We start from the raw sequence: 60,948 nt of genomic DNA, 5'->3' as shown, positions 1-60,948 counted from the left end.
GCTATTTTCATGATGCGTTTCTTTTTTGGGAGAGTATATTAATCTTTCAAACTATTGGTTTGTATGGATGTTTTGCCTTAACAATTGTTACACATCCTATACTATTGAATCAGTATGCTCATTACGCTAGAATGGAAGTAAATCAATTTTGAAACATAATTTGGTGTCTTCTTTATCTGATAAATCTGTCAGAACATTTGTGAGAGCGCTTCTGTCAATATATAAAGGTGATAAAGCCAATGTGGCGTAATCAGTCACTTCTAAAAATACCAGTGCATTTCCTCTTTTGTCCAATTACAATCTTTCCTTATATCATATATTTTACAATCTTCAAAGAAAGTAAGGGTCAAATGTTCGCCAGGAACACACCTCACAATCTTTTCACCTCGCTCAGGAGGCCCTTTCCTGAAGGTGAATAGAGGCGATCACTCTCTATTGGAATAACGGGTGTTCACTGAGCGTGTGTGTTGTCTGTTGTTGACTGGGAATGGCAGACGACAACATGAATGTGACGCCATCTACTCTCATTCAGTGGTGACTGTGGTTGGAATATGGTATGTGTGTGCGCGTGCGTTGGGTTTTGGTTGTTGGATGTTGGCGTGATGTGGGGTGTTGATGTTGGTGTTGATGTTGATGTTGATGTTGCTGTTGGTGTTGGGATCTGTGTTGTAGGTTGTGGGCTGTGGGTTGTGGGTTGTGGGTTGTTGGCCGTGTGGTGTGGGATGTTGCGTGTGGGGTGTTGGAGTGGACTTAGAGAATGGGGTTATGGGTGTTAGTTTTGGGGCGTGAGACGTGGGGTTTGGGGATGTTGGTTGTGCGGTGTTGGGCGTGGGTGTTGGGTGTGGAGTGTCGGGTGCGGGGTGTCGGGTGCGGGGTGCAAGGATGCTGGCTGGCTGGCGTGGGTGTGGATGTGGGTGTGAGTGTTGGTTGTTGGATGTGGGGTGTTGGGCGAGGTGTGGGGTGTTAGGCATGGGTTGTGAGATGTGGGTTATGGGGCGGGGATTTTGGGTGTGGGGTTTAGGTTTTGGGCGACAGGCGTGGGGTTTGGGGATTTGAGTTTTAGGCGTGGGGTGTGGGGCGTCGGTATGGAGCGTCGAATGTGGGAATGCTGGTGTTGGACGTGGGTGTGGGTTGTTGGATGCTGGTTGTTGGGCGTGGGGTGTTGGGTGTGGGTTGTTAGTGAGACGTGGGTTTTGGGGTGTGTGGTGTTGGTGTGGGGTTGTGGATGTTGTAGTGGGGCGTGGGGTTTGTTTGATGTTGGTGTTGAGCGTGGGCATAGTGTGTGAGGCGTGGGGGGGGGGGGGGGGGTTGGGGGTGCGTAGGGCATAGGATGTGGAGTGCGGGGTGCGGGAGTAAGTACATATGCATGTTTTTTATTCGGCTTTAAGTGAGTGAGTGAGTGAGTCAGTCAGTTGAGTTTTACGCCGCACTCAGCAATATTCCAGCTATATGGCGGCGGTCTGTAAATAATCAAGTCTGGACCAGAGGGCCCTGTGGTCAACAGCATGAGCATCGATCTGCGCAATTGGGAACCGATGACATGTGTCAACCAAGCCAGCGAGCCTGACCACCCGATCCCGTTAGTCGCCTCTTACGACAAGCACGGGTTACTGAAGATCAATATTGTAACCCGGACCTTCACGGGTGTATTCGACTTTAAGAACAAAAGGAGGTGTTATAAATAAGTTCAAACTTTGCCTGTGTATGGAGAATCAAACACGGTCCTATGGTGTGGCGAGAGGACATCTAACTACTGGGCTAGACCACCGCCCCTTACATATAATTAACGAAAATAGTGCATGTATATTCACAGAGTCCATACATGTCAATGTATCTTACATTCCGTATAAAACGCTCGCGAAAACCTGGAAAGATATTATCAACTTCTAGTTTGGTCATCTAGTTTATGTCCATGGTAGCTAAGGCACAAACTTTCTATAGGATTTCAATGCTTTGACTGCTACATACAAGCATATATATCATCGCCTGGCGAAGTTCTTTCACGGTATTGTAAGCGTTACAAATAATATACACAGAAAGACATACATAAATGTACTTTCATGTAAACCTTTGTTAGTGTACGTTTCACCATGAGCGGTGTTAAGAAATACTCATAAAAGACACTTATAATGGCGATTGGCGAAGGACTATTTCCTTTGAACGTCATGCATGTTTTGTTCGTTGTATATACATGTCATGGAGTAGGGACATCTGCTTAATCGCTGACACTCGGAGCTGCAGTAGGATGTTGTCTCTAACGACTTTGAATATTATTCTTGCACTGGCTGCTGTTGGTGAGTATACCTGTCATTTGTGTCGTATGTCAGAGTGTAAAACATGAAATAGATGTACACGTTGGCAGATTCTAGGCTCTGTGTGGTGCTTTGGTCAATGCACTCAGTTACCGTACACGCTTAGGGGCCGTCGTTGTAGTTTTGACTTCAACATAAACTGACATACAAAAGAAAGTAGACACCTGGTGCTTTTGGATTACTTTCCAAAGAGCGACGTAAATGTTTTGAAAAGAGTTTCTGCAGTGATATATAAGTCACAAACTTTCCTAATATGTTGCCAAAACACCACAGATATCGTGCCCAATTGCGATGTTGCCAATCAAAATCACAACACTTTTCAAATAATCCCAAAACACCAGGTGTGTACTTTCTTTTGTACGTCAGATTATTTGGGATGTGCAGGTATAAACCAAAAGTTCGGTGTGCATACTGTATGAATCTGAGTAGTTATATGCAGAATCACTCGGCCAGGGTTGGCTGAGTTGTCTGGGTGACACGCCCCTTTCAATAGCAATTCCGTTAAAAATTCCAATATGTGCAAGGGTATAGTGCTTAGAATAGTGACACCTTTGGTGTTTCGAACCTACATTCGTAGGTTTTCCAGGACGTTATAAATTACTCAAAGATATCACAATGTCGAATTGGATCAAGGCCTACAGCAAAATGTTCACATCTATAGGTGAGCGATATTCTCACTCTTTCAATCGTGTGTGTTGATAGATGTTGAGAGTGTTCACGCTATATTTTCCCGCCAGGTTCTACTAGGTTTAGCCTCTATCTGCCATCGTATAAACAGATGTATTGTTGCAGTGTTCACTCTCAGTATTATACTGCATCAACACTATAGGATATATTAATATGGTGAATGTATTTAAGAAAATCCACAATCTTTAGGAAACTGGTAATACAAATAGTTATAGTTTGAAGAGAAAACATGTATGATCGTAAAAAGCAATTAGAGATTCAGGAAAAACTTTAAAAACTTTTAACTGGAAGACATTTCGTTTCCAGTAATAGTTGTGTCGTGAAATATGAGCAATAGTGAATACATAACCTATTCTGAACTGTGGCAATAGATGTCATGACTGCCAGCGATCTTAAAGGATGATAGGGTTATGGTAAGAAACTTCAACGTTTTTTTGAAACAATACCGCAACCATATGTTAAATATTCATTCCTTCCACGAGGCATGATGCATGCGGGTGTCCCCATGACTCGTTGAGGGAGTCGGTCTCACTCATCTTGCAGCGCCTGTTCAAATTCAGCCATAGTGGTCGGTGGCCTTGAAGCATCCGTACCATGTTCCTGTTCCTGACATATCAAAAGTGGCACACCTCTGGGCTTATTGCTGACCATTGCATTCTGTGGACGTCCTGACAGACAAAACGGCGACACACACGCCTTGGATGCGGGTCAATAGGTGTCCGGCGACCGTTGAGCAGGGCGGTTGGGTAGCCTAATGGTTTAAGTTATCGATTCCCCACATGGGGACAGTTTGTAAAAGTGGCGTAAAACCATACTCACTTCTGTGACCAATATGGTTGCTCGGTCATAGAAATGCCAACCAACCCCATAACCGATCAAACTCCAATTATGTGAGGAGGTCTCAGGTTGATATTGGCGGGAAGTCCATTTCGACGTCGGCACTCTTAGGGAAACAAGATACTTTACCAAGCACCATTTTATTGATGTCTGAGTCTGATTAACGTGGCCATCGGGCATGGCAATGAGCTTCGTGTAGACGTTTTGCTGACTCGTAACTTCAATACCCTGATGAGAGTTTGCGTTCGCAGTGTGAGCTACATTTCGTAGATCAATCAATCTATCGTGTACTCTTGTCCACGGCCTAAACCAAATCTCAACCTCCATACTGATTTACCGTCTCCGTCTCCGTGTATTTCAGTGGTCCGTTTCGGTGCATGTGTTAACACTAAAAACAGACATATTGAATGTAACATGTGGTATGAGACAAAGCAAAGTTGACAATATTGGCAACTGTGTTGGCAAAACAATTGGTTGGTTGGTTGTTTAACGCCGTATTCAGCAATATTCCAGCTATAAGGCGGCGGTCTATAAATACTCGAGTCTGGACCAGACAATCCAGTGATCAACAGCATGAGCATCGATCTACGCAACTGGTGTCAATCATGTCAGCGGGTTCTGACCAACCGATCCCATTAGTCACCTTTCACGTTGACAAAACAAATATATTTTCTGTGTGGTAACTGGCAAAAGGACCATAAATTTGAGTGAGAGAGTATGGTTTATGCTTCTAGCAATATTCCAGCAATATCACAGCGGGGGATACCAGAAATGGGCATCACACATTGTAACCATAGCAACTCGAACGCTTTCACCACTAGATACCCCACCGCCCCATTCAGTAAATGAATTCCGTAAGTACAGCAGAAGTTAATTATTTGTTTACGAAACTCGTTAAGGCAAGTATCTCTCGACTGTCGGAAACGTGAACATATGCCATATGACGTAATTTCAAAAGTATATTTCTGTTAGGGTCTGCTCTAAATAGTCAAAACCTTTAAACGTACGAGTATCAGTCACAATAGAGCTATGGTCTGGGTGAACCATTACAAAACCTAACCCTAGTCTAAAATGAGGAACATGCAGTCTCTGCTCACTTTCTCAGTGTTAGTACTACCGCTTCTTTTACCATGGTCACTTTGGTTAACATGATACCGAATGACTTTCAAAAGACTTTCAATTGCTTTCTTCTCAACAGCTAATATACTCATGCCAATAATGGTTGTCACCCTCCCCACCCCACCCCCCACCCCCACACACCCACCCCACACCCCTCCAATTAAAAAATTGAAGGGGTGACAACCATTATTGGCATGAGTATATTTAATGGCAAGCAACCATTTCATTCAAAGCCACTAAATTGTCCTCGTCTCGATCTTACGGTATCCTAGAAAATGTCCAAACGGATTAGTCTATGCCAATATACACAACAACTCATGAAGTTAACTGTAATTGTCGAACACGGATAACAAAGGCAATATGGTTGTGGAAGACGGTCAATATAAACAATCGAGATACAACAGATCTTGACATTTTAGGCGCGCTTCATCGGTGCTTCCATTCAAAAATATTACCAGGAAGCATACGGGCCCATTATAAGCTTACTTGTATGTTTCAGGATTAAAATCTGTACCGCTACTAGGTATCATGCCATGATGGACTGGAAAACCAAACAAACTTTGGTTTATGTTGGTGTTATTTCCTCAGAGAGCATTGATGTAAACATGAGCATATAGTAACCCTTGTACAAAGCATAAACCGGAACAAGTATACTCAATAATGTTTGCCATGACAAGTATCATGCATTTAGTTCTGCCTCCTTCTAAATGCCTGTTAATGAATTCAATCATATATAGGAAGGATTGTTTTGTCATTTTCTTAATCCAATTATTATGAAAAGGGCACAGAATATTTGATGGACGCCAGTGTCTGTGGTACTAGTCTGCTTTGCCGATTCTTTGGGTGAAAGGCTCTTCCAGTACCAAGTACAGTAACCGAAACAACATATGTACTCGATGTTCTGTATTACTGGCTTACACCTGATTTCTTAACGCTGGCTACCATGGCTCTTAAATATCTCTTGTTTAGAACGTCTTTCCATTGTTTACCTATAGAAATAGGTTGGTGGCACAACATTCCACCCGAAGAAAGAATGTAGCCTCTGCGACACGTGTGATGTTGGCGATGAACTTCGTTACATTTTTCTCTGCCCTTTCTTCAAAAATCATCGGCAAACTAAAATCACAAACAATTATGTTAAAAAACCAATGTATTAAAATTTAACGAATTGTTTAACTGTAAACGAATTAGTGTTTTAGAAAATATAATTATGTATATTTTGTAAAACCATCGTGAAAAGTGTACAGTTTTCTATGTAAACCATCCCGCCATCCTATGTACTCTTTACTGTATGTATATCTGTACCTCTTACGCCGAGGATAACAGCCTGAGAATTCCTCTTCTGTTTCATACAATGTCTTCCCTAAACATCATCTTCGCGAGGGGGCATCACAACACATTGGAAAAATAGTTTGGATCATTAGTTGTGAAAATAGAACACTCACAATATCATTGTGCACTTACAAGATAAACTTTCAAACTAATGGGAGAGATCAGGCTAGACTTATCGCGAGGGAATGCGGTCGTATAAAGAGGGAACGTTCATAACGTTTGTTATGTCATGGCGTATAGCTTCCACAGGTTACATTTATATTTATCAGATATATTTGAGATTGTGAATGTCACCAAGGAATTAGAACACTCATGAACATATACTAATCATTCATAAAGTCTTGGTCAGACATTACTCGCGTCAATCATGTCCTCCTTTGAATAGTTAAGTAAATAAATAAATAAATACGTTAAAACAGACAGATGGGCCTACTTGGATTTAACATACATTGGTGTGGGGCCTATATAGGTTCAGCATACTGAGCAGTGAAATATATATCATTTCGATGGTCCTCAGTTAGTTTTGATGGTAACATGTGATAGTTTCATGCCCTTGGAGTCTGTAATGTATTGACTATGTGAGAAAACAATATCATATGTTTACTCGGAATGAACTGTCAAGAATGTTTGTCCTTTCAGCACATGGTGGAAAGACCTGTTTTGGACGTCTCACAGTGGTGAACTGCACTGTTGATGAAGCTGGCGTGCCTGATGGCACAATATGCTGCGGGGCTAAACCCAATGAACGCTGTTGTGGCAGGTGAGCTCACGTACCTTTGCTGGGTCTTCGTTAGCCTGTAGAGGCTGTGGATTTGTAGTGTTTGAGAGAAATGACATTCTAAGTCTGAACTTAATGAAATTGTCTGACTCTACTTGAGACCTTAGCTTACATCAAAACGTTTGAGGACTTGAGGTCAAAATTGTTTAACATCACAAGCCAGAATTGTTTTTCTGTACGTCGGTGTTTCTAACTTGTTTATCTTCTCCAAATCTTCTGGTCGTCGGTCCGATTTTCTAATTACATTTCTAGTTATGTCACCATTCACGTACTCGTTGGTTGCACAACAATGGTAAACGTCCAAGACTGGCATCGCTTCGATCTTTCAGCTCATACAACATAGTGAGTGAGTGAGTATAGTTTGACGCCGCACTCAGCAATACTCAAGCTATAGGGCAGCGGCCTGAAAATAACCGAGTCAGGACCAGACAATCCAGTGATCAACCGCATGAGCATCGATCTACACATTTGGGATACGATGACATGGGTCAACCAAGTCTGACCACCCGATCCCGTTAGTCGCCTCAATTCTAATCCGGATCTTCACCGGTTTGCCGGGGCGGTGGGGTAGCCCAGTGGTTAAAGCGTTCGCTCGTCACGCCGAAGACCTGGGTTCGATTCCCCACATGGGTACAATGTGTGAAGCCCATTTTTGGTGTCCCCAGCCGTGATATTGCTGGAATATTGCTAAAAGCGGCGTAAAACCATACTCACTCACGCACGGGTTTGCCGCGCATAGCTACCCATAGCGCTAAACATAGCAGCTTTGAAGTCATTGCCCACTCCAATGTAGCATGTTATGTAGTAATAGTTGCTATAGCGACAACAGTGTGTAGGCTCGGATACGTAATCGTGTCTAAAATTATAGCAAAATACGTTCTCAAAGCCCAGCGACCTTCAATACCATCCACATACGACCTGAAAATTATTGCAATGGACAACAAGACAAAGTACATCTTTAAACCTTTGCAAACAATATCCCATGGATATCCTTGTCATGACCTTGTTCCATGAATATCAAAAGAAACAAATACATTGTTCATATATTTAGGAATAGACCTATGAAGATCCGGGTTAGAACTGAACACCAGAAACTCATTCTAGAGAGTCGTGTGAGGCGACTAAAGGGATCAGGTTGTCAGACTGACAGATCGTTGATGCATGTTATCTTATCCCAATTTCGACGATCGACGCTCACGATATCAATCATTGGAGTGTTTGGTCCAGAATCGATTATTACAGATCGATACAGCTGGACTATTGCTGAGTGTTGTGTTAAACACCAAACAGGGAAATATAACAAGACATGTGGGCATAGTGTTGCCTATTTCCAAACTGAAGATACTGATAGGCATATGAACTAATGGATATGATGTCATCCTTCTATTTAACAATTTGAAACCATTCGCTCATTATTACATGCGCTTGTGATAATATAACGTTGTTCTGTTCTAGCACTGAACTCACGGTAAGGGATGTGGTAATGCCGACATTGGTTGCACTCCTCGCCGTGTTCATTATGGTTTGTGCAATTGCATTGATATTCTGTGTCATCTTCTGGAAACCAACGAGAGGTCGAATAGGGACCATCGACGAAAATGATGATATCAAATCTACAGGTATATACACAAATTAAACCTGACCATCTGGTATTCAAGAATATGGTGGGGTGATCACCTTTGGGGAAATATTACTTGTTGGTAAATGAAAGATATTTGGTTTACATTAGAATTACGAACAATTCTTGCCTGCTGTACGAAAGCCCACAAGGCAAGTGTATTTTAGTGTTTTAGGTGAAATATTAAAAAAATTACTAATCGCAGTTCTTATGAGATATAGGATAAAATGAGTGTCCGTACTGTAATATTGCTTGATTCCACAATTTGAAAAATAGATATAGGTATTCTATCGAGGTACTGTGTATGAACCTCTTCCATATCCATCCGCCTTTTCCGTAGATAACAAACTGGGCAGTTCATACACCTGTCGCGACGGGGTTGGGGTGGGTGGGGTTGGAGCAGTGTAAATGTATAGTATGACCAGATATTATTGAGAATTTTAGGAATATGTTTAATTGGATTTCTAGTATAAACAACCTTGACCAGCTATCAAGTGCTTGGTTTCATTCAAGAGAGACAACTCCGTTAATCCTTTTTCATTAGTTTGTGAAGAGTTATCCCGCTTTGTTTACTTGCTAGCAGATGACATTTTCAGTGCTCCTCAGTATGGATGATTTAGAGAAGGGAAGTTGATTTTAGAGTATTATAACAAGGACATCAGATCAGCTAAAAGTGTAATTTCAAGTAGAACAGGCATCCCTTTGTCCACTGTTTATCGTGTTTTGAAAAATATTGCAAATGGATATGGCATTGAGCACCAGGGAGGCGCAGGTAGGCCCAGAAAATTGACTGTCGGTGACAGGAGGCGGCATTGATATTCTTGTTTCTAAAACAAACGAAGGAGTTAAGAACACTTAAGGCTGGATATGATTGATAGAGGAACTGTGGCTGTCTGTAAGGAGACAATTAGAATCTGAGCTGTATGCAATGGGTTGGCAGAAAAGTCGAAGAATTCCATCACCGATCATGAAACCTGAACAAAAGGAGCGAAGGTTGAACTGGTGCTTACAGCATAGAAATTTTAACTGGGACAATGTGATTTTCTCAGATGAAAGTTCTGTGTGACTGTTTCCTAATACACTGAAATTCTGGACCAAACAAACTGAAAAACCTTTGTATCAGCGCCCAAAGTACAGTCCGAAATGGAACGTGTGGGGTGGCATATCTGTGTTTGGGGCAACACCTCTCTGTGTATTTGAAGGGAATATGAACAGTGAGCGGTACACAGATATTCTCGAGGGACATTTACTTCCATCTGCTCAAGTATTCTAAGTGGAAATGTTTGGATTTCCCAGCAGGACAACGAATCCAAAACATCGTTCAAAGCATTCACAGGCCTGGTTTCGGACCCAAAATATGACATTATTAGATTGGCCAAGCTATAGCCCTGACCTAAATCCAATAGAAAATGTTTGGGGACTTATGAAGGAAAGTGTCAATGAGGAAAATCTGAGAAATATTGCTGAAATGAAAGAAGAGGTGGTCCGATATTGGGACAGCATGGACCACGACTTTCTAACTTCTTTGATCAGTAGTATGCCCCACCGCATTGAAGCCTGCATTGCTGCCCATGGTGACTTGACAAAATACTAACTGTTCACCTGTCTTTGAATCTGGAGTTATGTTCTGCTAATATTCACATTTAATACGTGAGTAATGAGTGAAAAAAATATAAAAATTCTTTACAAATCTTTAAATTCTCAATAATTTCTGGTTGTACTGTATATAGCCCCGCCTAACAGGCAGCGGTTTATCTCCCATTGTTACAAAGTTCCACGATGTCACCAGCTGTGTAGAACTGCATCCGCGTGAGGGGGGAAATGCAGTTCAAATAGTAGTTTGTGAATAAGCTGAAAGATCGATGGCATTGACTGTGATTCGAACACTTTGATTCAACAGATAATAATTGGAGTATTTTTATACTATTTACAGTACTGTTTTGCACCTTCTATTTCTCACCTGGAAACTATTTTGAAGAGTCTTTATCTATTCAGGTACAAACATCACCACTGATGCAGACGATGAAGCAAAGGTGTATCCAACAATACCTCCTCAAGGTACCACCCTTCAAGTTCCAGCAGAGCCATTGAATGCTTCGAAAAGTGGACAAGCCAATCCTTCGCCAGATGGAGCAACTGCTTCTCCTCAAACAGAATCGAATTCTTAATAATGAACTCTCATTATCCTGAGGCAATGTCCAGCAAGTGTAACTAACCGAACATCACTGGGTAGGCCTCAGGAACATACATCCACTGTTTTGTCGAATCTTGCATGAATTGTATAATTAAAGAATCCAACACTATCAAAATGACATACTCATCTTTGACAAGGAGGTGGAAACTGCTAGATTGTCACAGAAAGCTTACGTGTGAAAGAAAACACATGGAAATAGACCATAAAGGCGTTTTTGACGTTTTGATACATATGTACATGTATCTTGTATATAAACTGGTGTACCCCGTCATTCCCCCTCATACTTGAAAACGGTATAAGGATCTATACCGAAACGTCGTCATTGTTAAAATAAAGAGGTTGATCATCCATAAAGTTTTGTCATCTCTATACCACCAACTTCTAGAATGCCACTTAAACAAATCACATATTTGTGTTATTGCAGTAATATCATTTAAATGCATTGTTGAGTTATTATTACTTTGGACACATTTCTCTTAAATTAGCGACCCCTGTGATATTCCGTATGTCACTTTCTATGACAGCCCTGTTGGTTGTTAGCTGAATAATCATCCGGAGACGCAGCAAAGAAGATTTATTGGAGGATTTGCTAATGTCCGCACACGCGATGTGGTCCTTCGAAATGTTGCAAAGTCTGCTTATAAACAAGATACATCAGTACAGATATATTATCAGTTCAATTTGTCTATTAAAGAAAGCACTGGTGTCACTTATAATATAAAAACACTGATCTGCCAACACTTGAATCGTGTATGGAAAGTAATAACTTTACAAGCAACACCATGGTGTGTGGTATACTTAGGTATGTTGGAACAAAAGTGCTTACTGTCACAACCAGGTATATCTTATCAATGATATTATATATGTTCTTCTTGTACCTGCACTGACCTGAATTGGCAGATTTAGGAAAAGGTATAATATGTGTTTACTCACTACTTTCAGTTTCACTTTCTGAAAACAGTAACTTTATCCTGCTGTGTTTGTCAGTATCATTTGTACAAATAAAATTGTTTTTGATAATTGTTGCTTGAAATATACTATTGATATTAGTGTCTTGATTATCTTATTTATGAAGAAAATGACAGATCACCTGCCCAAGAGTTAATTTACATACAATATACGGTATAGTGCACAAATACATTAACGAAAGAAGAAGATTATTACTTGCTTGACAACGGTGTGCATCTGCACCGAAATGTCGCAACCATTGCAATGAAGAAGTTGTCTATTCATAAAAAACCTTTCATGTTCATCATACCAGCTTCAAAATGTCACTCAAAGAAGTTATAGAAGAAGATGGAAGATGTGTAGATCAACAGAAAATGGTACTCTTTTTTCTGTTTAGGAAAGATTGGGATGTGTACTTACACTGATTGCTCATTCTCTGAATTAAATTTATGAGACATACATAAACGTTTACATAGATTTAAGAGGAAATACCTTTCATTGGCTAGAATAGATCATTGGTCTCCCTCTACATATCTAAGACGTGATTGTGATATTAACATGTCAGGTTTAAAATTCGCAATCTATGGCGTATAAATAAAGGATAGAACCATTTAAATCGATTTGTTATGAGAAATCGATGCAACTGAAATCCAAATGTGAAAAAAGTTTACCTACGTTATGCGAGACAATCATAATCTTATGTAGGAATAGCTCTGAAGAGATTAAATTAATAGCATTGGTGAGGACAGAAAAGTAGACTGATCATGAGTTTTTAAGCGAAATACACATTTCTTGGATGAAATAGATGTTCCTTAACTAGATCATTTTTATGTTTGCAGTTGGTTTAATGCCTGTGCAACGTTAGTTTCTGAATTTTGGGCCATGCAAAGCTGATTCTACTGCACCCATTTTAAGATGACTCACAATCATCCGGGCGCCGGGATAGTCCTGTGGTTAAAGCGTTCGCTCGTCACACCGAAGACCCGGGTTCGATTTCCCAACTGGGTACACTGTGTACAGCAAATTTGTGGTGTCCCCGCCGTGCTATTGTTGGAATATTGCTAGAAGCGGCGTAAAACTAAACATAATCACTCACAAGTAGCCATATAGTCTTGATAAATGAGATTATGTGCCCGCCACTACCACGTCACCTTGTTAACCTTGTGGCCACTGTTCCGTTTTACGACATAGATCTCTCCAATGCGACCCCATCACTTCTCTTATGTAACAGAGTATCTGCAACCTCTTGTAGCTTGTTAAAGAGTTGGTTTGGCACACCGAATACCACACAGAGCTCGATCGCCACAGATATGTAATTTGTGAACCTGTCACTGGTTACCCCGCCATGATAAGACTGTGATATTGTTTAAAGCGGTGTAACCAGAAACACCACCTCACTCCCTCCTAATTCTACCCAGTCACTTGTCAGATTTTTGCTCTTCATAATTTTATGTATTTATTCCCATGAATCTAATAATCTAATCTCCAAGTAACCGATGTTATTTGACCACAAAACATTCTTCGTTATTTTGTCAGAAGTAAAATAATTTAAAAGCTAAATCGAATCATTTTCTTAACACTGTTCCAGGCAGTTGTGTATCCTAACTGCATGCGAGTGTATTTGAATCATGAGTCGTAAGAGGCGACTAACGGAATTGGGTTAGAATTGGTCCTCATAAGCACATGATTTTCGAAAGAGGCGACTAACGGAATCGGATGTCATTGTATCCCAATTACGTAGATCGATATTCATCCTATTGATCACTGGGATGTCTGGTTCAGAATCGATTATTTACAGGCTGCCGTCATATAGATGAAATATTTCGGCGTTAAACACCTAGTAATACCACAAAAACCTAAACAAAGATCAATCATACACGTTCGACAGGACAACACTAATGTTTGATGTCATCCAATAAACACAACACATGAGCGAGTGAGTGAATTTAGTTTAACGTCGCACTCATGATTATTCCAGCTATAGGGCGGCGGTCTGTACATAATTGAATCTGGACCAGACAATCCAGTGATGGGGCATGGATCTACGCAACTGGGAACCGATGACATGTGTCACCCGATCCCTTCAGTCGTCCTTGACGACAAGTATGGGTTGCTGGAGATGAATTCTAACCAGGGTAATCACGGGTAGCTTGCTGATGAGATATTATGTATAGTACTAACAATGATTGACATGTGTCAACCACGTCAGCGAGCCTGACCACCAGATCCCGTTAGTCGCCTCTTACGACAAGCATGTGTTACTGAAGATCACTATTCTAACCCGGGCCTTCATGGGTAAGACAATACATGAACCAAATGTTATTGTCAGTGCGTATGTAAGAATGAGGAGGGCAGTGATTTAAATCTGCTGTTTAATTTGTTGCACTCATTTACCGCATGATACGGATTACTCTTAAAAGTTAGACATCCCAAAAGTCATACATCCCAATTGTCAGACAAATCAGTCAGGCGTGACTGTGATTACAACCTAGTCTTACCCACTGATATAATGAGTCTGTCCCATACACTAACGAGATGGTTTTTACATTTGTAGAGAAATAGAATACTAATGTGGACTGGCTTACTCAATCACTGGGTTCTCCAAATGTGTTTTCACAATGTACCTACTCATATACTTAAGAAGTCTAAGAAAAAACTTTTCTGTGCATTGATTGACTTTACAAGAGCCTTTGGCAATGTGTGGAGATTGTCAAAGATAAATTTTTCCAAAGTAGGCAAGTTAGTGTTCGTAACAGCCCAAAAGCTTCTTATTACCAATACCTGAAAAATCATCCATCTTTTGAAAAATACCTTTTATTCCCCAGCTCTGTTTCTATCCCAATTCTGGGATTCAGATCTTGTAATCACAATCTACCTGTTGAAACTGGAAGGTGGACTAATACACCAAGAGAACTCCGAACTTGCCAACTTTGTAAAAGCCCAACGATTGCTGACGATTTTCACTATATTTTCAAATGTAAGGCATTTTCTGTGGAACGACACCTTTATATTCCCCATAAATTCAATACGTTTTCATATTTGTATACTTTTCAATCATAATTTACGTCTAAAAAATTGTCAATCTTAAAAAAGCTTTCCAGATTTATATCTATCATTAGCTCAACACTCAGAAAACTTAATCGAATATAACCAAAAATTAAAAGTCACCTTGTTTTTGCATGCATAAATTGCATTTTGTCTTCTCTAGTACCACCGATGGTGGTTGAATGAGAATAAAGGAATTGGAATTGGACACATGAATGGATGCGATGAACGAGACACCTGCCGTTCCCCGTGCACATGAACGACTACATTGTAGAAACATGGCTTGATTATGGGGCCCGATGTTCACTACACCAGACTGTCGGCCCTCGCACGAACAACAACCTGGAAGGCTTCCACAATAGATTAAACAAGGCACTCCCACATCACCATCCTAACATCTACCGATTGATTGATTTAACTGACCATTAAAATCATCTTGTTAAATTAACTTATTTTGTTTTTATGCCAAGTAAAGTCATTACAAAGTCATCCATTGATCATTTGAATTATCTTGTTGAATTAACTTATTTTGTTTTATGTCAAATAAAGTCATTGTCATTATCCATAATCTCTTCTCTTTGTTTTTGGATTAGTACATTTGGACTAGTCCATTAATTAACGAAGGTAAAAGTGTAATGAACCTCAGTGTAACCAACCATAACCTTTGTTTTTTCAACGCGTCTAACTTTTGGGACGTCTCACTTTTGGGAGGACACCCGTGATACAGGTATAGTTGTAAGCCGCATGATACAGGTATAGTTGTAAGCCGCATAATACAGGTATAGTTGTAAGCCGAATGATACAGGTAGAGTTGTAAGCTGCATGATACAGGTAGAATTACAAACCGCATGATACAGGATAGTTGTAAGCCGCATGATACAGGTAGAGGTGTAAGCGGCATGATACAGGTATAGTTCTAAGCCGCCTGATACAGGTATAGTTGTAAGCTGCATGATACAGGTATAGTTATAAGCAGCATGATACAGGTATAGTTGTAAGCCGTGTGATACAGGTAGAGTAGTAAGCCGCATGATACAGGTATACTTGTAAGCCGCGTGATACAGGTGTAGTGTATAGTTTTTAGCTGCATGACACAGATATAGTGTACAGTTGTAAGCCGAATAACACGGGTATTTTATGGTAAGCCGCATGATATAGGTAGAGTTGTAAGCCGCAAGATGTATGTATATTCGTGTTAGTTATCACTAATATGACTTCCGATAATTTCTACTTGTATGCATTGCGGTGGGGTAGCCAAGTGGTTAAAGCGTTCGCTCGTCACGTCGAAGACCCGGGTACATTGTGTGAAGCCCATTTCTGGTGTCCCCCGCCGTGATATTGCTGGAATCATGCTATAGTATGACCAGAAATTATTGAGAATTTTAGGAATATGTTTAATTGGATTTCTAGTATAAACAACCTTGACCAGCTAGCAAGTGCTTGGTTTCATTCCAGAGAGACAACTCCGTTAATCCTTTTTCATCAGTTTGTGAAGAGTTACCCCCCTCTGTTTACTTGCTCGCAGACGACATTTTCAGTGATCCTCAGTATGGATGATTTAGAGAAGAGGAAGTTGATTTTAGAGTATTATAACAAGGACATCAGATCAGCTAAAGTGATTTCAAGTAGAACAGGCATCCCTTTGTCCACTGTTTATCGCGTTTTGAAAAATATTGCAAATAGATATGGCATTGAGCACCAGGGAGGCGCAGGTAGGCCCAGAAAATTGACTGTCGGTGACAGGAGGCGGCTTGGTATTCTTGTTTCTAAAAACAAACGAAAAACTTGGATATGATTGATAGAGGAACTGTTGCTGTCTGTAAGGAGACAATTAGAACTGAGCTGCATGCAATGGGTTGGCAGAAAAGTCGAGGAATTCCATCACCGATCATGAAACCTGAACAAAAGGAGCGAAGGTTGAACCGGTGCTTACAGCATAGAAATTGGAACTGGGACAATGTGATTTTCTCAGATGAAAGTTCTGTGTGACTGTTTCCTAATACACTGAAATTCTGGACCAAACAAACTGAAAATCCTTTGTATCAGCGCCCAAAGTACAGTCCGAAATTGAACGTGTGGGGTGGCATATCTGTGTTAGGGGCAACGCCCCTCTGTGTATTTGAAGGGAACATGAACAGTGAGCGGTACATAGATTAGATATTCTCGAGGGGCATTTACTTCCATCTGCTCACGTGTTCTATGGAAATATTTGGATTTTCCAGCAGGACAACGACCCAAAACATCGTTCAAAGCATTCACAGGCCTGGTTTCGGAACCCAAAATATGACATTATTAGATTGGCCAAGCTATAGCCCTGACCTAAATCCAATGCAAAATGTTTTGGGACTTATGACGGAAAGTGTCAATGAGAAAAATATGAGAAATATTGCTGAAATGAAAGATGAGGTGGTCCGATATTGGGACATCATGGACCACGACTTTCTAACGTCTTTGATCAGTAGTATGCGCCGCCGCATTGAAGCCTGCATTGCTGCCCATGGTGACCTGACAAAATACTAACTGTTCACCTGTCTTTGAATCTGGAGTTTTGTTCTGCTAATATTCACATTTAATACGTGAGTAATGAGTGAAAACAATATAAAAAATTACAATCTTAAATTCTCAATAATTTCTGGTTGTACTGTAAAAGCTGCGTAAAACCATAAACACTCACACTCACAACTTGTACGCAATGAAAACCGAGACTCGAATGATTCTATTCCTGATTGAAGCCGTCATTTCCCATAGAAATATCCAACTATTTCATCCCGAACTTTGTGTCGGTATGATGTCACTGTCAACTCATGGTGACAGGGAAGTAAAGTGTTAGTCATATTTATCTCCCACATAGTTGTTCAGATATACTTTTACTGTGTTACTGTACGCACAGAAAACCTACAAACCAGCAAGGACTTCAGCGTGGAGTTCATTGACTACTGGGAACAATATTGCCATCAACTGTCTGTTTTGTGAAGTGTACGAATAGGATGTACTTCATGAAGCGTGGATGGATACTTCTGTGTCTAATTGCAGTGTGTGAGTATATATACATGGTGTCTGAGTTTTATAGACTTGATGTTTGGTGTATGTTGTATGATATTAGTGCCACCCAGGATAATAGTACAGATAAATCCAACTACCACTAGTAAGACCGAGCTCACCACCATAAACGCTAAGACAAAGGAGGTGATAAACTGAGATCGAGCTTTCTACTACACAAGAATTTTCATTAAATCTGAAGCTAAAAGTGTAAGGAATTTGTGCTCGCTCTACCTTCTCATATGAACAAAACTATGTAGAGATGAAAAGTCATTAATTTCCTAACTGATGGTGTTACTTCGGCTGGAAGTATTAAACTGGTTTGTGAAGAGGACGCTAGTTACAGTCGTGTCAGAATGTCAGAATGACCTCACCACCCTGCCCATAAACGATAATACAAAAGGAGAGGGTCACCGACTGAGATCGAGCTTTCTACTGACCCACAGTTTCATTAAATCGGAAAGTGAACGTATAAGGAAATTGTGCTCGCTCTATCTCTGATGTGTACTAAACTATGTAGCGTGGAAAAGTAATTAACTTCCTATCTGATGGCGTAAAATCAGCTGGAAGCATTAAACTGGTTTGTGAAAAAGACGCTGGTCCTTAAGTGTTGAAACAGACAATTTCCCGACATTCGTACACCGAAATCAGAAATGTGTAACGGTTGTATGTCATGATGACAACCTGTAACTGAACAGAATACTTCCTACTGTCTCCGGCATAATGTTAGATACGTCAAATTCAGAATAGAGGACATCCTTAATACTGATAACGTGAACTACAACAGGAAACATTCATACATAGATTTGTCATTTTGAAAGCTTTATAACATAAATGCCGTCACTTTCCCTATTGATATTACATAAATAAATGGCGTCACTTTCCCTATTGATTTGTCATTGATTTACTCATTTTGAAACCTTTATAATATAAATGGCATTTTGTTTATAACATAAAATGGCTTTCCCTATTAAGATTGATTTTTTGTCATTTTGAAATGGCGTCACTTTCCCTATTAAGATTGATTTGTCATTTTGAAACCTTTATAATATAAATGGCGTCACTTTCCCTATTAAGATTGATTTGTCATTTTGAAACCTTTATAATATAAATGGCGTCACTTTCCCTATTAAGATTGATTTGTCATTTTGAAACCTTTATAAATGGTTTCATTAATGGCGTCACTTTCCCTATTAAGATTGATTTGTCATTTTGAAACCTTTATAATAATATAAATGGCATTTGTCACTTTCCCTATTAAGATTGATTTGTCATTTTGAAACCTATATAACATAAATGGCGTCACTTTCCCTATTAAGATTGATTTGTCATTTTGAAACCAATATAACATAAATGGTTTCACTTTCACTATTAAGATTGATTTGTCATTTTGAAACCTTTATAACATAAATGGCGTCACTTTCCCTATTAAGATTGATTTGTCATTTTGAAACCTTTATAATATAAATGGCGTCACTTTCCCTATTAAGATTGATTTGTCATTTTGAAACCTTTATAACATAAATGGCGTCACTTTCCCTATTAAGATTGATTTGTCATTTTGAAACCTTTATAACATAAATGGCGTCACTTTCCCTATTAAGATTGATTTGTCATTTTGAAACCTTTATAACATAAATGGCGTCACTTTCCCTATTAAGATTGATTTGTCATTTTGAAACCTTTATAATATAAATGGCGTCACTTTCCCTATTAAGATTGATTTGTCATTTTGAAACCTTTATAATATCACTTTCCCTATTAAGATTGATTTGTCATTTTGAAACCTATATAACATAAATGGCTTCACTTTCCCTATTAAGATTGATTTGTCATTTTGAAACCTTTAATATAATCATTTTCAACATTGAATGTTTCAGCAAATGCCTTTGAAACGTGTTACGAGTATGGTAATTTCCGTACACTGACATGCCCGGATTCCTGTTGTGGTACACGTTCATCCAGATATTGTTGGTAAGTATAATTGTAAACATGTATCTCTAAATCTAACAGTTTAAGTGATACATCAGATAATGAGTGAGTGAGTTTAATTTTACGCCGCAGTCAGCAATATTCCAGCTACACGGCGACGGTCTGTAAATAATCGAGTCTGGACAGACAAACCAGTGATCAACAACATGAGCATCGATCTGCGCAATTGGGAACCGATGGCATATGTCAACCAAGTCAGCGAGCCTGACCACCCGACAAGCATGGGTTGCTGAAGATCAATTCTAACCCGGATCTTCACGGGTCATAGCATAATGATGCCGCACGGGACATTAATTACCCCTCATGGACATTATTACCCCGGATAACCGAAGATGCCAGTACGGCGCTAGAAGGTTGCTGGGTGACCAGAGGCACGTGTCACGTATGCTTCGAATTCGTTGTGGGGGCAAGACTGAAGTCTTCTCAACTCTCAGGAGTAAAGCTACCAAACACGGGCACCCATTTAAGTACCTTCCGTGAAAAACGTTGCTTACTTCAACTGATTTGTAACCTGGGATCTCTGCAAATGAGCAGACACCACCACATAAGTGACTGTAAGAAGCAAAGTCATAGTCACTGGTGTTCGTATTTACTCACATTATTTCCTCTGTAGAAATTTAAAACTACACACATCTCAAATAAGATGCCTCTAAGCTTGAATTAACCATGGGTTATCTCCTAATTGACAGACACCCATTTGACAGATAATCAATTGACAGACACTGAACTAGAAGGTTAATTAGGGTAACACCTACGCATATAATGGAACAGTCCACTCTCTGTTGAGTAGAGTAGGGTGAACCTGAAACAGATATCCTTACTGAGAAGTTTGATTGTGTGTAAAGAGAACTTTGTTGTGATTAAATGATAATCTGTTTTCTCTTCTCAAAAATATTTTTACTATCAATTATTATCGAATATATAAGCAGGTTTGTCACTGAGAGGTTTGATTGTGTTTATTGATTGAAACATTTTATGCATTCAAGAAAAGGATTGGGCACAACTTATCCAACTTCAAAAAAGCCCTCTCCCAATAATAGGATATGTACAACAGAATTTAACTGAGAAAACGTTTTATTACAGAGATATAGATCAATGGCATTGTGTAATCATAGATATAGATACGTACATATTAGAAAACACTCAGTTTTTCAGTTATTGACAGACATGCATTGCCATGTAAGATAAAATTAATACCAGTCAGTGTTCTACTTTTAACAATACTTTCTAAAGATTGTAACAGTTTACACTGATTAGTATACAATGGACATTCAATGAAGTAATGAAAAACATTCTCACAGCCATGGCCACATTGACACGATGCGTCATTTTTTATATTTATTCTAAATAAATCATAATTAAGTGTTCTCGTCTTAATCTTGTGTGCAAAACATTTAACTTCCTTATTCCATATGAATAATAATACTTTGAATTATAAAACTTTTCTTTCACGTGGATAAAAGATTTAAATGATGCAACAGAGTCGCAATTCCTAATAGCCAAGGGAATATTATTCAATATTTTAACTGCTGATGGAAAAAAGATGATGTTGAGTCATGTACATGGTTGGCTAAACTTATCGGTGTTTCTTAACTCATAACTTGCCCGGTTGCCTACTACAGGTGGGAGTAAATCCTGAAGAAAAACTGGTGTTGTTCTGTTTAGTAGGAACTTTAATTTCTGAAATGCTCCAATCATTTTAGATGTCATTTTGGCAATGTTTTCAATATAATACCAACTCCCGTTAGACGAGAAGAAAATAATATCGGTTCAGTCTTTTTCTTACATTTATATTTGGACTATTCCATTATAATGTGTAGGTAACGGGTAGTAGCTAATCTGTACATTGAACCGTACATGTTGTTGTTTTAAGGCGTCTGCGAACTGCCAGTCTGCGTAAAAGGACACCTAACCATGCAGTATATTTTAAGTTATGTTGGTTGCTGAGGTGATGCATGCATCAAAAGACATTCACAAATGCATCACATGAAACTGGGAACATCAGATTATTTTTATACCACGGGATCTAGCGTAATGCAGCTCTCGGTAGATTCACAATATCAGAATGGCAACACATTTCATGCAGTTGTCCTTCGTGGAAACCCCTACACTTTGCGACTAATTGGTTTGGTCTGATTCATTGACCTTGTTGACTTGCTGAGATATGTTATGATTATGGAAAGTGTTTGAATACTGTTGTGTGGGGTCAGGCAAAAAACAAACACTTTAAAGCAAATTGTGCAAGTGGTAAAATGTATGGATGTCACCTTCTATAGTGTAATGTCAACTTCCTGTGTGTAAGAAACACAACGTTTCGTATTTTGTTTTACCCCCGTTAGGTGAAGGATAATGAATGCATACTGTAATGCTGTGTTACTTCTAATAAGGAAATTGACACACATAAATCACCACCCTTTCAGAGTGATAGCTGTCCAAATTAACCAACAGTGTTTGTATTTTTCTAGCCCCACGGTTTCCTTCGGCCATCTACGAGCGGTGGTTATTGGAGGCATCGTGACCGGTGTAGTCCTTCTGATCGCCGCAATTGCAGGAATAGTGCTGTGCTGTGTCTGCTGCTGTAGGTCATCTCAAGGTCACCGAGGTCAAGTGGTGACCACCAACCAACAGCTTGCCGTCGTATCGACAGGTACGACATATGTTCCATGAATATGCATAAGCCAACAGTAAGAAGTGGGTTTGTTGTCAGTAATAAATCTATCGTTGAAGAAACGTAAACAAATGAGATGTTTGTGATGCTCATCAACGGCTTTCTTTCTTCCTTATAATGTCAACGTTTCTACAACTGATAATTATTTAGCCATTTCTGTTTTAGATATGTTTCAGACAGGCATGCCCAAAGAATCAATGTCAAACTCTTTATCAATTGAATCAAAATCTCTGTTCTATGCTCTATAATATTTTGAAGGCAATATATCTCAAGGTTGCGCTAAGTGGCGTTTCTATATTCACAAACATGTGTCAACTTGTACAAGCGGGTTGAAATATTCATTGACCGTATTGAAAAACAGAGAGGTTATCATCACGAATTTAGTCGTTCATTCATTTCACTCTAAGCCTATAACGCTAATGCACAGTAACTGACCGACTACATCAGCACATCATATGACTACAGAACTGTATCCTTTTCTAACCCAGGTACAAACCTCACACCTGCTACATATAACGCAGGGTACTTCAACCCACCCCAGCCTGCTCCAGGTCCATACTACCCCCACCTGCAGGAACGTCACAAGCTCCACCACCCTACTCCGCCGGACCATCGTACGACCCAGGACAAGCCGCATATCCAGCCCCAAGTGGAACAGTCCCTCCTTCTCCATATCCTGCTTATCATGAAAACAACTCGGAACCAACCAAAGCTGTGCCAACCAGCGAGCATTATTAAACTAGACTACAGTAGAGGCGAGGATGTATTGATGTCAACGATTTTTAGGAACATGACATTTCGGTGTACATCCTTACTCCTTCATCAGGTGAATGAAAAAGGTCACTTGATGAAGGAGTAAGAATATACTCCGAAACGGTGTCTTCCCTGTACAAAGACAAACCAAATTTCACATTTTGCACCATGTAGACAGGTGTCAGCCCGGTAGGTAGACAAACCAAATTTCATATGTTGCCCGTAGACAGTAGACAACAAACCAAATTTCATATGTTGCACCATGTAGACAGGTGTCAGCCCGGTGTAAACCAAATTTCATATGACCAAACCAAATTTCATATGTTGCACCATGTAGACAGGTGTCAGCCCGGTAGGTAGACAAACCAAATTTCATATGTTGCACCATGTAGACAGGTGTCTCATATGTTGCCCGGTGTCAGCCCGGTAGGTAGACAAACCAAATTTCATATGTTGCACCATGTAGACAGGTGTCAGCCCGGTAGGTAAACAAACCAAATTTCATATGTTGCACCATGTAGACAGGTGTCAGCCCGGTAGGTAGACAAACCAAATTTCATATGTTGCACCATGTAGACAGGTGTCAGCCCGGTAGGTAGACAAACCAAATTTCATATGTTGCACCATGTAGACAGTAGTCAGCCCGGTAGGTAGACAAACCAAATTTCATATGTTGCACCATACCTAAAACTGTTTGTCTGCGATCCAGTCGTAAACCCTCACAATAAAGAAGTTGACATCAATACAATTCTTGTCTGTATGTGTATCACTTCTAAATGTCTTTCAAAGACGTCATTTCCCTTGTTAAAATCCACTTTTGTTATCTCATCGTTCATCCATGGATAATCCCTGGCTCCCACTTGTCCATCCAATTTAGCGCTAATTAACAACTGGCTCCCCTTGCTATCTTATCACTGGTGTTGTTTCACATGTACACAATCTGTTTCCTAGTCTTCTATTCACCCGATGAAAGTGTAAGAATATACTCCGAAACGTCGTGTTCCACAAATAAAGAAGTTGACATCCAAACTTTCTCGCCTTTCTGTGCATCACTTCTAAATACCGTTCAAAGACACAATGTTGTTCATTTCTTGGACCTGTGACAGTAGGTTAACAGCAAGCACAATCTTTTTACTTTACAGTTTTTAATGATTTATGATTTGCTATCTTGTAAGTAATGATAATTTCCATCACAGATAACGCTTTACGTTTGGGAAGATATTTAGTTGCTATTTAATGAGGTGAGGTGAGGTGAAATTGGGTTTAACGTCGTGCTTGAGAATATTTCGCTCATATGACGACGTGCATGCGTGTGTATGTGTATGTGCGGCTGCTTGTACTAGCCCAGACTTAAGCTGGTTTTATAGTGCTACCTCACTGAGATACCATGCCGCAGTGAAGCATGAATACCCCACTCAGACACATTATACTGACTCCGAGCCGACTGTCCTTGTACCCATTAATGCCGAACGCCAGGCAGGGACCAACAAGTATCATATTTTAACGTCTTTTGGTATGACGCGGTCGGGGATCGAACCCGCGACCTTCCGCTCTCCGGGCGGACGCTCTAACCACTACACCACGGAGGCAATCGCTATTTAATGAGATATGAAATATCAAAATAGGAATGAAACTTGATCAAGTAAATTGATTGAACACTCATGCATATATCATTATTGTTTTTCGTACCTATCATGCCAGGTACTCGTGAAGTATTAATTCTTGTAATTTTATGTCTTTAGAAAAGTAAAGTTTCAATACAATGATTAAAGTTGTATGTATTACGTAGATTTCTATGAGCGATTGAGTCAGCATCCAGTCATATTCCAGATTTGTTTGTTCGTTTAAATATATGTTTTCACAGATCTCTATGGATACAGATAAATATGCAACAGGTTCGTGTTTTATTACAACTGCTATGTTTATACTCCTCACATGCTTGAGCACGATTATCATCTTTGATGTATGACTATGTTTTCCATGTTTCAATATTTTTGCAATACAAATTGCTTGTGTCGTGCCATGTCCTCAGTCAGAGAGGACGATGTATTCTGTCATTTGAATATTGCAGGAACAGGACGTCTTGTTTGTGGTTGTACATGTAACATTCTGAAAGACACATGATTGTGCCTTCAATGAGGCAAAAGATCGTAATCAACCATTTTCTAATGAAATACACTCATATGATTGTATATGTTTGTTTTGAATCTTTTTGGAGTGTTTGAATCTTACATAAATAGGCTTTATATAAATGAGCAACTTATCTCATTTTATGCCTGTTTGAGATCTTGAAATAGTTATTGATAAATACCCCTCAAATGTGGCTATGTGACTGTATGACAAAAGGGATGATTTCAACTTCCAAGTAGTCAACCTCCTGTTATATCGAGCAATATTCCAACACCTCCACCCTTTGGGGAGTTACATGTTCCTACTTTAGAGGTACACTCGAATATGCTCCTTGTACCAAGATTTCAAAGAGCGTCATGCCAATCTTGCTCAGAAAGTGTGCGATGAAGGCTACAACATTCATGGCCTCAGTAAAGCTTTCTAAAAAAACTATGTTAAACATGTGGAGAACATTTCGAACTTCGATGCATCAATGACTATAGTGATGTCCTATGTAGTTCCCCATTTTGACTTGTACCACACGTTCTCGAATTATTTCAGGTGAACAATAGACTAAGCTTGGCATATGTTTATGGCGGGTGCCATCGATGGGGCAAGAAACGCTCACCTTTTCGAGAACACCTGGTATCATCACTATTTCAAACAGTGATTCACAAACACATGCTCTGTCATCGTATAGTATGGTGACACACACTGTATGGTTCAGACGCGATTTGTTTACAAACAACATCCTACAGCTGTAATACTGCTGAAATACAATATTATATACTCATGGTAAAGTCACAGTTGTACAATCGACTCTGCTTTTAGCAGAGGTTTCTGATGAATTTGGAAAGGGTTTTGTCACTTTTATTATACAATAGATTGCCATGGACCTGTATCGTCTCCTGATATCCACATACACGTATCATCCCTGTCTGTTGATTTTAGGTTTCGTCTGAATAGAATCGAGAAAGAGGGGAAACCTCGATGACTGGATTGACAAAAATATAGACGGCCACTTTGGAAATATCCAATGTCCCCACCCCACTTTCCCATCTTCTCTAGACCCGTGAAGGTCCGGGTTAGAATATTGATCTTCAGTAACCCATGCTTGTCGTAAGAGGCGACTAACGGGTGATGAGGTTCGCTGACTTGGTTGACACATGTCATCGGTTCCCAATTGCGCAGATCGACGCTCATTTCTGGTCCAGACTCGATTATTTACAGACCGCCGCCAAATAGCTAGAATACTGCTGAGTGAGGCGTAAAACTAAACTCACTCATTCACTCTCCTTCTCCACTCCCCTACCTTGGAAACAACCCGTGAAGATCCGGGTTAGAGTTGGTCTTCAGTAACCCATGCTTGTCGTAAGAGGCGACTAACGGGTGGTGAGGTTCGCTGACTTGGTTGGCACATGTCATCGGTTCCCAATTGCGCAGATCGACGCTCATTTCTGGTCCAGACTCGATTATTTACAGACCGCCGCCATATAGCTAGAATATTGCTAAACTAAAAAAACTAAACTCACTCAGTCATTCACTCTCCTTCTCCACATCCCTACCTTGGAAACAACCCGCGAAGATCCGAGGTTAGAATTGGTCTTCAGTAACACATGCTTGTCGTAGGAGGAATCTGGAGGTCAGGCTCACTGCCCTAGCTGACATATGTCATCGTATCCAAATTTCGTAGATCGATGCTCATGATGTTGATCACTGGATTGTCTGGTCAAGACTCGATTATTTACAGATCGCCGCCATATAGCCGGAATATTCCTGAGAGCGGCGTTAAACAACAAACCAACCAACCAACTCAGGAAACCTTTGGTTTTAGGTAAGCACACATCCCTATGATGTGAACATAATGTTATACCAACCCGGAAGCTGGGCGATTGTCAAGACAGATGGTGTGACACAGGACGTGAGAGACAATGGTGTGAAGCTATCGTGCGTTGATCTTGTTAAATTTCACAAGTAGCTCACTGACAGGTCAAATTGTCGAAAACATATTTCAAGACTAGGTTAACATGATTTAGCTTGTCTATGTCAGGTTCCAATTTTCAACATGTCAGTCGCACGAAGCCGTTCCTGATGTGGCAGACGCCGCAATTCAAAATACATTTAACTTCGTTTCAAATAATATCAAAACAACTTTCAGTCTTTTTATTCTGAAATGTACAGCAAAACACTGACTTTAGTAAAAATCAGTTAACCGCGGGACTACCTTCTCGCCCCTGAAGTTACTGTAAGTGTCTGTCACATAGTTGGGTGTTTTTTAAGTCCATCAATCATTTCCGCCATCTTTCCTTACCACAAGAATTAAACTATTTCCGGTTGCTGCGCTTCCTGTTTGTTCTCTAGAACATGCGTTTACTTGTATGAATAACTGGAATATAGTTGTTGTATATACATTATGTTTGCGTCAAGGAAGAAATCCTGCTTGAGCAAATCAGCTGCAATAGTTCAGTAACGTTTCAGTTACATCACGAGGTGTTATCCCAAAGCTTGAGAGTTATCCGAAATACTGACTTAGACATTTAACTAATCAGACGTTGACAACACCAAGAATCATAATATTGGGGAGTCTAAGATTCGAAGCAAATGATTACGTCACGCCCAGGGTAGAAACTATCTACAGAAAGGAATACGATTCCGCCCTCCATGTTCCCACCACTAAAGCTGAGAAATTAAGTGAGCTGATGTGAAACATTAGCCATTACGTGGCGTTTAAAATGACTTCAGTCTCTTGACGATGTACAGTACAACCAGAAATTATTGAGAATTTAAAGATTGTAATCTTTTCTTCACTCATTACTCACGTATTAAATGTGAATATTAGCAGAACAAAACTCCAGATTCAAAGACAGGTGAACAGTTAGTGTTTTGTCAAGTCACCATGGGCAGCAATGCAGGCTTCAATGCGGCGGGGCATACATTATTGATAAAAAAAGTTAGAAAGTCGTGATCCATGCTGTCCCAATATCGGACCACCTCATCTTTCATTTCAGCAATATTTGTCAGATTTTTCCTATTGACACTTTCATTCATAAGTCCCCAAACACTTTCTATTGGATTTAGGTCAGGGCTATAGCTTGACCAATCTAATAATGTCAGAATCTGGGTCCGAAACCAGGCCTGTGAATGCTTTGAACGATGTTTTGGGTCGTTGTCCTGCTGGAAAATCCAAATATTTCCATAGAACACGTGAGCAGATTGAAGTAAATGTCCCTCGAGAATATCTGTGTACCGCGCACTGTTCATATTCCCTTCAAATACACAGAGGGGCGTTGCCCCTAACACAGATATGTCACCCTACACGTTAAATGTCGGACTGTACTGATACAAAGGTTTTTCAGTTTGTTTGGTCCAGAATTTCAGTGTATTAGGAAACAGCCACACAGAACTTTCATCTGAGAAAATCACATTGTCCCAGTTAAAATTTCTATGCTGTAAGCACCAGTTCAACCTTCGCTCCTTTTGTTCAGGTTTCATGATCGGTGATGGAATTCCTCGACTTTTCTGCCAACCCATTGCATGCAGCTCAGTTCTAATTGTCTCCTTACAGACAGCCACAGTTCCTCTATCAATCATATCCAGCCTTTAGTTTTCTAAACTCCTTCGTTTGTTTTTAGAAACAAGAATACCAAACCGCCTCCTGTCACCGACAGTCAATTTTCTGGGCCTACCTGCGCCTCCCTGGTGCTCAATGCCATATCCATTTGCAATATTTTTCAAGACACGATAAACAGTGGACAAAGGGATGCCTGTTCTACTTGAAATCACTTTAGCTGATCTGATGTCCTTGTTATAATACTCTAAAATCAACTTCCTCTTCTCTAAATCATCTATACTTAGGATCACTGAAAATGTCGTCTGCTAGCAAGTAAACAAAGGGGGATAACTCTTCACAAACTAATGAAAAAGGATTAACGGAGATGTCTCTCATGAATGAAACCAAGCACTTGATAGCTGGTCAAGGTTGTTTATACTAGAAATCCAATTAAACATATTCCTAAAATTCTCAATAATTTCTGGTCATACTATACATGCATTATTTTGCCTCCTGCCTAGCTTCTTCTGTAATACTAAAGCCCTAAATGAAGCAAGTTTAGATTTCCTCAGGTTCAGGCCTGAATCTCCCATCTCACTAACTAGCTCCTTTTCAATTTAAAATGATTGTTTATCTCAAAAGTGATACATAGTCAGAGACTAAGTGAGTGAGTGAGCTTTTACGCCACTTTTAGCAATATTTCAGCAATATCACTGAGGGCTCCACGCATTTTCCCAATGTGGGGAATCAGACACGGGTCTTCGGCAAGACGGGCGAACGCTTTAACCACAAGGCTACCCCACCGCCCCTCAGAGACTAAGCGTTAGTGTAGTGTGTTTGTGTGTGCTTGTAGAGAACTACGTTAGCGAGTACTCCCTTCTCTAACGGCAAGTGCCCAGTGGGATCGATACAACTTGATTTAGGGCACATCTATAAATAGTAAAAACGCGTACATCTATAAATAGCAGGTGGAAAATATTATGCAGTTTATATTGGGGAACGTGCCTGTATACAATCCGTTTTGTCATATTCGATCAAGAATTACATTTACCGCCGGTAAGGTTACCCAACTATTTACACAATGTTTCGACCGGACGATGAGGGCGTGGCTTCACATTTCAAGCTGCTCTGTCGCAATAGCTTGACCTACTAAGATATGGGACAACAGATACTACCTGTCGGTTGAGTGTAACTCGGTGGTATGCAGCCGTGTCGTTTCGGCTATGAATTCCCGGCTGATCGTATACACATTTCTCGCTTTAAAAACAGTTTGTGAGTATACAGTAGAATTGTGATTGGTTGTTTGATGCCTCTGTGACGTATATCAGTCATATGACCCATGTGGAGCAAGGACGTGATACGAGTTTTACCGCTGACAAACGTCGGCATACAGCCAACCATACCTGGCACGTTAGACTAAGGCTTAGTCTCTGAATATATATAATTTTGATAGTAACAAACAAGCCCATTTATATTGAAAAGGAGCCCTAGGGAGACCAGAGATTCAGAACCTGAGGAAATCTAGACTTGCTTTATTTAGGGCTTTAGCAGCGCAGAGAGGGCTTGGCAGTAGGAAATTAATGTGGTTCAGGGACTGTGAGACAGACTACTGGCACGTCTAATTGTACAGAAAGCACATTTCCGATCTTAAGGGTTAGGAAATAACGATCGAGGGTAATATACACCAATTGTACAGTGAATGAGTGGATGAAGGGATGAAGGGAAGGAAGGAAGGAATGTTTTTATTTTCTCCAGAGTTGAATCCGAAGATCATGCATAGGCAAATATACTATTCAAACTTTGCTAAGGATCAAATCATGAATTCAACAGAAAACTATGATGTGGGGTCAAATTTGTTTTATATATCTAAGCTTATTGTAAGCATGGATCCTAGGTTTCAGTATGTCACTGCATCTTGTGGATCCCATACCTGCTATTGACAGGTGTTGTGTATTTGTCAATGACTCGTTCCATGATATGCAGAATGGTTGATTGGTGGCATGAAAACCATTTTTTATGGTTACTCACGTACCAGGTGCATAAGGTTAGATTACAGTGGCTGTTTGCCTAAAGAGATGTTACCATAGTATTATTTATCTATTTTTAAATGAATACAATTTCAAATCATAACTATACGTTTCAGTAAAGTTGTGAATTTTTGTGATCCTCATCAAAGTGTGAGTAGTATACATCATTTACAATAAATTAAATTAATTAATTTATACAGAACACCTTTTGCATTACTTCGGTGTGTAGAATGAATGCATGTTATATGCTGGACTGCACTTTATTAACTAACTTACAGCTAGTGTACAATGTGTGAACAGTAGACTGATAATGCATATATGCCCTAAGTAGATGTACATAATATGATGATTCTTTAGATTCCATACGAAGTTACAAAATGACAGAATTGTGTATTCCAATATATAGTCCGTTTTAGTTCAAATGAGAATGATGAATGATTAAATACCTCGAAATTGGGATAAGTCCACAAAACATAAATAAAACACACGGTCCTGAAACCTCTGTACCCAGCAGGATCTGAAATCTTACCTGTTTTGATCGATCATGGAAAAAAGTTGTTAAGAACTATCATGTAATATTGTGCTATTTCACGCTTCACACCGGGGGGTGACAAACGGCTAATGGAATATCACCTGGCTTGCTGGGGTCACCTCATCTGGCTGTGCTGAGCTGCACCTAAATTCGTGCTAATGCGGTTCCACCAGCCGTTTGTCATCCCTCGGTATGAAGCGTGAAAATAGCACAATATTACATGACAGTTTCTTAAACAACTTTTTTACTCGATCGATCATAAAACGTCAGATTTCAGATCCTGTTAGGTACAGAGGTTTCAGGACCATGTGTCATATTCACGTTTTGTGCACTTATCCCTATTTCGAGATATTTAATCATTCATCGTTCTCATTTGAACCCAAACGGACTATATACATCATTTGCATTACTTCGGTGTATAGAATGAATGCATGTGATATGCTGTACTGCACTTAAATAAATAACTTACAGTGTACAATTTGTGAACACTGAAGAGTACATGTATGTGTTCAGTAGATGTACATAAGATGTTTCTTTAGATTTCATACGAAGTGACAAAATGATGTATTATGTATTCCAATGTATCATAATCAATTTTGTCAGTTAAGTCTTGAATATCTGTGCCGAGAAACAATGGCAACATATCATCGTCGACGTCGTCAAGCATATCTAGTTTTAAATATCTATTTTTACATTTACATCACGTGTATTGCTCAGGCAGGCGAAACTATGATTTCTGTCAAACATGAACGATTCACTGTGCAAGATGACATGACAATCATAGTCATAGCAATGACGATTGCAGTGGTAACATTCCTGTGACACTTTTGCTATTGATCCGATTTTGACAAAAAGTTGCATTTGATGTCTTAAATGAGGATGGAGATGCATTATATTACAAAGAACGTGTATTTGTAAATTTGTGTAGATTTAACATCATCGTGAGAGATCTGTTCTCTGTTTCAGTCTTTTTCTCCAAATATTTTGTGCATTCTCCGAAAGATGTCTGATTGCAATTGTCCACTGAATTGATTTGGTTGGGAATTAATAACTATAAATCGATACTCTGAGATAGTGATCCACGTGATATTTTAGCAGCATGTAAATGAAATACACAATGCCATTTTAGAAAGTGGTGAAATGTAACATATGTTATATTTGGGATTACACTTTCTTAGTAAAGTACAGATTCTAGTACTTTTTGGGGTTGAGTCCCATCCCTTTACTAAGAAAGTGTAATCCCAAATATAACATATGTTACATTTTACCACTTTCTAAAATGGCATTGTGTATTTCATAGCTTTCGGCCGTGGGAGCCGTGCCAATTAACACTTATCAGAGGGGTACACAAAGTCCGCAGTCTAGACTACCAGTTGTCCGACTTCCATTTTTGTGGAAGCCGTGGTGGCTGAGCGGTCTAGGCGTCTGACTTTGTGTGCTGGCGATTAGGTGCCTGACTCTGAGGGATTCGAATCCCGGATGGGACTCAACCCCAAAAAGTACTAGAATCTGTACTTTACTAAGAAAGTGTAATCCCAAATATAACATATGTTAGCATGTAAATGGTTGCTGTATTTGCTTGTAGAACGGCTAGTATTGTCAAAAGTCCTGGTAGTAATATGAACACAAAATAGATCTTTTGTTATTGAGTTGCAGTCATTATTACAGAGTCTTCATAATAACTGTAATCTACATTTATCTTTGCAACTATTTATTGAGAGTCGCTGTAAGACACGCATGAAAATGCACATGCATTCTTCACCTTCCTTAAGTATTGACTAAAATGATTTTTAAAGTTAAAGTTTGGTCCCTGTGGTGCGTTCGGTACCAAATTTTAGACATAGCGTGAAATCTCCATACCGTATTCCATCTATTAGACGCCTTAGCGTCAATTAACCTCACGTTAGTCGTTGAAACTGTACCAACTTCCCAGGCACCATCTCCTATAATATTGTTAATACGGTATTACTAGATACACGTAATCAGGATTTAGGTAGGTCACTGTTCGGAATTTTGACTCATGATTGCTAAATGTAGTACCCTTTATTCTATATTTCGGACGATTTCATCGGGAACGCTGTCTTGCGGATGAACGGGGTCTGACTATATTACGAATCACTTTTCTCGTTGCAGCTTATACGTTAGGAGATTGCTCTCTGTCATGCACTCATGGATGCTGTGGTTCCATCAGATACGGACTGCATTGTTGTTTAGACCCAAGGTGGGTACCGGTGCATTCATTGGCGTATCAAAACACTTTATTATGACAACGGCAATGACAATTATTAGACATTAGGAAAAGAATCATAAATTTATTTTAATGTATCTGATATGTTCATGTGAATAAGAACTACACTAGCCGACGTTGTATTCAACAAAATGTAGTGGTTGTCGTTTTTCTATTGCAACAATTAATAAGTTCACATCGTTTTTCAAGCTGAAAGAAGGTTACGCTGTTACTGGAAATTCAAACAATCCCAGTCTTCTTATTTTCACCAAAATAGAGAAGCAGTAACAAATGAACCAGTGGGGGTCTACACGGCTAAAGAATAAAGAAGTAAGTAGTTCCGTAGCTTTCAAAGAATAGATAGGATAAAAGAATACTTTAAATTAAGGAATAAAATTCTGGTGCTGTTTCTGTGACGGTGGTCAGGGAACACTTTATCCACTGGGGTACCAATACCCATCCACAAGAACATTCGTTTAAACCTGTGAACATCGGTTTAGAATTGGTCCTCAGCAACCCATGCGTTTCGTAAGACTACAGGTTGTTCAGCTGAGGCGAGGTTTCTTGAAATTGGTGTAAACGAGTGGACTGATTGCTGTGCCCATGTTGAAAAATTGGAAAGCGACTACTGGGACAGAAATATTGCAGTTGAACATGAAATAGAAAAAGTGATAATTGAACTGGGTGGAGAGAGTGATAGCGAGAGTGAATCGGATTCTGAAAGTAACTGACTTTACGTTGTAAAGTTAGTAAACCAAACTAAATAGCATATGACTGTAAAAACAATTAAATTAAAACATGAAATGATTGTTTTTTCAGAAGTGTTGTTTTCCGGGACACGTTCTGTAACGAAGCCATGTATGCATGTTTCGCACGAACGCAACAATAACAACATTCTCTGCTCCCCTATTTAATGAAGTTAACTCGACCAGCCGTTTGTGCCATTTGACCTCCTGGGTCATGCATATGTAGAGTAGCTCAGGTCAAGCTGAACAACCTGTAACCCTATCGGGAGGTCAGACTCACTGACTTAGTTGACACCTGTCATCGTATCCCAATAGCGTAGATCGATGACCATGCTGTTGACCACTGGATTATCTGGTCAGACTCAATTGTTTACAGACCGCCACCATATAGCTGGAATATTGATGCGTGCGGCGTTAAACAACAAACAAATAAATAAACAAACAAACAGACATACATGCGTTTGAATGATCTTATGACTGTCTATGAATAAACAGTCATGATTCATGGCTGATTAGTTCTCTTGTCATTACTTTGCCGCCATTGTAACTTCACGGGAGGTGTAGTAGCCTTGTGATTGAAGCCTCCGCTCGTCACTCCGAAGACCCGGGTTCGATTCCCCACATGGGTACAATGTGTGAAGCCCATTCCTGACTATGTACAACTCTACAATGGTAATTGCCTATCAAACTATTTTCTAGAATAGTGTTACAATGACAGTGGGGTTTCATTTATGTTAAATAAGTTAATTACAGATCATTCATTGTAACTACAACTGCTGCGTGTGAAACCCTGTTGTTCCTTTACACTAAAATTGTGAACGTCCACGGTAGTGGTTACAAATGCGTTCGGATTATCCAGGTTTCAAAGTATTTTTGTTTCCACATTTGTTGATTTATGCATGCTACAAGAGAAAATATATGTACAAGAGTCATTGGTTCATATATCTCCTAAAATATCGGGTGGTGGGGTAGCCTAGTGGATAAAGCGTTCGCTCGTTACGCCGAAGACCCGGGTTCGAATCCCCGCATGGGTACAATATGTGAAGCCCATTTCTGGTATCCCCCGCCGTGATATTACTGGAATATTGCTAAAAGCGGTGTAAAACCATACTCACTCACTCATTGTAAGTTCATGTTGTCCGAAGCACTTTTCATCACATATTACTACACGGGGTTTCTAGGTCATGGTCGAACTTTGTGTTTTTGCTTCAGTATATCCGTTAGTTATCCACCCGGAATAATCGCTGCGATCGTCTGCGCTGTCCTCTTCCCCATCATCCTGGTATTTGGAATTGCTTGCTGCCGTGTCTATTGTTGCGGGTCCTCGCCAAAGAAACATCATCACATGATACACAGGAGACCCCCTAGCGGTGATAAACACAGGTATGTCACTTCAATATTACTTTCACAGGTAATGCACCGGAAAAACCACATGGTCAAGTTTCTCATTACGTGTTTTTAAATAATCAGGTATAAGTTGGAATATCAACTTAGTTTTTTTTGTATTCCCAGTTCCCAAACACTCCAGCCTTTGGACATTGTCTACTACCAAATTGCTTCAAACCATCGAAACCTTCAGAATCAAGGAAAACACAGATCCGCTGAGGTCATGGATCAGAAAAAGCTACAAATGTTTAATAGGAGCCACATTTGGCATTAATTAAAAACAGTAACAGTCACCAGCGGTACAGATAAGCTGCATAAATTACACAAATATTTATGTGAGTGAGTGAGTATAATTTTACGCCGCACTCAGCAATATTCCCGCTCTATGGCGGCGGTCCGTAAATAATCGAGTCTGGACCAGACAATCCAAATATTTATGTGAAAACTCAGTTCCTATGAAGCCTATTGCGTACAAGTACGCTTGAAAATGCTCAATAAATTTGATCTTACATGCGTACACACACAAATGTCAAATCGTAGCTTGTGTACCGGTGGATAAATAAAATAACTTAGGTATACTGAGAGGTTCTATTTCAGCAAATGAACTTGGCAAATTGCAGTCTTTCTTATTTTATTATATTTTTACAGTTAATGGCAAAATACCCAATTGAGTTTGAGTGAGGTGGGTACAATTTGTTTGGTTACTCAAAGGAAAGTTAGGATACCCAATTGAGATGAACATAAGCGAGTACATAACTCAATGACCCAAAATGTTATCTGTAGCTCTGTCAGTCGGATCCGTATTTTGTTGTTTTGGCCTGTCAAAAAATGGCTAAGACTTTCATATACTGTGGCTAAAGCGAGTTTATTATACTCAGTTTGTAAAGGATGTAATCCCATAGTAGTGAAAACACGGGATGTGTTAGTGAAAAAGGTTACGAATTTAAGCGTTCATATTGTTTTTAACATGCACGTGTTGCTGCAACATTTTGTCTAAGCTGTTTTAGTGTGCATTGGATTTGTTTTATGTGTAGCTTCCATGTTGATGCCTCGCATTCAAATATTCTTTTTTGTGTTTCTGATTACCAAACTTGTGGTGATTTAGAGACAATGCAGGATCGGCACACTCACGATGCTATCTGGGCATTGAATGTACTTGGAAGGAGGCTGTCCAGAGAAACTAAATTCTAAACTGATTACGATGTGTCCTCCTCTGAACTACACGCCAAAATCCGTCAAACAATATGCTCACTGACTTGTTGGAACGGCCAATGCATTTAATCTCATTATATAATTCAAAAACATAATGCATTATATTTCTTTTGGGGATTTTTTTTCTACTGTGAAGACTTGTCATTTCAGATCTGAGCTGTATATAGGCTCAGCACAAAGAGGGTATTATTATACTAACATTTGTATAGCGCCAATATCTAGCTCAGCTGCTCAAAGGCGCTTTGATTTTCTCTCGATCATTGGATGTCAAACTCAAATGGCACGTAGTATTACTAGTGTACTGTACACTAGGGTTTGTAACACTGAAAGGATCTGCACACAGTTTTGACTCCAAGGTTTTACACGAAAGAAGCTATTTGTTTTTAAGACAGGTGTTCACCTTTCAAGTGAGTGAGTGATTGAGTGAATGAGTGAGTTAAGATTTACAGAACGGTAAAATAACAGAATATCACAGATATGAATATAAAACTTGTAAACCTAAAACAGTTTAACTACAGAGGACGATATAAAATAAAAACAGGCTGTAGATCGCCGACAACTGAAGGCAGATGACCATAGATGGGGACTTACAATGCCTTTGCTACCTGCATCACCTCTCTACACGGCGTTATTTTTATTGCATTGATGTGTTGTCTATAGCGCCACAATGGAGTGCAACTTTTAAAAACACTTCACTAGTTTGGCCCTGTTTCGGCCCTATAATGATTACCAAATTCTGATTCAGGTTCTTCAATCGAAACAGATGACCTAGGCTATCCAATTAGGCCGCATTTAGGAGCAAGACAATTCCGTCCTCCTTCTACAGCTTCTTCAGCGTATTCTCCACCCATCGACGACTCCTCAACGATATCAACGTCAGCATTTCAGCCTCTGTCTGCTCCGCCACCATCCTTCGATGAGTGCACAGCAACGGATACAACAATACATAAAGCAGGACCGATGATAACAACAGTGTAATTACTGGAACAAACATGCGGAGTCGGACTTTCGTCCCATGCCACGCCACACTGACCACCAAAAGACATTGGAATTCGACCTGTTTATGTTACCAACATTTGGAAATATGGTATTTGGGTGGGATAAAACATAATTATATTATCAGTGGGTGGGAAAGTTTTTGACGGGTGCCTTTTTCCAGTGTATGTAGTACGGGTATTCAATACACGCATTATGTCATCTTAGTGATGTTGTAACAGGCGACAGAAGGGAGTGGGTCGTCGTCATCACTGACTTGCTTGATTCCATGTTAGCGTGGAACAAAAACATATTGTTAATCATCATTGACTGACTGATTCAGGCTCGATTTTTACTTAGCGTTCAAACGATATTGGGGAGGAATTTCACTATTTGTGTATTTGCCCTACCTTGGTCCTTGAAAGGAAGAAATATATCAACATCTGTTACTGTAAAACACCGAATATGCAAAAAATGAACCAGCTTTGTCACTGTAATAAACTAGGAACAATTAGGAAATTAGCAATATTTTGCAAAATAATAATGTCTCAATATAAGAAACACCGAAACAAGATAAACGCATGAGTGTAACACCGTTAACCTAACTGGTTAAATGCATGTACAGACATACATGTAGTTTATTCTTGTAACCAATCGAAATGTATATGTTACCAATCTGTGTACCATACACGCATGTAACATATATGTGTTGCACGTAATGATGTAAACATGTACCTCTAATGCCGCAGAACTCGGCCGAAGTGTAAATAAATTTCAGTTTAGGTCAGCTGAAATATCTGTGAACGCCATTGTAAAAACAAACAATCGAATCATAACTGATATAAAATCAGTCTGGATCATCCCCGAGATAGATAGTTCGTCTCGGCCATGGCATTTCCTTCCTTGCTCATTATTAATGATAAGTGCTTCTGAGCCCATGGTGACATCATATTGTGTTTTGTTATTATATAATAAACGTATTACATTGTTCTAATGTATATTGGTATGCATGATGTGTATATATGATGTATTGTGTTATGTATGTACAAGTACAATGTATATATGATGTATTGTGTTATGTATGTACACGTACAATGTATATATGATGTAATGCGTTATGTATTTACACATATCTAATGTATATATGATGTATTGTGTCTAATGAATATATAATATATTGTGTAATGTATGTACAAGTACAATGTATATATAATATATTGTGTTATGTATGTACGGTACACATGTATATATAATATATTGGGTTATGTATGTACGGTACAATGTGTATATGATGTATTGTGTCATGTATGTACAAGTACAATGTATATATAATATATTGTGTTATGTATGTACAAGTACAATGTAAATATGATGTATTTTGTTATGTAAGTACAGGTATAATGTATATAAAATATATTGTGTTATGTATGTACAAGCAGTGTCGGAAATAGCCACTAGCCCGCTAGCCCGTAAGTGGTAAGATTCCAGTCGGACCAGTAAATCTCCACAGTCACTGGCCCGACTAGCTAGTGAATTTTCATGTGGTCATTTTGTACATGTACAATGTATATATGATGTATTGTGTTATGTATGTACAGGTATAATGTATATATGATGTATTGAGTTATGTATGTACAGGTACAATGTATATATGATGTATTGTGTTATGTATGTACAGGTATAATGTATATATGATGTATTGTGTATATATGATGTATTGTACTATGTATGTACAGGTATAATGTATATATGATGTATTGTGTATGCTGTACGGGTCATTGTAATATGTTATTTATGTCCATGGCATATACGATGTATTGTGTCATAAATGTATGTAGCTAGCATGATGTATTATGTTATGCTTATTTCAGCCATCATAATGTATTATGTCAAGCATGCTGAGGATCGAATCATTATCTTGTAGCTCTCAGGGCAGCTGCTCTATTTACTAATTAATGGTCAAGACCAGATTCCGTAAGGCTGTTTGACGTATAAGCATATTGTCCGTGCAGTGAAAGTAAACATGTGATCATCCCACACGTTCACACCCAAGCTATAGATGTGACTGCTAGGTTCAGCGATGTTCAAATGGACAAATAATGCTACATTGATATAATAATCAGGCCGAATATTCAGCATAAAGTATCTACTGAAACAGTGTCCATAGGACAGCAAACAAATGTGATGAGAATGGTATGAATGGAGGAGCTTCACGGGTGCCACGAACAGCTCATTTACCGCAAAATGTAACTGTTGTCTACTGAGTCAACCAGCAATACCCTTGCGATAAGTCGATGACATGTGCGCAATAGAGACTATACAGACAATCCCGTGATTTATATCATGAGCAATGATCCATGTCGGCGTGCTATGCTATCATCCAATTTGGTCATCAAATTCAGGAAGTGAGTTTAAATTTACGTCGCACTCCGCAATATTCCAGCTATATGGCGGCTGTCTGTTAGTAAACGTGTCTGGTCTAGACAAACCAGTGTTCAACAGCATGAGCATCGATCTATGCAACTGGGATACAATGACATGTGTCAACCATTTCAGCGAGCCTGACCCCCCGATCCCGCCAGTCGCAACAAGTATAGGTTACTGAAAATCAATTCTGACCCGGATCTTCTCGGGTCTAATTCAGGAAAACTTGCTGGAACTGAATTTAGTGACGACAGTGTTCTTAGTCCTCATTTGTGAATGATTTCAATAACAATATTACATATTCATGTTGTGCTATACTAGACATGGGTGCTACACAATGCGCTCTTGTAGGGAACTGAAAAGAGGGTGTGAAGGCCGAATTCATTAACTACAACTAACCCGCCGCCCCTGGTGATTGTGAAATATATGTTGTAATAACAGGTTTAAAGCTAAAAGGGTGACCAGGAAAACGCTTTATATGTACATATATGGATAGATATGAGGATGCCATTGATGACGACATGAATAACGTTTTTGTCATTACTACATGCAACATGAATGTTATCAACGTCTACCACCAAAGAGGGTAAGGTACGTCACGTCACACGGTTCCGGTTCACGTAACAGGTACAGTTGCGTGAAGTTCGCACTGACGAACCACATCAGGATGGGTTCACTTACTGGATCTGGATGTGTCTTTCTTGCACTGGTCACTGTTGGTGAGTACATACAAACATGGACATTATGATTTTACGAGACTCGTATGTTTTAACTAAAGACATAAAAACAGGTATGCCATAACCCCGCAACATACTTAATTGGATATGCAAATAAGATATAAAGTGGGACTTTCTTCGCCGGTCCTCGTGGTTCGATTCAAAAGCTAAAATAACAGTGAAATATACCAGAGACATAATCAATTAACACAGAATTGGTGTTGCTACCTGTATTTAAGTTTCCATTATTCCGCAAAACTATGTTTAAGAATGTTTTTCAAATCAATCGAAGAACTCAGGGAATGAATATGCCAAAACGAGTTGACTGGTTGTGTATTTTGGTTCACGCGGCAATAGAAAACATGTAGCACGACGCACAATTTCTCATTTACTCCTTAAAAGGGAAACTATAAAACAAGTGAAAATGATGAATGGAATTCATCACTCATGGATATGGGAAACATCGTCCCTCGACATGTTATAGTTACATTTGCCCTGCTTAATGCTCTGCAAATACCTATTACCTAAGGCTCGGTTCAGACAGAAAGACAGACAATTTGTATTCACGTATTCAAGGCCATGGCCCATATTACAGTATTCTGTGTAAGTGTTTTGATGCTGGTCTTACATTACAGGTAACTTTTCGGTGTTGTTACGTGATAATCTAAGAAGCTCTCATAAAACTACAATAGAGACGTTATATCAAATTATCAAACAATATTTCAGTTCATATGCTGAAAATCTAATCATAATTTGAAGTATTTCTTATCTTAAGAACTTTATGTAATAACTTTGCTAAACATAACAATACATTTATGTCACTACTCGACATGATTCTGACAAAAGTGTCCATAGAAGGGCTATTTCTTATGCTTGGATGCAAACACTCTATTCTTACAGCTTCATAGCGTTGACTCGCTTCATATTTCCCATATTAAAAAAACACTCGAGGTGAAAGCTATGTATATGTCAAATTGGTGTATCACAACACAATTCCTTTTAACGTAAGTGGTTTCCTACATAATATTTTAATTCCGTATTTAAGGAAAATACCCTTTCAGGCAGACCTTTTAGCAGATATTTTACAGTATACGAGTAACTAATGCATTACCGTAGAAACTAATTGCGAACTTCAAGTATTACTAGTATATTCCGATTCAGTGTTCAATCAAAAAAGCTGCTAACTGTTCATATGACTGTCTATCAACCAACAATTCCATAGAATGTATTATACAAGTTAGCTTATGTTATTTTAGACCGCAGACAGCATAGCGGTTCATCAGTACGGCATGGTGTTCTATAGTCTAATATAGATGCGTTTCCTTTTGAAGCACATGGCTATGAAACCTGCATCGTCGACCACAGTTTTCGGAGCTGCGAGTATGGGTGCTGTGGAAGTGGTTTCGACCGGTATTGTTGTAACGAGTGAGTTATTTCGTGTGTGAATTTGGCAATTTTTACTGCTCGTTGAATATGCGTGGCTTACATTTATCAAACTGAATATAGATTGAATGTGATTTGCCTGCCATCATGCCGAATACTATCCTTTTGTCAACTTGCAACTGAGGAAATATATATTTCTCAGGGAGGATAAGTCTTGTGCAAGTTTAAGTACGGTACCTTGTGTATCATACTCGCGTACTTGTGTTCAATACAAGTCAACTATTATAATACACTCACGTGTTTAACATTGTCTCGAAAGTAATGGGGTGGTGGGGTAGCCTTGTGGTTAAAGCGGTCGCCCATCACGCCGAAGATCCGAGTTCGATTATCCACGAGCTAAGAGCTGCGTAAAACCATTTTTACTCACTCACATGAAAGTAAGGTTAAGTTCAGTTTTGGCAGTCAATTCAAACTTGACACTTTGTGACCTACGCTAAAACGTATTTCATCTGCTAAGTTTTCCTATAAGCAGGAAATATAATAAACATCTTGGGGTTCCCATCCCCCTCTTGTACTGGATTCCAAAACTACATACAAATCCGTACAAGTAGAGATAATAATATTGTTGGTTCCAGCAAATCTACCACCAAATCCCTGTCTCAATGATCAACCGTAATCCTGAATACTATAAAGGAAGGACTTTCTCGATATTCACAGAAAGTTTTTTGGACAAGCGGAATTGATACCAAGTGGATTCTCATAAACTCAAAGGATTTGTTTACATGTTTACAATCTCAGAAACGGACCGAGTTCCGTTCTGTCAAAACATTTGCTTTTTTCAACATTGTATACCACTATCCCCCATGACAAACATAAGGAATGAACTTCATTCCTTGTTCCATTGGGCATTTGTAAACAAAGGTGGTGAACAAAGACATACCTACATATCTATCTTCAGAGGTTCAGGAGAATTTGTCAAAAATGAAAGCAAATATCATTTGAAGTTTACCGAGAAAACAATATGTGAAATGCTGGACTTTCTCATTGATAATATCTTTGTGAAATTATGGGGTAAAACATTTTGCCAAGACGTAGGCATCCCTATGGGCACCAATTGTGCTCCAATCCTTGCGGATCTGTTTCTTAATGCATATGAATCAGAATTTCTGCATGGATTGGCAAAATCCAAACAGAGTAATTTCGCCAAGAAGTTTAACTTAAGCATCCGTGATCTAGTATCATTCAATAACGATCATCAAATATCCAATTGCCTTCCAATGATTTACCCACCATAACCTGAAATTAAGGAGACATGTGAGACCGCCTCAACTGTTTCATAGTTAGATCTATGCATAAAGATTCAGAGTGACAAAAACTCTCCATAAGGCTGTATGACAAAAGGGATGATTTCAACTTTCCAATAGTCAACTTCCCTTTCATGTCGAGCAATATTCCTACATTCCAGCCTTTGGTGTTACATTTCACAACTTTTGAGATCCAATCGAGCGTGCACTTTTTACCAGGATTTCAAATAGCGTCATACCGATCTTGCTCAGGGCCCGGTTGTTCAAAGCACCGTTAATTTAACGTACCGTTAAACACAAACGACCCGTTAAATAGCTAACGAAAAGTTAGTTAACACTACGTTAAATTTGGTTGCTAGAAGATAATTTTAACAGGCCGTTAACTAATGGTATGATTAGAGGTTAACAGCCTGTTAAGGACCTAACCATTACCCACAATTCCTTGCTCACTGTCCCATGATTCCCTGTCAAAATGGCATCGCTGTCAAAAAGAACCTGAAATGATCAGCTCAGTAACATCTGACTGTAAGAAAAGAAAAAGAAGAAAACATTTCATCACCGATGAAGAAAATGTAATTCAGTCAATGTATCAAGAAAATGCTGAAATTTTAAGTAAAAAGTTCAGCAATGAGGTTACAAATAGGGCCAAGGCTGCCATCTGGCAACAAATAATTCTACTTCATTAAAGACAATAGAAAAATTTCTGAATTCCTTAGGTTTTCTTTGTGGTCTAATGTTCATGAATGCTGCATTACGCTGGACAATAAACGCCATGTTGTCACCATGCAGCTAGGTCTAGAACTAATGCTAATGGTAACGTTAGTGAGCTAATGTACCCCCTCCCCTTACGTTAAGTTAACGTGGTCTTAACGGGCCGTTAAAAGTTAACGGAGCTTTGAGCAACAGGCTTTCGCTCTCTTAACCTTAACGGTCCGTTAAAATTGAACAGGCTTTTGAACAACCGGCCCCAGAAGTTGTTTGGTCAAGGTTACAACATTCAAAGTCTCAGTAAAGCTTTCGAGGCGATTTATGGTAGACATGTGGAGGACATTTCCAAAATTGATGTATCCCTACCAGTGACAAAAACGATGCCCGATGCAATTCTCTATCTTGATCTATACCATACGTTCCCGACTTATTTCAGCTGAACAACTGACTAGATTTTGCATATCGTAATGACGGGTGCCACCGGTGGGCCAGTATACGTTCATCTTTTCGAGAACACCTGGTATCATCACTATTTCATAGTGATTCATAAACACCTGCTCTGTCTTCGTATCACATGCAGACACTCACTGGATTGTCTGTCCCAGACTTGATTTGTTTACAAACAACATCTTAAAGCTGTAAAACTGCTGAAACAAATAAATATTCGTGATATAGTCACAATTATACAACTGACTATGCTTTTAACAGATATTTCTGATGGATGTGGAAAGGGTTTTGTCGTTATTATTCTAAACTCAGTGAACACGAAGGAACTTGACTTGCTGTGCTTAACTGTTGAACCAGGTCTCACTACCTTAAATTCAGTAGGTTTCATGGTACAATTGTTCAACATTGCTCCGTCAACATTGTAGATAGATACTTTTCTCCTAAAAATCACAGATGTGAAATATGAACAAAGTACTTAATGAGGTAACATTAATATCACTGAAATGCATTTAATATTATCTGTTTCTTTTACAGAAACTCTATTCGCCTCTCCCTTCCAATTCCTGTGATAATAAGCATCACATTTGCATGTTTAATAATATGCTTCATCGTAACTTGCTGGTGCTGTGCGTGCTGTTGCAACGAGGCATCACGTGGCCAACGTGGACAGGCGATTGATAGTAACAATCAGATGCCTATGGTTGTAATGGGTATGTTCCAGCTTCATTGTACGTTTAACGTGTAGATTTGTATCAAAAGTATTGACTTGTACAGAAAGTATAGACTTGTATAGAAAGGTATAGAGTTGTATAGAAAGTAAAGAGTTGTATAGAAAGTATAGATTTGTACAGAAAGTATAGATTTGTATAGAAAGTATAGACTGGTGTAGAAAGTATAGATTTGTATAGAAAGTATAGACTTGTATAGAAAGTATAGATTTGTATAGAAAGTATAGATTTGTATAGAAAGTATAGATTTGTATAGAAAGTATAGACTGGTGTAGAAAGTACAGACTTGTATAGAAAGTATAGACTTGTATAGAAAGGTATAGAGTTGTATAGAAAGGTATAGAGTTGTATAGAAAGTATAGACTTGTATAGAAAGTATAGACATGTATGGAAAGTACAGACTTGTGTAGAAAGTACAAATTTGTATAGAAAGTATAGACTTGTATAGAAAGTATAGATTTGTATAGAAAGTATAGACTGGTGTAGAAAGTATAGATTTGTATAAAAAGAACAGACTTTTATAGAACGTATAGATTTGTATAGAAAGTATAGACTGGTGTAGAAAGTATAGACTGGTATAGAAAGTATTGACTTGTGTAGAAAGTATAGATTTGTATAGAAAGTATAGACTGGTGTAGAAAGTATAGATTTGTATAGAGAAAGTATAGACTGGTGTAGAAAGTATAGATTTGTATAGAAAGTATAGACTGGTGTAGAAAGTATAGATTTGTATAGAACAGTATAGACTGGTGTAGAAAGTATAGACTGGTATAGAAAGTATAGATTTGTATAGAAAGTATAGACTGGTGTAGAAAGTATAGACTTTGTATAGAAAGTATAGACTTGTATAGAAAGTATAGACTTGTATAGAAAGTATAGACTTGTATAGAAAGTATAGACTTGTATAGAAAGTACAGACTTGTGTAGAAAGTATAGATTTGTATAGAAAGTATAGATTTGTATAGAAAGTATAGACTAGTGTAGAGAGTAGAAAGTATAGACTTGTATAGAAAGTATAGACTGGTATAGAAAGTAAAGTAGACTGGTGTATAGAAAGTATAGACTGGTATAGAAAGTTTAGATTTGTATAGAAAGTATAGACTGGTATAGAAATTATAGACTGGTGTAGAAAGTATAGATTTGTATAGACTGGTGTAGATAGTATAGATTTGTATAGACTGGTGTAGATGGTATAGATTTGTATAGAAAGTATAGACTGGTATAGAAAGTATAGACTGGTGTAGAAAGTATAGACTGGTATAGAAAGTATAGATTTGTATAGAAAGTATAGACTGGTATAGATTTGTATAGAAAGTATAGACTGGTATAGAAAGTATAGATTGACTGGTGTATAGAAAGTATAGACTGGTTGTAGAGAAAGTATAGATTTGTATAGACTGGTGTAGATAGTATAGATTTGTATAGAAAAAGTATAGACTGGTATAGAAATTATAGACTGGTGTAGAAAGTATAGACTGGTGTAGAAAGTATAGATTTGTATATGAACTGGTTTAGAAAGTATAGATTTGTATAGAAATTATAGATTGTATAGAAAGTATAGACTGGTAAAAAAGTATTAGATTTGTATAGAAAGTATAGACTGGTGTAGAAAATATAGAAAGTATAGACTGGTGTAGAAAGTATAGACTGGTATAGAAAGTATAGATTGGTATAGTATAGACTGGTGTAGAAAGTATAGACTGGTATAGAAAGTATAGACTGGTATAGAAAGTATAGACTGGTGTAGAAAGTATAGACTGGTGTAGAAAGTATAGATTTGTATAGACTGGTGTAGATAGTATAGATTTTGTATAGACTGGTGTAGAAAGTATAGATTTGTATAGAAAGTATAGACTGGTGTAGAAAGTATAGATTTGTATAGAAAGTATAGACTGGTGTAGAAAGTATAGACTGGTGTAGAAAGTATAGACTGGTAAAGAAAGTATAGACTGGTATAGAAATTATAGATTTGTATAGAAAGTATAGACTGGTAAAGAAATTATAGATTTGTATAGAAAGTATAGACTGGTGTAGAAAATATAGACTGGTAAAGAAAGTATAGACTGGTGTAGAAAGTATAGACTGGTATAGAAATTATAGATTTGTATAGAAAGTATAGACTGGTGTAGAAAGTATAGATTTGTATAGAAAGTATAGACTGGTGTAGAAAGTATAGACTTGTGTAGAAAGTATAGATTTGTATAGAAAGTATAGATTTGTATAGAAAGTATAGACTGGTATAGAAAGTATAGATTTGTATAGAAAGTATAGACTGGTGTAGAAAGTATAGATTTGTATAGAAAGTTGTGTATATGGACTGGTATTTGTATAGAAAGTATAGATTTGTATAGAAAGAAGAAAGTATAGATTTGTATAGAAAGTATAGATACACTGATGTGTTGCCAAATATGATGAATGAATACAATATCGATAGTTTCTGTTTCTTTCTTTGCATTAAAAAATTTCTAAGGGAATGTAGTTGAGAACATTAATCCTATTAGTTCGTGTCAGCATAAAACGTCTGATAACATGTATAAAGTACTTCCCGGTAGCTGGCTGTTAGTTTCAGGGTACATTGTGTGGATGTTATCACTGTCCTCACCCGACACACACCGAGATCATGCAGATCAATAGATCATGTAAATCACACACATCACGTCAGGCACATGTAGGAATTTCAAAAAAAGAAGTAAATCACGTAAAACATGAAGGACAGGTGCTACCTCCACCGTGCACGATGCAAATATGCAAATATGCCTAGGACTCCGAGATATCCACACAGACAATTACAGGCAACTATCCAGCAGTATTAAACTTTCATACCCACCAGGTTTGTACAGACTTGTTTTGAAAGTATAGATGTGTATAAGAAGTATAGACTTGTACAGAAAGTATAGATTTGACTTATAGAAAGTAAGACTCGTACAGAAAGTATAGATGTGTATAGAAAGTATAGACTCGTACAGAAAGTATAGACATGTATAAGAAGTATAGATTTGTATTGAAAGTATAGATTTGTATAGAAAGTATAGACATGTATAAGAAGTATAGATTTGTATTGAAAGTATAGATTTGTATAGAAAGTATAGACTCGTACAGAAAGTATAGATGTGTATAGAAAGTAGAGGCTTGCATACAAAGTTTAGATTTGTGTAGAAAGTACAGACATGTACAAGAAGTATAAATTTGTATTAAGCATATATTTATATAGAAGTATAGACACATGTATAAAGATAGATTTGTATTGAAAGTTATATAGATTTGTATAGAAAAGTATAGACTCGTACAGAAATGTATTATCGAAAGTAGGAGACTTGCAGCATACAAAGTATAGATTTATTTTATAGAAGTATAGACTCGTATTGAAAGTATAGATGTGTATAGAAAGTATAAGACTCATTTAGAAAGTATGAACATGGCAAAAGTATAATTTGTATTGAAAGTATAGATTGTATAGAAAATATAGACATGTATAAAAGTATAGATGTGTATAGAAAGTATAGATTGTATAGAAAGTATAGACTCGTAGAAAGTATAGATGTATAAGTAGGAAGCCTGTATAAAGTTTGTGGTATGCAGAAAGTACAGACATACAGCAAGAAGTCGGTAAATTTGTACAGATATATATTGAAGTATAGTATAGATGTGTATAGAAAGTATAGACCCATTACAGAGATAGACTCGTATAGACTCGTATAGAAAGTAGAGACTTGCATACAAAGTACAGATTTGTGTAGAAAGTAAAGACTCGTATAAGAAGTATAAATTTGTATTGAAAGTATAGATTTGTATAGAAAGTATAGAATTGTATAGAAAGTATAGATTCGTACAGAAAGTATAGATGTGTATAGAAAGTAGAGACTTGCATACAAAGTATAGATTTGTTTTGAAAGTATAGACATGTATAAGAAGTATAAATTTGTATTGAAAGTATAGATTTGTATAGAAAGTATAGAATTGTACAGAAGGTATAGATGTGTATAGAAAGTAGAGACTTGCATACAAAGTATAGATTTGTGTAGAAAGCATGGATTTGTACAGAACGTATAGACTAGTATTGAAAGTATAAATTTGCATAGTGAGTAAAGATTTGTATAGAAAGTATAGGTTTGTATAGAAAGTATAGACTAAAGGCAACTATCTAGCGGTCTTTCATACCCACCAAAAATATTAAGATAACATTATTTGAATTAATGACCTAATCGGAAATCTGTACGTGTTACAATGCATAGAAATACCAATTATTATAGATTTTTGTTCAGTTTTATTTTTGTTTGGGAATACAGGTTCTCTGGTAATAACTAAATTTACAGATTTTTTAAGCCTTCTGTCTACCAAAATGACGTTTGACTAAGCTCGCGTACAATGTAGATCACGTAAATAATGTACATAGTAGATCACATAGATCATGTACACTGAAGATCACCTGAATATACGTGGAGCATATACAGAGTAGAAATGTAAACCACGTAGATCATGTACCACGTAGATTACGTAGAACATGCACAAAGTAGATCACATAGATCATGCACAATGTAGATCACATACAAGATCATGCACAATGTAGATCATGAACAATGTAGATTACATAGATCATGCATAATGTAGATCATGCACAATGTAGATCATGCACAATGTTCATCACATAGATCATGCACAATGTAGATCACGTAGATCATGTACCATGTGGATCACACAGATCATGCACAATGTAGATCACGTAGATCATGTACAATGTTGATCACATAGATCATGCACAATGTAGATCACGTAGATCATGTACCATGTGGATCACACAGATCATGCACAATGTAGATCATGCAGATCATGTAGATCACGTAGATCATGCACAATGTAGATCACGCACAATGTACATCATGTAGATCATGCACAATGTAGATCACGTAGATCATGTACCATGTGGATCACATAGATCATGCACAATGTAGATCACGTAGATCATGTACCATGTGGATCACACAGATCATGCACAATGTAGATCATGCACAATGTAGATCATGTAGATCATGCACAATGTAGATCATGATCATGTAATGTAGATCACGTAGATCATGTACACAATGGATCAGATCATAGATCATGCACAATGTAGATCACGTAGATCATGCACAATGTGGCATGTAGATCACATAGATCATGCACAATGTAGATCACGTAGATCATGTACCATGTGGATCACATAGATCATGCACAATGTAGATCATAGATCATACATGTAGATCATGCACAATGTAGATCACATAGATCATGCACAATGTAGATCATGCACAATGTAGATCATGCACAATGTAGATGTAGATCATGCACAATGTAGATCATGCAGAATGTAGATCATAGATCATGCACAATGTAGATCACGTAGATCATGTACCATGTGGATCCACATAGATCATGCATAATGAGATCATGTGCGCTCATGCATGTCATGCACAATGTAGATCATGTAGATCATGCAATGTAGATCACATAGACATGCACAAAATGATCACGTAGATCATGTCATCATGTGGACCACATAGATCATGCAGAATGTAGATCACATAGATCATGCACAATGTAGATCATGTAGATCATGCAATGATCATGCACAGCACAGATCATGCACAATGTAGATCACATAGATCATGCACAATGTAGTTCACATAGATCATGCACAAAATTGTAGATCACGTAGATCATGAACATGTGGACCACATAGATCATACAGAATGTAGATCACATAGATCATGCACAATGTAGATCATGTAGATCATATACCATGTGGATCGCACAGATCATGCACAATGTAGATCACAGATCATGCACAATGTAGATCACATATCATGCACAATGTAGATCATGCACAATGTAGATCACATAGATCATGCACACGTAGATCATGCATGTAGATCACGTAGATCATGTACCATGTAGATTACGCAGATCCAGTATCATGTAAAATTCATGCGGACCATGAATATGTGTAAACTAAATTATATACTCATGCCAATAATGGTTGTCCCCCCCTTCAATTTTATTAATAGGCTGGTGGGTGACAACCTTTATTGGCATGAATATATATACATGATTGTAAATATCACGTGTGCATGCATATACATTTTAGTTGTTTACCCATTGTACCCATAGTGTATGTATGTGCATGCGTGAGTGCGTGTCTGTATAATCTACACAATCCACATATATACTTCTGGGCAAACCTAAAAACGCCTGGTCACTGGTCATCTGTGTTATCAGGTACACAAAACGCTGCCTACGCCCCTGGAGAGGCCTACCCCCCTGTATCGGGAACTGCAGGGACGGCATTCCCCTCACAGTCCTACCCTATGATGGATGCGTATTACCCAACAGGAACCGTTGCAGGCACAGATTTCCCCTCGACGGGTCACTAACCCTTTTTGTTCAATTCATTCTGGTCATGCACAACGCTACTGTATATACTGACGAAAAAGGAAAGGGAAAAGCAAAATTCGTAGTGTTCTTGTTTTGGTTTTAAAAATGAAAATATGTATGGCATTAGAAACTCATTTTCTATGCTTATGAGTCTAAGAAGTTAAAACGTGCGTGAAGTTAATTTTTCAACTGATTTTTATTGTAATAATGGTATACAATAGTACATTCATTCCGGGAGATTAAGTAAAAAAACAAAAAAACGTTGAGAGCATCCAGTTACTTATTTCATGTTTGTTATATTTATCACTAGTGTATGTGCAGATCATATCTGAATAGTGACGCTTAACATGGAGATTTGAACTATTTAAGTGGTTGTGGTTGTTGACATTATAAACTGAGAGTGCAATTTCGTCTCGTTTTGTCAACTGTGTTTTGCATATATCTACATATACAGAAATGCACGGAACAGAACGTGAAAGTTACTGGTCATCTGTGTTATCCAGGTACACAAAACGCTGCCTACGCCCCTGGAGAGGTCTACCCCCCTGTATCGGGAACTGCAGGGACGGCATTCCCCCCATAGCCCTACCCTACGATGGATGCGTATCACCCAGGAACCGTGGCAAGCACAGATTTCCCCTAACCCTACACGTTTAAATCACTCTGGCCATTCACAACGCTATTATAATACTGACGGGAAAAAGAAAGGGAACAGAGCAAAACGATTGTTGAATCTTCCTCACTACTGTACATAAAGTGATTGTACGCCAATAACTTTTACCGGGCTTTTAACACTGACATCAAGATTATTATTACTACTATTTTTTCTTCTTCTTATTGTTGCTATTGCTGCAGCTTCTATTAATAGTGGTGCGATGGGGAAGCCTAGTGGATAAAGCGTTTGCTCATTACGCCGAAGGCCCGGGTTCTATTCCCCTCATGGGTATAATGTGTGAAGCCCATTTCTGGTGTCCCCTGAAGTCACTGTACCTAAGGTGATGCTGGTAACGCCCGTTACCAACATCCCAGCATGGCGGCAGGTAAGATCGCTTAGCAAGTTAGGTTGACAGACTGTATAGCTTTATATATTCAGCCCTGCCCAATAAATGCACGGTGTAAAATGTACTTTAAACGTCAATATTGCAACGAAATCAACATGTCAAATGTCCGAATTGAGGAGGGACAGAGAAAAAGCTCTCCGCGTAATGGACAATGGGCACACACATCTAATCCATTCAAGTTCAATGAAACGCCACAACAATTCTCCGGCGCACAGAAAAAGTCGCTCATACTGTTAATGTAGCAGCACTACACATCTGTGTAAAAACATAAGAACTGATATTTGTGTCTCCTTTGTGTTTAAAAATAACTCGACAATTTCTGTTTACCGACTAAAGCAAGACAGTATGCGTTACCAGCATCATTCTTTGCACGTTACCGACATCCAGACTTTGAGTTACCCACATCCTCGCGCGATTTTAAAAATGCTTATTCTTCAACACATAGGCATTAATAAGCAAATTCAGTGTATTGAATGTATTTCCACCATCAATGTTTATCAGTGTGCTAAATAATGTTGATTGTATACACGTGGAAGGCTGCTTATTCGAGGGGAATAATCACCAAGCGATCTTACCTGCTGGGATCACCTTAGGTACAGTGTGAAGTGATATTGCTGAGTAATGCTAAAAGGGGCGCAAAACTATACCCACTCACTCACTCTGTTAATACTACAGAGTACACACATGGGGTATGAGGTCGCTTTAGAATATATTATATATGCGCAATAAACAAGATTTGTCATCCATAAAGTTGTGTCCTTCATCATCACCTAACCACGGTGGTAGTGTGTGGTCCCGTGCGTAGAGCTCGGGTCACAAATCACGTCACGTAAAGCAACGTTGAGAGCAGAGAGTTTGCAATGGCAGCTTGACTAGTGAGAGTTTCTGGGACTTCCGTCCTGCCCCACAACAAAGCACATGTGATACATACTGATTTTGATAAACACGGTTTCACCTCAGTAAAGCGCACGTGACACACGTGGTCTCACCTTAGGCAAGTGAGTTTGTTCACAAATGCCTCTGTTCACCCAGCAGAAAATGGGTACCCGGTGGGATAAGTCATGTGACTATTAACCTTCTAGCGCCTCAGTTACCCATGCTTGGGTTATCCGGGGTAATAATATTAATAATCAGATTGTTGTTAGCGCTATGAGCATTCGCCCAGTGAATGGAGTTTAGCGCATTATAAATGACACTTGTTATTATTACATATCCAAGTTAATATTTTATTGAGTATATATGCATACCACAGTTTACATTTCGTCTAAGTACTCGCGTCCTTTAGATGTACCCGCACTCGCCCCAGTTATTCATTGATTATTTTCCACCAGGCAGTAGACAAGAAGATAGTTCTCTTATTTTCTTGACTTAACGTTATCACAATCACTCAGAATTGTTATCGTTAGCGACATATTTAAGTCTTGCTTGAGTCATAATCGGTGGCAACTCCTAATACAATAAAATCATGTTAACCATCATTATGTCTGTTAACATATAGGCAAGCTGTGCATCAAAAGCAGTTTATAGGCAAGCTGTGCATCAAAACGATTTAATACCCGTGAAGGACCGGGTTAGAATATTGATCTTCAGTAACCCATGCTTGTCGTAAGAGGCGACTGACGGGATCGGGTGGTCAGGCTCGCTGACTTGGTTGACACATGTCATCAGTTCCCAATATATTGCGAAAATCGATGCTCATGCTGTTGATCATTCGATTGTCTTGTCCAGACTCGATTATTTACAGACCGCCGCCATATAGTTGGAATATTGCTGAGTGCGGCGTAAAACTAAACTCACTCAATCACTCACTGCTTTGTTTGCTATCTGTGTGTGTCCTAGGTGAATGTATGTGCATAGAGTAGACGCGAAAGAGCGCGTGATCAACTTAATCGGTATTGTTAGTGTTGTTCATTCTGGTCGGTATTGTTAGTGTTGTTCATCCTGATCGGTATTGTTAGTGTTGTTCATCCTAGTCGGTATTGTTAGTGTTGCATCCTGCTCGGTATTGCTAGTGTTGTTCATCCTGCTCGGTATTGTTAGTGTTGTTCATCCTGATCGGTATTGTTAGTGTTGTTCATCCTGGTCGGTATTGTTAGTGTTGTTCATCCTGATCGGTATTGTTAGTGTTATTCATCCTGGTCGGTATTGTTAGTGTTGTTCATCCTGGTCGGTATTGTTGTTCATCCTGTTCGGTATTCATCCTGATCGGTATTGTTAGTGTTGTTCATCCTGATCGGTATTGTTATGTTGGTCGGTATTGTTGACATCAGATTGATTGTTCTCCTGTCGGTATTGTTAGTGTTGTTCATCCTGATCGGTATTGTTAGTGTTAGTTTGTTCATCCTGATCGGTATTGTTAGTGTTGTTCATCCTGGTATTGTTGTTAGTGTTGTTCATCCTGATCGGTAGTCGGTATTGTTGGTCGGTATTGCTTAGTGTTCATCCTGAGTGTTGTTTGTTCATCCTGATCGTCGGTATTGTTAGTGTTGTTCATCCTGATCGGTATTGCTAGTGTTGTTCATCCTGATCGGTCGTTAGTGTTCCTGTTAGTGTTGTTCATCATCTGATCGGTATTGTTAGTGTTGTTCATCCTGCTCAGTGTTGTTCATCCTGATCGGTATTGTTATTGTAGTTTGTTCATCCTGATCGGTATTGTTAGTGTTGTTCATCCTGATCGGTATTGCTAGTGTTGTTCATCCTTGTCGGTATTGTTAGTGTTCATTGTGTTGTTCATCCTGGTCGGTATTGTTAGTGTTGTTCATCCTGATCGGTATTGTTAGTGTTGTTCATCCTGATCGGTATTGTTAGTGTTGTTCATCCTGGTCGGTATTGTTAGTGTTGTTCATCCTGATCGGTATTGTTAGTGTTGTTCATCCTGATCGGTATTGTTAGTGTTGTTCATCCTGGTCGGTATTGTTAGTGTTGTTCATCCTGATCGGTATTGTTAGTGTTGTTCATCCTGATCGGTATTGTTAGTGTTGTTCATCCTGGTCGGTATTGTGTTGATGTTCATCCTGATCGGTATTGTTAGTGTTGTTCATCCTGATCGGTATTGTTGAGTGTTAGTGTTGTTCATCCTGATCGGTATTGATTAGTGTTGTTCATCCTGATCGGTATTGTTAGTGTTGTTCATCCTGATCGGTATTGTTTAGTGTTTGTTCATCCTGGTCGGTATTGGTGTTGTTCATCCTGTATCCTGATCGGTATTACTAGTGTTGTTCATCCTGGTCGGTATTGTTAGTGTTGTTCATCCTGGTCGGTATTGTTAGTTGGTGAGTTGTTCATCCTGATCGGTATTGTTGGTGTTGTTCATCCTGATTCATCCCTAGTCGGTATTGTTAGTGTTGTTCATCCTTGTCAGTATTGTTAGTGTTATTGTTCATCCTTGTCGGTATTATTCCAGTGTCATCCTGGTCGGTATTGTTAGTGTTGTTCATCCTGGTCGGTATTGTTAGTGTTGTTCATCCTGATCGGTATTGTTAGTGTTGTTCATCCTTGTCGGTATTGTTAGTGTTGTTCATCCTGATCGGTATTGTTAGTGTTGTTCATCCTGATCGGTATTGTTAGTGTTGTTCATCCTGATCGGTATTGCTAGTGTTGTTCATCCTAGTCGGATTGTTAGTGTTGTTCATCCTGATCGGTATTGTTAGTGTTGTTCATCCTGGTCGGTATTGTTAGTGTTGTTCATCCTGATCGGTATTGCTAGTGTTGTTCATCCTGGTCGGTATTGTTAGTGTTGTTCATCCTGGTCGGTATTGTTAGTGTTGTTCATCCTGGTCGGTATTGCTAGTGTTGTCCTTTTATTACACGTTCCATAAGTATGTCACACAGGTCAAATATTTACCACTGAATGGTGTACGTTTAATGCAACAAAAATAGGTAGTTTATTCACTGAGTAAAATTTGTGACATGTTATAAACAAAACGACCAGCAGCAATCATTGATCCAGGAGCTGGATGCACCATTCACCTTTTCCTCACTGGCTGTCGTAGAATCGACAGCTTCTTTAACTTTCTTTCCTCCCTTTCTTGTGCCAGTTGTTTCAACACATGAATGTTTTAATCGTTTAGGAAGATATGTTATTGGGGTATTTATATATATTAATATGCGTGTTATCTAAATGTTTAAAAAAAATTGTATTTCAAAAGTTATACTTCATTACGTTATCATATGAACAAATGCATTGAATTTCACAGTAATAGATTTCTCTTCACCAACGGTAGACCTGTTATCTGCCTTGTGTACTGAGGTCCATCAATCGTGCACCAAATAAGCAGTCCTACGTTACGCACGTAGCTAATAAATGTGTTGAAGAAAATGTATACAGCTAAATTTAGATATTAGGGTTAGGCATTTACAGAGTGTTAACACAAGACCGGGTCTTTGTTGAATGCACCACTGAGGGTATGTCTCATATCAGTATCTTGCGTAACGAATGAGTTAGCTACAAGGAAGTTGTATGTCAAAGGGACAGAACTTTGTCGCCACCCAAATAGAACACGATGGCACGTATAGAGATTGGATTTACTTTTCTGATGTTGGCTGTTGTTTGTGAGTATTAAATGGTCAACATATTTGTACCTCTACTGATCAAATATGATTGAGGTGTAGACATGTGTCTTGGTAGTAATATGTCATTGCTGAACCATGACGGGGTGTGTAGCGTAGTGTGGTGTGGTGTGGTGTGGTGTGGTGTGGTGTGGTGTGGTGTGGTGTGGTGTGGTGTGGTGTGGTGTGGTGTGGTGTGGTGTGGTGTGGTGTGGTGTGGTGTGGTGTGGTGTGGTGTGGTGTGGTGTGGTGTGGTGTGGTGTGGTGTAGGTGTGGTGTGGTGTGGTGTAGTGTGGTGTGGTGTGGTGTTGTGTTGTGTGGTGTGTATGTGTGTGTGGTGTGTGGTGTGGCGTAGTGTGGTGGTGTAGTGTGGTGTGGTGTGTGGTGTGGTGTGGTGTGTGCGTGGTGTGTGTGTGTGTGGTGTGGTGTGGTGTACTGTGGTGTGGTGTAGTATGGTGTGGTGTGGTGTGGTGTGGTGTGGTGTAGAGAAGAGTGGTGTAGTGTAGTGTGGTGTTGTGTTGTGTTGTGTGGTGTACTGTGGTGTGGTGTTGTGTGGTGTGATGTGGTGTGGTGTAGAGAAGTGTGGTGTAGTGTAGTATGGTGTGGTGTTGTGTTGTGTGGTGTGGCGTGGTGTGGTGTGGTGTGACGTGGCGTGGCGTGGCGTGGCGTGGCGTGGCGTGGCGTGGTGTGGTGTGGTGTGGTGTGGTGTGGTGTGGTGTAGTGTACTGCAGAGTGGTGTGGTATGGCGTAGTCTTGTGTGTTGCAATATGAAATATCGAATCAAGCAGAACAAAAGCCGCCACGCAAATACAAGAATCAGCTAAACCACCCGCTTACAATAATATATATGCTTTCCCAAAATAGCGAATCATGATATAAATTTCAGTCTCATTGTTCAGCGTGCTGTAAACACAAAACGGTTTACAATTTACAATTGACTCTGCTTTTAGCAGCCATTTCTTCTGGATGTGGAAAAGGTTTTTGTCGGTTCCAATGCAGTGTCTACACGTAGTTTTCCTTCACAATGATCACATGATTGTAATAGTCCTGACAAAGCTCACATTTCATTTTGTAGACCTGGCTATTTATGTTTCCTTGCTGTAAAATATTCAAATTCTCACACAACTGTCAATCGTTTTTTCCTCTTTACATCAACAGATATCTGCATTGTAGAATTTTGTAATTTTCACTGATATTTTCGTATGATAATCCAAGTGTACTTTAATAATACATTACGCAAGCATGACTTTTAAAAAATAGCAGCCATTATAGTATTTATGCATAAGTATAATCTGTGTATATATAAAAGCAAATGCATAAGCATATCTACATGCCATGATTATTGGGCTAGATTCGAATGTATGTCATCGTAACAATATTTGATTTGGGCATATTGATTCCTAAACAAACAGACATAATGCTACAGTCTAATGCTTCATCACCACGTGGGTGAGTACAAATACACTCAGTAATCCGATAACTGTTTACAATAAAAATCACACTGAAACTCACACCTTGTGTGAGTAAATGACGTAAGACTGCGGTAGCCAACAATACAGAGATACACAGGCAGTTGGCCAGACAATAACACCAGCAGTACAGAAAGCAACTATCTAACACAACATGCATCCACTGACATCAAGATTATTATTACTGCTATTTTTCTTATTATTATTGTTGTTATTGCTGCAACTTCTATTAATAGGGGTGCGATGGGGTAGCCTAGTGGTTAAAGCGTTCGCTCGTCACGCTGAAAACCCGGGTTCAATTCCCCACATGGGTTCAATGTGTGAAGCCCAATTCTGGTATCCCCCTCCGTGATATTGCTGGAATATTGCTAAAAGCGGCATAAAACTAAACTCACTCACCCCAAGTTTCAGTGTCGAGACTTCAGTGGTGATCATCAGGAGACAAACAGTAGCAGTCCGGCCTCGCATGGAGTCACTGAAAGTGTTGACCCCTGCTCATACCGTCTTTATAAAAAGAAAGTGCGGACTTCGGAGAAGACACCTGTCTCTTTGGTCGCCTAACTAAACCTGGCCAGCTGATTATCAGAATGTACATTTAGATGTAGTGAGAATAATCTTTACAGTTGGTAACTAGCAAAACCATACAAAACAATGGCAAGTTGAGGCAAAAGCACAATACTGAACGGTAGCAGAGCTGTGCAGAAAACACGCTCACTAACAAGAGTAGAACATGAATACACGTGAACTGGTGTGTGGCAGGTATGTGTCTGGTCTATTTAAATTTGGTAAACGTATATTCTGATATTGCCTTACTTCACTAGAAACCCGACCATAGCGTACATTAATAGTTATCCCACGATAACTGAAATATTATTCCAGATTCCCCAGGAACACGCTTGCTGTAGTCTAACTGTAATTTTCTATCATGCAGCTTTCTGATTGTTTATCGAGTTAGAATTAGAAGAGGGCATGGGCTTTTGGTCGCCATCGCTGAGCGCGGTCCGTTTACCTTCATATTGCTGTACGATGTAAAATATAAGCACTTGCATTTTACAGCAAGTGAGTGAGTGAGTTTAGTTTTACGTCGCACTTAGCAATATCACAGCTATATGGCGGCGGTCTGTGAATAATCGAGTCTGGACCAGACAATCGAGTCATCAACAGCATGAGCATCGAACTACGCAATTGGGATACGATGACATGTGCGAGCCTGACCACCCGATCCCGTTAGTCGCCTCTTACGACAAGCATGGGTTGCTGGAGATTAATTCTACCCGGATCTTCACGGGTTTATACGGCAATTGTCTTATGAAAGGAATCATGTATCATTTCTTGTTAGAAGACATTCTATTCATTTCTCTGATGCATATTAAGTGCGAAGCAGATTTGGATAGGGAATCTACTAGGAATACAGCCTGTAGCTTTGCGTAGCGACAAGTCAGTAAACCAGTTGTGTTGTGTTTTGGGTTACTCACAGATGAAACATCACATTTCTCTTTTCAATACAGCTCAAGCTTCGGAAACATGCCTCAAGTCTATTTCTGGGAGACCTTCTAGTGGAGTGAGCACGTATTTGCATTGTCCGAGCCAGTGTTGTGATGGACAAGCTACGAGATATTGTTGTAGGAAAGAAAGGTTGGTACATCGTCACACGACAGTTATG

The 60,948-nt window shown here is 38.9% G+C and overlaps 5 protein-coding genes and 1 long non-coding RNA gene across 7 annotated transcripts in view; 4 read left to right on the top strand and 2 right to left on the bottom strand.

The window, feature by feature from the left end:
- Positions 1 to 524: 524 nt before the first annotated feature.
- Positions 525 to 1,277, bottom strand: LOC124276040 (extensin-like). The gene has a single exon (XM_046711682.1). The coding sequence runs from the start codon at positions 1,275 to 1,277 to the stop codon at positions 525 to 527; it is 753 nt and encodes a 250-aa protein (XP_046567638.1).
- Positions 1,278 to 17,641: 16,364 nt separating this feature from the next.
- Positions 17,642 to 23,627, top strand: LOC124276048 (protein shisa-4-like). 2 transcript variants are annotated; one of them, XR_006898395.1, is made up of 5 exons: positions 17,642 to 17,906; positions 19,790 to 19,883; positions 22,367 to 22,548; positions 23,058 to 23,528; positions 23,568 to 23,627. XR_006898395.1 is itself a non-coding variant. In XM_046711692.1 (4 exons), the coding sequence occupies exons 1-4, from the start codon at positions 17,858 to 17,860 to the stop codon at positions 23,426 to 23,428; spliced, it is 696 nt and encodes a 231-aa protein (XP_046567648.1). In that variant the 5' UTR covers positions 17,642 to 17,857; the 3' UTR covers positions 23,429 to 23,536. The 2 variants fall into 2 exon arrangements, 1 of the variants encoding a protein (XP_046567648.1); XM_046711692.1 differs by lacking the exon at positions 23,568 to 23,627 and having other exon boundaries at positions 23,058 to 23,536.
- A 10-nt stretch (positions 23,628 to 23,637) lies between these two features.
- LOC124276049 lies at positions 23,638 to 24,351 on the top strand. The gene is made up of 3 exons (XR_006898396.1): positions 23,638 to 23,678; positions 23,753 to 23,917; positions 23,973 to 24,351. It is a non-coding gene; the product is annotated as an uncharacterized LOC124276049 (long non-coding RNA).
- A 5,724-nt stretch (positions 24,352 to 30,075) lies between these two features.
- LOC124276029 lies at positions 30,076 to 39,110 on the top strand. The gene is made up of 4 exons (XM_046711670.1): positions 30,076 to 30,253; positions 33,674 to 33,761; positions 35,726 to 35,896; positions 37,857 to 39,110. Exons 1-4 carry the CDS (start codon positions 30,205 to 30,207, stop codon positions 37,876 to 37,878), a joined length of 330 nt encoding a protein of 109 aa, XP_046567626.1. The 5' UTR covers positions 30,076 to 30,204; the 3' UTR covers positions 37,879 to 39,110.
- On the bottom strand, positions 37,932 to 48,031 carry LOC124276039 (the record flags this gene model as incomplete). The annotated part of the gene is made up of 4 exons (XM_046711681.1): positions 37,932 to 38,022; positions 46,389 to 46,450; positions 47,426 to 47,650; positions 47,984 to 48,031. Coding segments are annotated over 4 exons (426 nt in total), but the record flags the coding sequence as incomplete, so codon positions are not given.
- Positions 48,032 to 57,664: 9,633 nt separating this feature from the next.
- The window catches only part of LOC124276047, a 9,020-nt gene continuing 5,736 nt past the window's right edge, over positions 57,665 to 60,948 (top strand). The window contains exons 1-2 of the mRNA XM_046711691.1: positions 57,665 to 57,819; positions 60,794 to 60,920. Of these exons, the coding sequence (XP_046567647.1) occupies positions 57,771 to 57,819; positions 60,794 to 60,920 (176 nt within the window). The 5' untranslated portion in view covers positions 57,665 to 57,770. The remainder of the gene's footprint in view (positions 57,820 to 60,793; positions 60,921 to 60,948) is intronic.

Source organism: Haliotis rubra, unplaced genomic scaffold, assembly GCF_003918875.1.
Source record: "Haliotis rubra isolate DU_JTF1 unplaced genomic scaffold, ASM391887v1 Scf205, whole genome shotgun sequence".
Lineage (NCBI taxonomy): Eukaryota > Metazoa > Mollusca > Gastropoda > Lepetellida > Haliotidae > Haliotis > Haliotis rubra.
The sequence above is the reverse complement of the archived record's forward strand: the minus strand, read 5'-3'. Positions and strand labels throughout refer to the sequence as shown.

Excerpts from the sequence above, each read along its gene's own strand:
- LOC124276040 (XM_046711682.1), bottom strand. The coding sequence starts at position 1,277 with ATGCCCACGCTCAACACCAACATCAAACAAACCCCACGCCCCACTACA.
- LOC124276048 (XM_046711692.1), top strand. The coding sequence starts at position 17,858 with ATGTACTTCATGAAGCGTGGATGGATACTTCTGTGTCTAATTGCAGTG. Across the intron at positions 17,907-19,789 it reads TCTGTGTCTAATTGCAGTGT|CAAATGCCTTTGAAACGTGT; the intron begins GTGAGTATATAT and ends TGAATGTTTCAG. Across the intron at positions 19,884-22,366 it reads CGTTCATCCAGATATTGTTG|CCCCACGGTTTCCTTCGGCC; the intron begins GTAAGTATAATT and ends GTATTTTTCTAG.
- LOC124276029 (XM_046711670.1), top strand. The coding sequence starts at position 30,205 with ATGAATTCCCGGCTGATCGTATACACATTTCTCGCTTTAAAAACAGTT. Across the intron at positions 33,762-35,725 it reads CATTGTTGTTTAGACCCAAG|TATATCCGTTAGTTATCCAC; the intron begins GTGGGTACCGGT and ends TTTTTGCTTCAG. Across the intron at positions 35,897-37,856 it reads CCTAGCGGTGATAAACACAG|GTTCTTCAATCGAAACAGAT; the intron begins GTATGTCACTTC and ends ATTCTGATTCAG.